We start from the raw sequence: 72,089 nt of genomic DNA, 5'->3' as shown, positions 1-72,089 counted from the left end.
GGGGAACTGAACAAAGCAGGAAAAGGGATGCGATGAACTGGAAGGGTAGGTGGGTGCCCTGCAGAGGCGGAAGCTAGAGATGGGGGAGAGATCTAAAACCAGGAAGAACAATGAACAATACCAAGAAACTCTGAAATAATTGCAAAAGAGAAATATGGAAAAGCAACAAGCCTCACAGTTTCTGAGATTTGTTTTGCTTCTTAGAAGGGCTCAAGAAGGAAGACTTCCACGTATAACACCAAGTTTTTAAGAGAAATGTCTCCAATAGATTTCTTGCATATCCTATGCCTTCCATTGCCAAAATAAATACACTAGGAAGCTGATGACCTATGACACGAAATCCAAACAAACTGCTAAACTCAGGGAAACCTGGGAAGATCCAGTTTCCAACTCAGATAACTCTGTGATCATCAGTTCTCTGTCTGGTTTAGATTAGAAGCTCACTATATTCCCTGGTGGCTCAGATGGTAAAGAATCTGCTGGAAATTTGGGAGATCTAGGTTTGATCCCTGGGTTGGGAAGATCCTCTGGAGAAGGTAATGGCAACCCACTCCAGTATTCTTGCCTGGATAATTCCATGGACAGAGGAGCCTGACAAGCTACAGTTCATGGGGTCACAGAGTCAGACATGACTAAGCGACTAACACACATAAAAAGACTTTCATAATTACACAAATAACAATATTCACATGTGAATATGCTACCAATGTTAAATTAAATAATAATAATAATGTCACCAGTTACAAAGCTGTACTGACCAAGGCCACACACCTGTGCATCTGAGGACTGGAGGAATAGTTCAATGCCCACAGCTCCCCGATGAAAGCCTTCCCTAGCCTCTCCACTGAGAGCGTTTGGACTTTATTTTTCCCTCATTCAGTTTTTTAAGCTATCCCAAATCTTTTTTCTTGGCCTGTTTCCTCATCTGTAAAAGAAGGAAATAAAAATACATGACCATTGGGCTTCCCTGGTGGCGCAGTGGATAGGAATTCACCTGCCAATGCATGAGACATGGGTTTGATCCCTGGTCTTGGAAGATCCCACATGCTGAGGAGCAGCTAAGCCTGGACACCGCGGCTACTGAGCCCACGTGCTCTGGAACCCATGTGCCACAACTAGACTCTCACACCACAACGAAAGATCTTGCACGACTCAGTGAAGATTCCACGTGCCACAACCAAGACCCAATGCAGCCAAATTAATTAATCAAAAAAAGACAAAACTTTTTTCATCCTTGTATCTGGGTGTTCCCTTTAGTGGGCCTTACCTAAGTCAAGCTAGCTTTGCATCCCTTGAGAGAAGACTCTAATGTCTCGTTTGCACTTTCTGCTTACCTCACCAAAGAAGACATACAGATAGCAAGTAAACAATTAGAAGATGTTCCATATCATGTCATTAGAGAACTGCAAGTTAAAACAAAATTAAAATTACATGCTTATTAGAACAGCCAAAATCCAAAATGCCTGCAACAACGAATATTGACTGGGATGTAGAACAACAGAAATTCTCATTTGCTGTTGGTGGGAATAGGAAATGGTACAGCTACTTTGCGAAACAGTCTGGAAGCTTCTTACCAAACTAAGCGTACTCTTATCAGACATTCTAGCACTCCTTGGTATATATTTACCCAAAGGAGCTGAAAACTTCTGTCACACAAAAACTCAAATATAGTTGTTTTTGACAGCTTTATTCCTATTTACCAAAACCTGGAAGCCACCAACATGTCATTCATTAGGTGACTGGATAAATAAACTCTGGTACATCTAGATAATGAAATGTCATTCAGTGCTAAACAAGAAAAGAGCTATCAAATCATGAACAGACATAGAGCATCCATAAAATGCTACTGCTAAATGAAAGAAGCCAATCTTAAAAGACTACTTATGCTGATTCCAATTATATGACAATCTGGAAAAAGGCAAACTGGATCAGTGGTTACTAGAGGTTGAGAGGAGGAAGGGATTAATAAGTGGAACACAGAGGATTTCTAAGGCAGTGAAAATATTTCTTATGATACTATAATGGTAGATACATGTTATAACACATTTGTCAAAACCTATAGACTACAACACCAACAGTGAACCCTAATGTAATCTATGGTTGCTGGTGATAATAATGTGTCAGTGTAGGTCCATTTATTATAACAAATGGACCACTCTGGTGCAGGATGTTGGTAATGGGGAAGGCTGTGCAAGTGTGGGGGCAGGGGGAGTATATGGGAAATCTGTACTTTCTGAACATTTTTGCTAATGTGTTGTAATTTGTTCTTTAAAAAAAAAAAAAGGCTTTTTTAAAAAAAGAAATGAGCTATCACACCATGAAAAGACATAAAGGAATCTTAAGTGCATATTGCTAAGTAAAATAAGCCAATCTGAAAAGGCTAGATACTGGGTGACTCCAACTAGACAACATTCTAAAAAAGGCAAAACTATGAAAAGGGTAAAAAGATCAGTGATAGTCAAGGGTCAGGGGTCAAAGCAGGGTTGGGAAGTGATGATTAGGTGAAAAACACAGGAGATTTTTAGGGTGGTGAAACTCTTCTGTAGCATACCGTATTGAGGGATACATAACATTTTTTGTCAAAACTTATAGAACTATACACAGAAAGGCAATGGCATCCCACTCCAGTACTTTTGCCTGGAAAATCCCATGGACGGAGGAGCCTGGTAGGCTGCAGTCCATGGGGTCGCTAGAGTCGGACACGACTAAGCAACTTCACGTTCACTTTTCACTTTCATGCAGTGGAGAAGGAAATGGCAACCCACTCCAGTGTTCTTGCCTGGAGAACCCCAGGAACGGGGGAGCCTGGTGGGCTGCCGTCTTTGGGATCGCACAGAGTCGGACACGACTGAAGCAACTTAGCAGCAGCAGCAGCAGCATAGAACTATACAACACAAAGAGTGAATCCTAATGCAAACTATGGACTTTAGTTAATAATAGTAAATCAATATTGGTTCATCAAATGTAACAAGTTGTAACCACACTAAATGCAAAATGTTAATAACAGGAGAAATTGTGAGTGGAAAAAGGAGAGGATATACGGAAACTTTCTGTACTATCTGCTCATTTTTCTGTAAACCTAAAACCACCCTAAAAAATTGTCTACTAAGTTTTTAAAAAGTGCAACCCATTGCTTGACCAGTTCTGTATGCACTACTTTCTTAGACAGTAAATTATCTTTGCAGAGCACCTTTGGGCTACAAGCAACGATGCAGCCTGGCCCATACAGGCAGAAGGCTTTCAAAGCCAACAAGCCTTCAGAATCATCCCCCCGCTAGAGTGTGAGCAGGAACAGCAGAAGGGGGAACAGAATATGGTGTGTGGAACACTGGGTTCCTCTTTTAGCTATGACCAAGGAGTCACTGAGCACAGGAAGACAGCCTACTACGGGTAGCACCTCTCTAAGAAACAAGCCACACTTCTGATTTGTTTCACGCAAATAATCTAAACAAGCAAATAACAACCAAGTGAGTCAACCTGCATGATCTACCAACCTGCCACTGGTACACTTGACAGTGTTATTCATTGTAGATGCTGCTGTGATGTTTTCAAGTCTTCCTTGAAGGCCTTAACAAGGACCTCAAAACAGTCTTGCATATTGGAGAAGGAAATGGCAACCCACTCCAGTACATTTGCCAGAAGAATTCCATGGACAGTGGAGCCTGGCAGGCTATGGACACAAAGAGTACCATGCATGGGTCACAAAGAGTGGGACACGACTAAGGGACTAACGCTTTCACTTTCGTTCTTGTGTATGAAAGATGGCACTGATGAACCTATCTGCAGAGCAGCAGTAGAGACACAGACATTGAGAACAGACTTATGGACATGGCTGGTGGGGGAGGAAGGAGAAGGTGGGATGTATGGAGAGAACATGGAAACATACATTACCATATGTAAAATAGATAGCCAATGGGGATTTGCTGTATGACTCAGGGAATTCAAACCAGCTGGGTAACAACCTAGTGGGGGTGGGATGGGGAGGAAGGTGAGAGGGATGTTAAAGTGGGAGGGGACATAGGTAAACCTATGGTTGATTCATGTTGATGTTTGGGAAAAACCAACACAAATGTTAAGACAAGAAAATAAGCAAAATGAGTCTAGGCTGAGTGAGACTGAATGCTTTCAGCAAATCCACATGGTAAAAGCTTTTTTCCTTCTATATGAAGAAAAAGGGGCTTCCCTGGTGGCTCAGACTGTAAAGAATCTGCCTGCAATGCAGGAGACTCAGGTTCAATCCCTGGGTTGGGATTATCCCCTGGAAGAGGGAGATGGCAACCCACCCCAGTATTCTTGTCTGGAGAATTCCATGGACAGAGGAACCTGGTAGGCCACACTCCATGGGGTCACAAAGAGTTGGACATGACTGAGCAATTAACACTTTCACTTTCATGGAGCAAAAGGATTGGGGAGAGATTTCAGATTTCTTGAGATTCACTTGAATGATTCCTGCTGCATTGCTCACTGGGACAATATTCTTTTTCCTCCCTAAGGTGGCATGCAGAGGCAGTTCACCCTATCCATTCATCCTCATTCCTTAGCATGGCGTTGTCCCCATGCAGACATCCAGCAAGGGCACCATAAGAACTGATAGGCTCAGGAAATGGGAGCCCTGGGGTGCACCACCAAACTAAAAGGACTCAGGTTGCAAGAACTGTCACTTAACAGTCACAGCAGGAATATATTTTTGGTAACTAAAGCCTAATTTGGATTCTGTTTTTGGAAAATAACATTTGTTTTCCAAAAACTAGGGAATATTTTTGTGGGGGAAGGAGGTTCTTTCCAGTCCTACTTTAGAGCTAAAAAGACAAACTGTTTAGAGGATAAACTTTTCCTTTCCAAGGATTTATGTAGTAGATATGTACTGGCAAGTATACAGAATTCATAAAATGTTAGAGGGAAAGGGGGGCTCTGGGATCCTCTTGTTGAATCTCCTTACTCTACAGTTGAGGAAAATGAGCTCCAGAGAAGTGTTATGCCCAAGGGCACAGAGCTGGCTTACAAGATGAGACTTGAATCCAGATTGCCCATGTACTGGCCAATGCCCTTCCCACAATACTGTTCCATTTCCCTGCACCACAAGAAGATACCCATTGCATCTTGCAGAAATTAAGACTATTTAAAATTAGTCACAAATTAGACTTGTGACTAATTAGAATACAGTGTTCCACCACCTTTAAGTTACTAGCTAAAATCCACTGCTCCCCATCACAGCACACCCAAGGCCTTCTGGTCGACCAGAGAAAGAATTAATCTCAACTCAGTTCTCTGTGTCTAGGCACCCACAAAATGGAAATCGTTGTACTTGGGGAAGAACAAGAGGACAAGATGAGATGAAAAGGAAGTATGTTTAAAATGGATAAAAGGAGGTACTTTTTTCCCACTACACACAACTGACCTGGGGAACTCACTGCAGCAGGATTTTAAGATCAATGGTGAAGATTTGTGTTTTAAAAGATTAGACATTTCACATGCATATCATCAACAGCCACACTCAATAGGATGAAAGTAAGATGGATGAAAGTTCTCAAGCTTCAGTGCAGAAGTTGATCACCAACTGGGTCAGGTGAAAAGAAAAAAGTTGTCTACTCAAGTACGTTTTCACACAAGGGCAGAACTGGGGGGATTCTAGGCATCGCCTCTGAGTAACAGACCACTCCAGAATAGTGGTGTAAACCAACAGGCATTTTATTATGCGCCTGGATACTGTGGGTCAGGAATTTGCAGAGGGCACAGTAGGGATGGATGATATCTGGGGCCTCAGTTGGGAAGACTTGAACAGCTGGCAGTGACTTGAGGCTGGGGGCTGGAATCATCTGGAAACTTCTTTACTCATATATCAGACACCTAACCTGGAATGACTTGAAAGCTCACTTGGCTGGGACTGTCAACTGGAACCACATCTTATGCAGGTGTCAAGTGGGTGTCCCAACCAAAGGCACTTCCAAAAACCAGGTGTCCCAAGGGAACCACGTAGAAGCTACATGGCCTTTTATGACCTATTTGTGAAAGTTCCATTGCATTACTTCTAACATAGTCTATAAGTCAAAGCCATCACAAGTCCATTGAGATTTAAGAGGAGGAGACTTAGGACCTTTTACATCCCTCTCCTATGGGGAATTGCAGAAAAATATGTCAGATGGGGAAGGTTTTTGCAGTCATCTTTAGAAAATGCAATCTCCCAAGGAATGGTTGGGTGATGTGAGGTTGCAAGAACACAAAATCTAGTGGAAAAAAACTAACGTAAAAAGAGATAATCACAGTACAATAAAATAAATATCAAGGCAGTTATTTCCGCTCTTTTGTAAGAATCCCTTTTTTTGTCCCTTTTATAAGAGTCATCACATTTAAATTTTTTCATTCATTTTCTGTCTTCCACTAGATTGGAATCTCCACACATTTAGTTCCCTACCATAACCCCTGTGCCTAAAACATTACCAAGCCACAAATAGGTACTCAATAAATATTTGTTGAAAGAGTAAGTGCTGTAATAGAGAAGTAGTGGAAGGACTGAGAAGGTAAAGGCAACAACAAAGAACTCAGCTTGATGGAAATGACATTTGAGTGGGTCTTGAATGCTTTTGAAGGATAAATACAATTTTTCTGGTAAAAAAGGGGGAAATAAATTTTTGTCTTTAAATCTCCTCCAGAGACTTCCATTAGCCCAGTTGAAGTGGGCAGATCCTCATCCTAAATGTACAGACTGCATGGAGTAGTTACAATGTTCTTGGTTGAAAGTGAAAGGAAAGAGGGACTCAAATGGATTAAAAAATAAGTAGTGTATTGTATCACATAACAAGAAGTCTGGAGGCCTGCAGTTCAGGCAGCCTCAATGCCATCCTTCCTCATGGGGTCAGCTTGGCCCTTTCACGTTTGCAAGCTGGCACCTACAGTGGTAGGCATCACAGGCAGACAAAGCAATACCCAGCAGGGAGAGGACTGTTTCTCCTTTGCAATAACTCTTTCCCTTAATCCTCTGACAGATTACCTCACACTGGCCCCCATGGCATCCCTTATTGGCCAGAATTGTGTCCCATGCACATATGTCACCCAAACACTGATAAGAAAAAGGGGAGCAACATGAACAAATGGACTAGTCACGCGTTACTCCTAGGGGTGTGCCAGAAGTTCCTGCCTCTCCTAAAACACAGGGCTGTTCAGTAAAGGATGGACACTCCAAAAGAACAAAACAAACGATTGGGGTTTTGTTAGAAGAAGAAAAGAGAGATGACTCTTTAGCATGTAGTCAACCTTACATGGAAGTTTCCAAAACTTGAGCCTTGGAAGGTTAAGGTTTTGTTTTCTTTGTAGATAGATATTATCTAATATTTCTATTTATTCTTTTTCATGCTTTTAGTTCCTTTCATTTCTCCTTCTGTGTTAGTAATTAGTTGAATAAATCAAGTGCTGTATCACAAGGAAAGAGTGTTATGTGTAGAGTGTATATACAAGTGGAATTAGTCAAAAATACGTTGATTAGACATGAGTGCACTTTCAGGTAAAAACCTTGATTCAGATGCTTCTGATGGCCTAGCCACGCCCAGCTGTTCACCACTTATATCATACTCTTTCATGGCCTTGTGCCTTTTATTTGCACCAATTCTTCTGTCTAGGAAGTCCTTCCAGTTGCCTCACCCATAGTGGATACTGGGGATTGCCTCTCTAGCCTCCATTCTATCTTTCTAGTAATTTACTTAAAGAGATTGGGAATTGCAAAACTACTTTTTTTCAGACTCCCTTGCAGCTAGGATCTGGCTCTGAAGTAAGTTCAGTTAATGAGGTACACTTGTGGGAGATTTGGAGACAGGTGCAAGAAGAGGGTATCATTCTGCTGCTGGTGCTGCTGGCAAGCAAGGTTTGAGCAATAATCCTAATAGGCATTTAACGCTGTTGGACTCCATGTCCCGTTTCAGGGTCTAGTCACCACTTTCATGAGTGTGAAGAGCTGTGGCTGCAGAAGCACCATCCCGACTTCTGGAACATTGCTACTGTGGTGGGCCCTTGAACTCAATAGCCCAGGAGTAGCCCCCTGACTTCTGCCCCTCCAGCCCATCAATTTTGTAAGCCCCTGCTTGATTCTCAGTATTAAATCTTTCTCTGTTTGAAATACCTAGAGTGCTTTCTGTTTCCTGTGCTAAACCCTGACTCATAGATCACCTAAATCATGTTTAGCCTGCTAGGCACAAGATTGGGCCAGGTGCCTCCTCTGTTCTCCTTCCATGCTCTGCCTGGTGAGCCATGCCTCTTCACCTTTGTACCCCTAACACCAGTGCTTGGCTCACAGCACGTGCAGTGTCAATATTTACTGAGCTGAAACTTCCTCTGCCAAGATACTAGGATGGTCCTGAAATCTAGACAAAGGTTGAGATTATGCCCATCTCATGCCTGTTCTGCAAAGTCCAAAGGACAAGTTCATTCTAGACTACAACTGCATTCTAGAGGAATCCAGAGCCCTCAACAATTCCATACTTTAGCCCAACACATAAGGAGTCACACTAGAACTGAAGATCTGACCTGGTACCCAGGAAAGGGATAAGGAGTGAGGGAAGCTGCTTATCTCAAGAACTATGATCTGATGGTTCTCAGATGGTCACCAGACCACCATCTACTGCTGGGCCTACAACAAGGCCTGGAATTAGCAGCATAGGCTTTGGAGTGAGGAAAATCCAAGTTGGAAGGTATGTGCGCTTATAAAGCAAGTTACTTAAACTGTCTGTACCTTAGATTCTTCCTCTCTAAAGTCAGGTTGATAATATTAACCTCACAGGATTCTTGGGGGTAGAAGAGATTATATATGTAAAATGCTTAGCACAGTGCGTGAAACATTGGAAATGCCCAGTACCCATCCATCAGTTGCTATTATTACGGCCACCACTGTTCTTGGCTGTGCCATCACTGTACAATTCTGTTTCATATTTTTTACTTTGCATACATATATTTTCCTTCAGCCCAAACAGACACACACACAATCAGACTAGAATACACTTCTCTATATCCACTCCTGAGATGTTCCATTTTGTATTCTGTTGTGATTAACCCTTTTTTTTTTTTTGCAGAAGATCCAGCTAGGCACAAGACTGGGGCTGTGCTGAGAAAAAACAAAAACCATCTTTGTCAGTGGCTCTCAACCCTAGCTGAAAGTTCAGGATCACTTGAGAGTTAAGAACAAAAACAGCAACAAAAATAAACAAAACCAAACCAAGAAACAACGTCTGGGTCCCTCAGCCAGAGATTCTGATTCAATAGGGCCCAAGCATCAGTATTTCTTAAGGCTCCCCATGTGCTCATAATGCGCACCTGAGAGCCACTGCTCAGCGTGGAAAGGATTAGTACGTCTGTCACCTCTGGGAAAAAAGAAAGAAGCTCTTACTTTTCTATAATCTCCACCACAGTGGCAGAGGGGAGAGGACTGAAGATTATAGTTGCATGATTCCACTTACAATGTGAACAAGGCATTCTTATTATGAACCTGGATAAATGACTCATCATGTTAATCCTTTGGTTAGTGTCTTGGTTTCTCCTTTAGTGGTGTCTCATGAGAAGAGGAGTGATTAGAAATGCTCTAGTACATGAAAAAGGCTAGTCTGGAAACATCCAGTGAGGGATACATGTTGGCTTATAGGTATTTGTTCTGTGCCAGCCCTGTGCAAGCTTGCACACTTTCAGGCTGGTTGTCGATGTCAGGTGAATGTTCTTTGTACTTTGATCCAGAGCAAGTGAAATGATCCCTGCTTTGGCATAAAATCTAGCTAATATCTAAAGACTAGAGATAGTTGGTGACAGCTGGGAGTGTGCTTGGACATAAAGTACAAGCCTACCTCATTTTACTGCGCTTCACAGATATTGCTTTTCTTACAAATTGAAGGTTGTGAAAACCCTGAATTGTCAGATGATGGCTAGTATCTTTTAGAGATATTTTTTAATTAAGGTATGTACATTTTTTACACATAATGCTATTGCACACTTAAGAGACTGGAGAATAGTATAAACATCAGTTTAGACACTATTGGAAAAGCAAAGAATTTGTGTGATTCAGTTTATTGTGATATTTGTTTTATTGCAGTAGTCTGGAACCAAACCCATAATATCTCTGAGGTATGCCTGTACATCTAAAAACTAACTTTTTTCCCATTATTAAAGTGACACACAAAAGAAAATAAAGAAGAGTGCTGTGGTAAGTCACTTCAGTCATGTCTGACTCTTTGTGGCCCTATGAGCCTGCTAGGCTCTGCTGTCCATGGGATTCTCCAGGCAAGAATACTGGAGTGGGTTGGCATTCCCTCCTCCAGGGGCTCTTCCAGACCCAGGGATCGAACCCACATCGTTTATGTCTCCTGCATTGCCAGGCGGGTTCTTTACCACTAGTGCTACCTGGGAAGCCCAAAGAAGAGTGGAAAAACAGAAAAATACAGTAAACCCAGTAGAAACTAATAATAGAATTACATAGCGTTACAAGGTGCAAGGCATGGTTCTAACCCTTTACCATGTAAATGAATTTACTTCTCACTACAGCTCTACTAGGTAGATAACTATTTGTGACTCCACTTTACAGATGAAGAAAGAGGATCTGGTGTCGTTAGGTGACTTGTCCAAGGTGGCACAGCTCATAAAGGGAGAGCCACGGTTTGGACTCGAGTTGCATTCAACAGGGCATGGTCAACCTGAGACAGCTCATAATATAAGTTTTATTCAAGGATTCAATACCATTTGCTAAAGTTTAAACAGTTACTCTCAGTTGCCATTCACTCATCCATTTATTTCACAAATATTTATGGAAGGCATCTCTGGGCAGCATACTGTTCCACACTGGATTATCAAGATATTGAAGAGTAACAGAGGCTAATTGTCCAGTCATCCCTATAGCATTAAATTCTCAAGTATCTTCCCAGAATACACAGTTATAATCAACAAAAGTCTTAACATTAGAAACACAGTAACTATTCCCTGAATACAAAATCCAACACTGATATTTCAAAACTTTTGGAGTGTTACTAGATGGAATGTTTAGCTTACTAGATGGAATGTTTAGCATGACCCTCCATATTTTCATCAATTAATAAGTACACCTCAGATCAGATCAGATCAGATCAGTCGCTCAGTCGTGTCCGACTCTTTGTGACCCCATGAATTGCAGCACACCAGGCCTCCCTGTCCATCACCAACTCCCGGAGCTCACTCAGACTCACGTCCATCGAGTCAGTGATGCCATCCAGCCATCTCATCCTCTGTCGTCCCCTTCTCCTCCTGCCCCCAATCCCTCCCAGCATCAGAGTCTTTTCCAATGAGTCAACTCTTCGCATGAGGTGGCCAAAGTACTGGAGTTTCAGCTTTAGCATCATTCCTTCCAAAGAAATCCCAGGGCTGATCTCCTTCAGAATGGACTGGTTGGATCTCCTTGCAGTCCAAGGGACTCTCAAGAGTCTTCTCCAACACCACACTTCAAAAGCATCAATTCTTCGGCACTCAGCTTTCTTCACAGTCCAACTCTCACATCCATACATGACCCCTGGAAAAACCATAGCCTTGACTAGACGAACCTTTGATGGCAAAGTAATGTCTCTGCTTTTGAAAATGCTATCTAGGTTGGTCATAACTTTCCTTCCAAGGAGTAAGCGTCTTTCAATTTCATGGCTGCAGTCACCATCTGCAGTGATTTTGGAGCCCCCCAAAATAAAGTCTGACACTGTTTCCACTGTTTCCCCATCTATTTCCCATGAAGTGGTGGGACTGGATGCCATGATCTTCGTTTTCTGAATGTTGAGCTTTAAGCCAACTTTTTCACTCTCCACTTTCACTTTCATCAAGAGGCTTTTGAGTTCCTCTTCACTTTCTGCCATAAGGGTGGTGTCATCTCCATATCTGAGGTTCTTGACATTTCTCCTGGCAATCTTGATTCCAGCTTGTGTTTCTTCCAGTCCAGCGTTTCTCATGATGTACTCTGCATATAAGTTAAATAAGCAGGGTGACAATATACAGCCTTGACGTACTCCTTTTCCTATTTGGAACCAGTTTGTTGTTCCATGTCCAGTTCTAACTGTTGCTTCCTGACCTGCATACAAATTTCTCAAGAGGCAGATCAGGTGGTCTGGTATTCCTATCTCTTTCAGAATTTTCCACAGTTTATTGTGATCCACACAGTCAAAGGCTTTGGCATAGCCAATAAAGCAGAAATAGATGTTTTTCTGGAACTCTCTTGCTTTTTCTATGATCCAGCGGATGTTGGCAATTTGATCTCTGGTTCCTCTGCCTTTTCTAAAACCAGCTTGAACATCAGGAAGTTCACGGTTCACATATTGCTGAAGCCTGGCTTGGAGAATTTTGAGCATTACTTTACTAGCATGTGAGATGAGTGCAATTGTGCGGTAGTTTGAGCATTCTTCGGCATTGCCTTTCTTTGGGATTGGAATGAAAACCGACCTTTTCCAGTCCTGTGGCCACTGCTGAGTTTTCCACATTTGCTGGCATATTGAGTGCAGCACTTTCACAGCATCATCTTTCAGGATTTGGAATAGCTCAACTGGAATTCTATCACCTCCACTAGCTTTGTTCGTAGTGATGCTTTCTAAGGCCCACTTGACTTCACATTCCAGGATGTCTGGCTCTAGGTGAGTGATCACACCATTGTGATTATCTGGGTCGTGAAGATCTTTTTTGTACAGTTCTTCTGTGTATTCTTGCCATCTCTTCTTAATATCTTCTGCTTCTGTTAGGTCCATACCATTTCTGTCCTTTATCGAGCCCATCTTTGCATGAAATTTTCCTTTGGTATCTCTGATTTTCTTGAAGAGATCCCTAGTCTTTCCCATTCTGTTGTTTTCCTCTATTTCTTTGCATTGATCACTGAGGAAGGCTTTCTTATTTCTTCTTGCTATTCTTTGGAACTCTGCATTCAGATGTTTATATATTTCCTTTTCTCCTTTGCTTTTCACTTCTCTTCTTCTCACAGCTATTTGTAAGGCCTCCCCAGACAGCCATTTTGCTTTTTTGCATTTCTTTTCCATGGGGATGGTCCTGATCCCTGTCTCCTGTACAATGTCATGAACCTCATTCCATAGTTCATCAGGCACTCTATCTATCAGCTCTAGGCCCTTAAATCTATTTCTCACTTCCACTGTATAATCATAAGGGATTTGATTTAGGTCATACCTGAATGGTCTAGTGGTTTTCCTTACTTTCTTCAATTTAAGTCTGAATTTGGCAATAAGGAGTTCATGGTCTGAGCCACAGTCAGCTCCTGGTCTTGTTTTTGCTGACTGTATAGAGCTTCTCCATCTTTGGCTGCAAAGTACACCTGGAACAATAATTTAAGTTGAATCTCATAAATTTCACTTTGGAGTAACATGTTTAATATAGCAGTAGTGTCTTCAACTCAGAAATTTGATGCTTTTAAATGGATGGATAGATGGATGGATGGTTAGATGGAAGACAGATAAGTGAATTAATAGGTGAAAAGGCATGGCAATGTTCTAGTTGCTTAAAAATTGCATCTTTAAAAATAATTTCATGTTTTCCAGTCTGTTAAACAATAACTATTACTCAGGAGAAAAAATTCAAGATTTCCGTTCTTTCCATGGACTAAATACGTAATTTCAAGCAAGTCATTATGGTGCCAATTCCATCTGATTGTTGTGAGGATTAAATGAGCTAACTGAAATGAATTATGTAGCACCTAACTCATGTTAAACAGCATATTTTAAACTGCCTTTAAAGTGAGGTAATATAGGTGAAAAAGCAAAAATTCAAATGACACGAAAAGCTATACAATGCAAAGTAACTTTCTTTTGGCAAAGTTTTCCCACTGTTATTACTATTACAATACTATTATTAGAGATCTCCAAGCAAAAATAACATTTCCCTGTTGACTGAGAAGGGAAAAGTTTACAGACTAGGAGATAACATCCTTTGAGTCAGAACCAAGTGAAATAACACATGTATTCTGGCTAAATTCCAGCATGAGTGATTAACATTCTCCAACTTCAAATAATTTTTATTATTAGCCAACACTTGTCCATCCCCAATAATACACACGTTGCATAAAGGCCACAGAATGAGGCAGCCTCTCTTGGCATGTTCACAATCTGTGCATACTTTCCACTGAGGGTTTCCCTTTCTTTTTGATTGCTATTCCATAGCTGAAAACTCCCACTGCTTTCAACCCTGGGATGTTTGCCGACATTGACTGCCAAGTAGTTCCCCCAAACAAACAAACAAACAAACAAACAAAATATAAGCACAGGTACAATCACAGGGAATGAAATAAGTAATATACATTTTAAACATATTTATTAACAGTTTTGATGTTTGTGAAGCGATTGATATTTAACTTTGAGGCTGGAATTAATACACATATTCTTCATTACAAGTCTTGTTGATAAGCAGGGAGGAGAGGACTGTTCAGCAATTTAGTTTCCCAGTCTATGTAAGTGGGATCCAGGACACAAGAACGACAATAGCCGCGGTGTGTCTCGGTCCTTTAGTCCAGTTCTGAGTACTTTGAGAACTCAGGCCCTCCTGCCTTTTTTTTTCCGCCTTCTTCCCAGTAGAAGGAAGGGGTTGGGGAAAGGGAAACAATTCAAACCCTCTTTGTAAGCGTGTGAATGAATTTCAAGAATGCTAAACACCTCAGTCTTCCAACCTAATTAGAACACGTAGAAAAGAGGCATTTTTAGGACATTTAAAACTTGCAGCATAATAACCCATCTGGAGAGCGCCACAGTGCGTCCCAGTGGTTGGGGGAGCCCAGCAGGTCTTCCCGTGGGCTCCCGCTGCTCGGTATGCCCCGGATCCCCGGCGGCGGTCGGCTGTACCGCGAAGCAGTGGGTAGCCCGGGGGAGCGACGGGGGCGGACCGGGGGGGGGGCGGGGGGAGGGGGTACAGCCCCTGCCCATTACACTGCCCGGAGCCAGTGTTGCTTTTCTCTGCAGGCAGCTTCGGAACTGCCTGGATTTTTAACCCGATAAACTGATAAAGGACTAACATGTTTGGAGTCTTCCAAAGACGGAAAGAAAATTACTTTCTTGTTGCAACAGTAAGATTTTGTTACGAAATGCAAAAGTAAAGGTTAAAGCCTGGGAGATAACCGGTAGAATATGGGGGCGGGGAGGGGAAAGAGGTGGTAAAAATTGTGGATGTCGCGGCCCAACTATCTGGATTCGAATCCCGGGTTTCCCATTTGAGTGCCTACTCTGCGCCAGGCGCTCGGAATACCGTGCTGAACAAGATTACTTTGTGGTTTTCTTGGGGGTCATTAACATTATTAGTTCGGTTGCCTTGGTCAAGTTTCTAAACTGTTTCTTCACCTGTAAGGAATGTCTGATTCCTAGAATTATTTTAAAGATCTGAGACATCCTGGATTAAGATGTGAATGACTAACGCGCTGTCCGACACAGTAGGGACTCGGTAAACATTTGTTCCTCTCTAAATCTGAGCTCACCTGGTGTGAGGGCGGCGCAGAGCGGAGACAGGTGCCACGGTTAAGAGTGAGTCTTTGAGCAGTCTTTTAAACAAGCGCTGGACTCTAAGGGTACTTAGCTGCAGAGAAGAGATCTGGTAGGTGCCCTGGAAGCAAGGGTTCATAAGCTAGAACATGACGGGAAAGTGAGCCCCGCATAAGTGGGGATCAGCAGAGAACTCGGGAGGGACTTCTAGCCAGCGTTTCCCGCTCAGCGTCTCAAGAAGGCGTGATTAGCATTCGCCCCGCCCTCCACAGCTTCCCAGCCGGCGATTGGCCCGCGCTCCTCGGCTACCCGCTCCGGGCTGGACCCAAGGGCGCCTGGGGAGAGGCCGAGCCGGCGGGGCAGTGGGCGGGGACGCATGGAGAGTGTGGCGGGGCGGCCCACCTACCGAGCCCCAGCGCGAAGGGGCGGGGCTGGGGCGGAGTCTCCCGGCGGGCATTAGAAGCAGGTGACCCGGGCGGGGCGGGAGAGGCCAGTCCGCCCGCGACCGTGACTCTGCTGTGGCCACCGCAGCCGCGTGCAGTTCAATACCCGGCGGAGGTGGGCGAAAGGGTGTTAGAGTGCGGGGGAGGAGTCGAGCCCTGCGCGTCCCCGGAGCGCCGCCACCGCCCCCAGGAGTCCGTTTGGAGCGCGGAGCCCCCTGCAGGGGAGGAGGCGAGCGGCGGGCGGGCGGGACGCGGCGGCGGGCGCGCACCGTGCAGTCCCGGTAGGGCCAGCGCTGGCTGCTCGCGGTGCTGTGAGGCGGCAGGATCCGCCAGTCGCCTTCCTCTCGCCCAGGTGCAGCCAGGCGCACTCGCCCCTCCGTCCGGCTCCCGGACCCTGGTGGAACGCACGGCCTGTCCCCACCCTACTCCTGCCCGGATCATGCGGGGGGCCCCGGAGGAGGAGAGGGCGAGTGACCAGTCTGCGGCGACGTCGTTCAGGGTGCGACCCCCTCTCTGAGACGCCCCCACCTGCTGCCATGTGCTGCTTCCTCGGATACCCAGCCTCTCGCCAAACTTTCCCGATGCCAATCCGTCTCTGAGAAACGTGGAGTATCCCAGAGACAGGGGACCCAGGCTGGCTACGGACTCTGTGCTTCTCTCGGGATTCTCGGAGGTGAGAGCCCGCGCCTTCCCCTTCTCCCCGTCCTTTCCCTGTCCCTCAGCCCTTTTCCTGGGGGGCTGAGCGCTGTGCCTTCGGGGTGCAGCCTGGCAGGCCCAGGGGAAAAGGAGGCAGGGTGAGGGACGGGGAGTCTGTAGTTGTGTTCCAGGAGGTGGAGGGGAGGGAAAGGAGAGAGGTTAACTTAGAGATTGGAGACCGCTTGAGGGGATTGTACCGTTGACGCCCCTCTAATTGGGAGTGGTTGCCATTTTTCTTCTCCCCCACTTTTTTTTTTCTTAAAGAGTTTTTTCCCCAGAATTGGAGCCTGATCGTCCCTCTCCAGCCCTGTCCAGCGAAGAACTGAGCGCTCCTGCGGAAGCAGCGCCTTCCCGAAACAGTTGGTCTTTGGACGGATTTCTTGAAAAAGAAACCAACAGGTTGCCAGCCCCGGCGCCACACAAGTCCGCGGAGAGGGAAGCTCCGATCCCGGTTTCCTCCTGCCTGAGCTGGCCCCGCGCGGGCTGCGGGAGACGCGGGGAGGGAGGGGGCTATGGCTCGGCCTGACCCGTCCGCGCCGCCTTCGCTGCTGCTGCTGCTCCTGGCGCAGCTGGCGGGCAGGGCGGCCGCCGCCTCCAAGGCCCCGGCGTGCCAGGAGATCACAGTGCCCATGTGCCGCGGCATCGGCTACAACCTGACGCACATGCCCAACCAGTTCAACCACGACACGCAGGACGAGGCGGGCCTGGAGGTGCACCAGTTTTGGCCGCTGGTGGAGATCCACTGCTCTCCGGACCTGCGTTTTTTCCTGTGCTCCATGTACACGCCCATCTGCCTGCCGGACTACCACAAGCCGCTGCCGCCCTGCCGCTCGGTGTGCGAGCGCGCCAAAGCCGGCTGCTCGCCGCTCATGCGCCAGTACGGCTTTGCCTGGCCGGAACGCATGAGCTGCGACCGCCTCCCGGTGCTGGGCCGCGACGCCGAGGTCCTGTGCATGGATTACAACCGCAGCGAGGCCACCACGGCTCCCCCCAGGCCCTTCCCGGTCAAGCCCACACTCTCGGGCCTGCCGGGGTCGCCGGCCTCGGGGAACGACTGCGCCGCCGGGGGCCCGTCGGTGTGCAAGTGCCGCGAGCCCTTCGTGCCCATTCTGAAGGAGTCACACCCGCTTTACAACAAGGTGCGGACGGGCCAGGTACCCAACTGCGCGGTGCCCTGCTACCAGCCGTCCTTCAGCCCCGACGAGCGCACGTTCGCCACCTTCTGGATCGGCCTGTGGTCTGTGCTGTGCTTCATCTCCACCTCCACCACGGTGGCCACCTTCCTCATAGACATGGAACGTTTCCGCTACCCTGAGCGCCCCATCATTTTCCTGTCAGCCTGCTACCTTTGCGTGTCACTGGGCTTCCTGGTGCGCCTGGTGGTGGGCCATGCTAGCGTCGCCTGCAGCCGCGAGCACAGCCACATCCACTACGAGACAACGGGCCCTGCGCTGTGCACTGTCGTCTTCCTGCTGGTCTACTTCTTTGGCATGGCCAGCTCCATCTGGTGGGTCATCCTATCGCTCACCTGGTTCTTGGCGGCCGGCATGAAGTGGGGCAACGAGGCCATCGCGGGCTACGCGCAGTACTTCCACCTGGCCGCGTGGCTCATCCCCAGCGTCAAGTCCATCACCGCGCTGGCCCTGAGCTCCGTGGACGGGGACCCGGTGGCCGGCATCTGCTACGTGGGGAACCAGAACCTGAACTCGCTGCGCGGCTTCGTGCTGGGCCCGCTGGTGCTCTACCTGCTGGTGGGCACGCTCTTCCTCCTGGCGGGCTTCGTGTCACTCTTCCGCATCCGCAGCGTCATCAAGCAGGGCGGCACCAAGACGGACAAGCTGGAGAAGCTCATGATCCGCATCGGCATCTTCACGCTGCTCTACACGGTGCCCGCCAGCATCGTGGTGGCCTGCTACCTGTACGAACAGCACTATCGCGAGAGCTGGGAGGCCGCGCTCACGTGCACGTGCCCGGGCCCGGACTCCGGCCAGCCGCGCGCCAAGCCCGAGTACTGGGTGCTCATGCTTAAGTATTTCATGTGCCTCGTGGTGGGCATCACGTCAGGCGTCTGGATTTGGTCCGGCAAGACTGTGGAGTCGTGGCGACGCTTCACCAGCCGCTGCTGCTGCCGTCCGAGGCGGGGCCACAAGAGCGGCGGCGCCACGGCCGCGGGGGACTACGCCGAGGCAAGCGCCGCGCTCACGGGCAGGACCGGGCCCCCCGGCCCCGCCGCCGCCTACCACAAGCAGGTGTCACTGTCGCACGTGTAGGAGGAGGAGGAGGCCAAGGGACCGGGAGCCGGGCGGGAGTTGAGGGAGCTAGGTTGTTTTTTTTTTTGGTAGCTTTGCCAAGGTCACTTCCGTTTACCTTCATGGTGCTGACGCCCCCTCCTGGGGCAACTTGGAGAGAGGAGGGAAGAGGCTGTTTCCAGGGGGGCACCTGTCCCAGGACTTCTCAGAGGGGCTCAGCTGATGTCTGCTCTATCTTCCTGCCTTTTCGAGAGGAACCCTGTTTTTAATTTATATGTCGTTTTCTTAATTTTTAACTTTGTTGCATTTTGGCAACAAAATTTACCTTTGCTTTGGGGGGCTTTACAATCCTAAGGTTGGCATTATAATGAAGTTCCCGCTTGGTTCAGGTTTCTCTGAACTGTGTGGTCTCAATTGGGAAAATGTATTTCCTATACTTGTGTCTTTAAAAATAATGTGAACAGTGAAAGTTCAGGTTGCTGTGACCGGGAAGTTGTCCCGTGGGCTTCTCCAGCTTACTTCTCCTTCCACTGCTTAAAGTGTCCCAGATGCTTTACGGTGAGCTGCTTGACCCTTTCCCTAACTTAGGGGGGGACACCCTAAGTCACACTGAGGAGGGGAAGCATAATGGGTTTGGGGCCTCCGGAAAGTGACAAGGTTAGGAAGTGTTCAGAGTTTCTGTGTGTGTCCTAGCTTTGTTTAGCAAGCTTGGGTTTCTTTTCTGTAGTACTTGTAATCATTCTCATTCTTAACAGTGCCAGCTTAGAGGTAGCATTGTAAGTGTCCAGAATAAATGTTTGGAATAGTGCTAACCTAAGGGATGGCGATTGGTTGAACTTCAATACTAGACTGTTAAGATGGCAGCCTTGTGCTGGAGGAGTGGGTGGTTGTTAATAGACTCCAGTGATCTTACTTAAAAAAAAAAAAACAACTTGTGTTATATTTTGGTAAAAATGAACCCACTTCCTTTTTCTGAGAGTACTTACTGATAGAGCTGAAGGGGGCTCCTTTTTACATTTAAGGACTAAACTGGATATACCTCCTGTAATTAAGTAAATTTCCAGCACTTCTCTTATCTGCTCCACCCCCATCCCACCTCCTTTATCATGTTAAACAGTCCTTTTGCTTTTCTTATTCCTCCTCTCCTGGAGAGCTGTGATTAGAAACCACACCCATCCTTGAATGAGGCGCTTGAAAGGGGGTGGGGTAGGAGGGAGGCTGGCTACCTGTGAACGAACAGCGGCAGCAATGAGGGAAAAATGAGTGTCCCTGGACTTTGGACTAGATTACAGCCAGGTATTTCAAAAGCAGCGAGACACTGCTCTCTGCAGCCTCTGACAACAACTGAGACCATAACACACTTGCTTAAGCTTTTGAAACGTGGATCAGTGTAGCAAAAGGAAAGCTGTTTTCCCCACCCAACCTCAATATGTTTCTTTTCCTCCTCTTCTGAGAAAGCCTATATATTGGTGAGCACACCCTCACACACTTTACTGTTGGAGAATTGTTTGCTTTTCTAATCTGTTGAACCATTCCCTCATTCATATATGAAAGCCTGCGTATTGTTGAATACACACGTACACACACTACACACACACACACACACACACACTTTACTGTTAAAAATGTTGTTTGCTCTCCTAATCTGTTTAACCATTCATTCATTCAAGAAGAGTGTGAGGCTATAGCTGGGGAAGGGAGTGAAAGTGCATTTTACAGTAAAATACTCGGGACTAAATTTAAGAAGCTAAAATGGCAAATGCAATTAAAATTTGGGAATAAAGATTTGCACTTCATTTATACCAAAGTTGGAAAAGTAAGATTTAAGCCCAGGTTAGGTTTTACTTTATGGATATTAAGTAAAGAAGTATATATTTTCCACAGTGGATTTAAGCGCTATGCTGGTGGAAAGAAGCATGATGTTAATAGTTTTCATGAACTTTCAAAGGCTGTTCATGTTTATAAAAATGCACTGCTCTTACACACATCTAAATCAAAATTAAATTTCAGTATATTTGACAAAACCTGGTACACCGAGCTACAGAACTTTTTGCACATCTAATTCCTCTCCTTATTCTGCAGCTTCTTAGAACCTTGAAATAGATCCCCTGCCTGAGGGCCAGGTCCTCTCCTGTTTTTCAAATGAGGACCTTTTCTGATCACCTTGACCTCTTCCCAGAAAGTACATAGATTATTCTGCTGCCTTCAGTCATTGTGTCTAATTTGGGTTGTTCCTCTTTTTTTTGTGTGTGTGTGGAAGAATGTAAAGATGATGCAGAATTTATCTAAAAGTTGTGAGAGGATGTGGTTGAAGTGATTTAATTCTTACTTTTAAAACAATTATTTTTTTTATTTTGGCAACATACCAAACCTAAAAAGAACAACCAATTTACTTTAAAAAAGAATGTAAGACGGTTAAGAGAAAGGATACTAAGGCAAAGAGCAATAATAGAGGTAATGCATTGGAGGTTTTTTAGGTTCATCCCAGTTCTTAGCATTGCCTGTTTTCAAGTCTCTCTCTCTAACCCCTGCTCTCCCTTCTCTCAAAGATTAAGCCCACCTGCTTCCTGAAGTCTTGCATCAACCACCCCTCCCCCTACCCAGGCAGAGAAACTCATCTATTTATGCTCACCTCGTTTCCATGCCATACTCGATTTTCTCCTGATTTTTATTTTCATTAGGCAGACAATCCATACTCATGAAAACAATTATAAAATGAAAGGTTGTGAGGTAGTTTGGCAACTTCTTTAGAGCTAGCTCTGATTTTAATGAGGATTTAAGGCCCAGTTTAGTCTCATTCATATACAGCTTTTGGGCTGTCCCTTTCACGGTTCAATTTTAAGCAATGTCTCTCATAGATAGGAGGGTAAAGGTTTAGAAGGAACTAATATGTGACCTATCAGTGAATCAGTTGACAAAGAGACTTAGGAAGTCTTTTTAATATGTATTATTAACCTCACATTTTGAAGCTGTCTAAATTGACTGGAAGAAAGTTCTCTTGGTGCCTTATCGGTTTATCCTTGCAAACCTTGGTCATATTTTCTTGCGGTCGTTTCCAACGACGGGCCCGTGTGTGTGTTGTGTCACGTGCGCATGTACAGGCTTAAATAATGTGCCAACAGCACTGTTTCCAAGTTGGTATTCATTAGGCCCTTTCCTCCTGGGTTAGGGCTGCACTAACCCTGACACCAGCTGCCAGGAGGAAACCTCATGGATCCCACACCGAACCTTAATAACAGCATCCGTGACCTGCAGTCTCAAGTACAGAGTGGGAACCCCAGAGCTAGGAAATGTAGTTGTATATTTTAATGAACTGCCACCCCTGCTAAAGAGGCTTCTTTCACTTTTGTGCTCTACAGAAAGACCAAGGGGGGTAGGAGGGACAAAGCTTTGAATCACTGCTTTCTAACACCGAATGGGGCCAACAGGACAGAGAACATCACAAATCGAGGCAGGTGTGAGGTGCAGTGGCTGAGAATTGCCTGCTCCCTCTGCGTGCCCTTTCTTGCCTCCAAAGTCCAATCAAGTGATCCTGGGAAAGAAATCTGCCTGGGTTGAGGAGGGTGGTTCTGAAAGAAAAAGCTACCAACACATGAAAGCAGGGTGAAGGGTAGGCAGGATGAAAGTAACTAAGTAACCTGACTCAGAACTCTCAAAAGCTTCTAGCAGCTTGATGACAATTACAGGATTTATTTCAGCCAGGATAATGTCTGTGGTACATTATTTGAAGACAATATTACTTCATGTTGTTACAAACTGTATGTATAGTGTGTATGTGTTGTGGGTGTATATAAATAATATATATTATATATATGGGAGATTTAGTGACTTTTGATACGGGTTTGGTGCAGGTGAATTTATTACTGAGCCAAATGAGGCACATACCGAGTCAGCAGTTCGAGCGCAGGGCATTCACTACTTTTTCTGATTTCTGCACATGTGTACTGCCTATCCCATGAGGTATCGTTGATGTCATGTCAAATCCAGAACTCATAAAGCAACGCCAGTGGTATTTTATTTGTAGACAATCAACTCAAATCTATAAATTATTACTGGCAGATGATTATAATTCTGAATCTCTTAACACTAACAAAAGGAAACCCAGAGCATCTTGATAAGAAGTTTTTTGTTTTTGTTTTGTTCCTGGAAGTCAAAAGAACGGCAGTTGTATGTGGTTATGTTAGTTTCAAGGTACTTAATTTGCTGACACTATTTCAGAAAAAAAATCTGTATGTATTGTATTTGTGGGAAGCTAAAATAATGGTTTGAGATTTTTTATCAAATATGGAGAGTAGTTATTTATGAAAAACAAAGAAATGTCTATTTTTGTTTCTTTGTTCCCAATTAATGTAGATAAATTTTAAAGTGCATTAAAGCAATGGTAAAGTAAATAAAAAGATGCTATACAAGTATTTTTCTCCTCATGCTTTTACAAAGAGACACACTGCTTTCTAAGTGATTCCCTGGAGTAGGAAATGGCAAACCACTCCAGTATTCTTGCCTGAAAAATTCCAAGGACAGAGGAGCCTGGTGGGCTACACAGTCCACGGCATCTCAGAGTTGGACATGAATGAGCATGTGCTGGCTGAAGGCGCTATGTGGATTCTAATTATCATATTTCTCAGATATGAGTGGCAACCTTTTTATTGATAATAAAATCAAGCAAATTCCAATCACAGAAGCAGAACTAATGAAAACACGTTTTACTTGAATATACTTCTTAGGTTTCTCCTGCCAATCCTGTGATTGTTTTATGATTCACTTGAAGAAATGAAAGGAAATACACAAGAACAGAGACACTGCCTGACATTGTGTTCTGTTTTGTCAGCTCTGTCTAGACTCTGCTGAAGCAATTTGGATGGAAGTGGTGCTGTTCTGTGTGCCTGCTTGGCAGTCATGAGCTCCCCAAACTTGATCATTAGATTTACAACTTGGTATTCAGGCTTCCCAGGTGGCTCAGGGGGTAAAGTATCTGCCTGCAATGCTGGAGACCTGGGTTCAATCCCTGGGTCTGGAAGATCCCCTGGAGAAGGAAATGGCAACCTACTCCAGTATTCTTGCCTGGAGAATTCCATGGACAGAGGAGCCTCGCAGGCTATAGTCCATTGGGTCACAAAGAGTTGGACATGACTGAGCAACTAACACTTTCATTAAGGTCTAAACACCAGTCAGGGAGCCCAGATAAACAGATATATATTCTCTCTCTCTATTTGTGGAGAATTGGTTCCAGGAACTTTCCCTCCCGCAAATACCAAAATCCACAGATGCTCAAGTCCTTTATATAAAATAGTGCAGTATTTCCATATAACCAACACACAGCCCTTCCATCTTTCCCGTCTCCTCCCATATACTTTAAATCATGTCTGCTGCTGCTGCTAAGTCGCTTCAGTCGTGTCCGATTCTGTGTGACCCCGAAGACGGCAGCCCACCAGGCTCCCCCGTCCCTGGGATTCTCCAGGCAAGAACACGAGTGGGTTGCCATTTCCTTCTCCAATGCATGAAAGTGAAAAGTGAAAGTGAAGTTGCTCAGTCGTGTCCGACTCTTCGTGACCCCATGGACTGCAGCCTACCAGGCTCCTCCATCCATGGGATTTTCCAGACAAGAGTACTGGAGTGGGGTGCCATTGGCTTCTCCGAAATCTAGATTACTTCTAATACCTAATACAAATCCTCAGTAAGGAGCTGTTTTAAGTATAATGCAAATGGTTGGTGGTATGCAGCAAATTAAAGTTTTGTTCTTCGGAACTTTCTGATGTTTTTTCCCCAAGTATTTCCAACCCGTGGTTGATTGAATCCACTGATCAGAACCTGTGGATACAGAGGACCTATTGTAAGTTGATTTAAAGTTTCCACTTTCCTGACAATATGGACAGATGCTTAGCAAACCTGAGAGAATGTAGTGTAAAAGTGAGTAAGATGAGCATTGTTAGATTGGTACACATTAGGGCATTTGAGAGAATAGAAAATACAGCAGTTGAGCTGGATCCTGGTAGAAAAGCCACTGTGCCTTCCCTGTACAGGTCTCCATAGTTGACACATCTTCCCAGTGCTTTCTCGTTGCTTATTCCCCAGCAGCAGAAAAGGGGCCTGTTAGGTGGCTAGAGAAATAGGTCATAATGCTTTAGTGGTTTAGTTTCAGAGCTCTTTAATTGGTCACGTTCAACAGAATGAGAGGCAGTAGAATTGTTCTATGCATAGATTTGGGTGCTAGACTGACAAGGGACTCAAATTCCAGCTCCATCGATCATGGGCTGCTTGATCCTAGACAGATTACTTAACTTTTTAGTACTCTCATCTTATTACTTTCTCATCTGTGAAAGGGGGATAATGATAGTCTTTATATTTTAGAGTTGAGAGGATCTGAAGGATTAAACCAGGTTAAGGTAAGTATCAATAAAAGGAGGAAGCAGCCATTCAGACATGGGATGGAAGAGAAGATTAGTTTTCAAGTTTGGGTCTGTGTAAGAATCATTGGGGGTTCCTATTAGAAATGCAGATTTCCTGGCTTTGCTCCAGAAATTGAGATTCGTTTAGTCTAGGGTCCAGGAAGTGGGTCTTTTTGTTTTGTTTGCTTGTTTTTAGTATTATTTTAGGTTTACAGAGAAGTTGCAAAAATATATACATCTTGCCCTAATATTAACATATCATAGCACTTTTGTTAAACTGAAGTCAAGATTATCATTTTAACTCGACTTCATTTGGATCTCACCAGATTTTCCAGTTTCTTTATCTATTCCAGGATTCTACTCATTTCTTACAGGCTTTCAGCCCATGAGGCAGATGGTCTAGGGACCACATCTTGTGAAATACTAGGACACGTAAAGGACCAAGCAAGGTCAAATTGCCCTATCCTCATGTTGGGAAGATGAATGCAATTTTGAAGCAGAATAAATTGGGGAGGGGAGGGGATGGGGGTGGATATAGAAGTTTGATTTAATTTAAGAGTTGGGATGGAATTGCCTCCGTTGGATGAGAGGGGTTACCTTAAGAGTGAGGCATCTGTTCCTAACGCAAGCTAAAAGAAGTTGTGGGGTTTGGAACGTGGGGTTGCTCCTTAGCCTTAGGAGATGCATCTAGAATTGTGGGCAGGTCAGGGGACTGAGTGCAGCAAATGTGGCACAAGCACCTTGAGGGCCCACGTAGTTGATTAAAGGGGATCACAGGGACCAGTTGGCCTGTGAGCCACATAAATCCTGTATTTCCTGGAACCTGCTGCTAAGGCTTTGGAAATGGATCATAGTAGTAATAAGCATCAAGCACTGCCACATTGGGCACTAGCAGAAAGTCAGAGGGTGAACTTGAGATGATCCTCTTGAGAGGCCAGTGGGAGGTGACCAAACACTGAATCTCTGCCTTTGGAAGAGTCAGTTCCCACAGTGAGGAAATACAGAGCCACCATCTGGGGAGCTACAAGGTTGGAAATGAGAATGCTATGATGAAGGAATAGATGTTTTAAGAGAAAGAACAATCTGAGTAGATATGGACACATTCTTGAGGACCTTAGGTTCTGAGGCTGTCACTGGGTTTTTCTCATATTCAAATTACTAGCTCCCTTCACACTTAGAATAATCACCTAACCTGGGCCTTTTTTAAAGAATGTTAACCACTTTTCATTTGACTCTGGATTCCTAATTTCTATTTCACTTTCCTAGTTCTTTCTGCATCCTAGAGATCCTAAACCACAAACTGGTATTCTTAAAATTTGTTTCACATTAAGTAAATGTTCTCTCATCTGCCAAACCCATTTAAAATAGACTAGTGTAAACTGCCTCAGAAGCATACAGACTGCACCTCTGTACAAGGGACCAGACTGCTGAAGCGCTCCTGGATTTTTATTTTTCCTGGCAGTGTCAGGATGGCCAGGTTAATAAGCTGACAGTTAAGATTTTAGGTGATCTAATCCTTGATAGATGCTAGGTATCATCTACAGATTCTGCACAGAAACTAGTACTTGCCTGAGAGAGGCTCTGCCAGCTGTTGAGTGCTTTACCAAGTAGCTGTGTACTCAAAGACAACAGCTTCTGGGTGAGGGAACAGTCCTAGTCACTTTACATGTGGTTAGAAGGCTTGTGTGATGAAAGAGTTCAGGTAACCTACATGCTGTAGGTAAACACTTCCAAAAACATTGCATAACCTAAAATATAGTGAATTATTTTCCAGTAAATACTGACTTCAGCACTTTAAAAAAATCAAGTAATGGTATATTTTATAGAATGGGAAAACAAATGAAACCAGCTGTTATAAAACCAGGATTTAGTCATGTTGAATTTCAATAATGGGCATACAGGGTGCTTTAGGAGTAGATGTGGTAGAATAGGGTCATGACAGAATCTGATACAGGATGGAAAAAACTTCTCAGAAGCACTGGGCCCTAAGTTGTCTTAGGGTGAACCACGTGAGTTTAATGTAGAAAAATGAGAGTTTCATTTGGTTCAAACCTAGATTTGAAACCTGTCTTTTCCTTCTACAGTTCACAGTATTCCAGTTAAAACTGCACTGTCAGTATATTCCAAAAACTAAAAATGAAAATAAATTTGAGTTGAGGTTTTCTTTTATAGTCTTAGTACTTTAGGGAATAAACCCTTCCAAGTATCTCAAAACTACCCTATTGCCCCTACTAGGAACTAGTTTCCATGCCCTATAGTATTTATGAGAACCTACTTTCAGTGGTTTAAATCTTTAAGTTTCCCCCATTTATCAAAATGGCTGTTACCGTCTCTAGAATTAACACTGAAAGAGCAATTTTTAGTGATTCTACTAACTTGTCTTCAAGCTACAGTTATGTCCAATGTTCCCACCCCCACTTTTTTTTAACCTTTGACCACTCAAGGTATGTCAGCATTTCTACTTACTAACTGGCATATTATTACACGGTACAAACTATCTTAGTGATCTGCAGTAGTTTTTCTCTCCTTCTGCACTAATTCAGATCATTTCTCCTAATCAACAACTTATCAAGAATAAAAGATCTGACCTTAAGTAGTGAATTAAGGTGGATGAAAACACAACAGTACTATCAGGAGTGATGGAATACTGCTCGAGCGCGGTGACTAGGGTCTTAAAGAAACCTTATGGTGATTTTGTATATTACATGGCTTGTTTAAAAGTCACCCTCTTTATAACAACCGCAAATCTACTTCCTCTTCTTCCATTTTCTTTCCTGTTCAATGGCTTTATATCCTCAAATAACTCATGTTCTGATTCAACAGTATTTCTTTAATTCCTTTCTTTCTGTGTTTTACCTTTTATCTTGCAAAGTGCTTTTTCCTTTTGGTACAATAACACACAATTCCAAAGTGCCATCTAGTGCACTATGCCACGGAGCTCTACGGCCAGTGATTTTAAGTGTACTAAATTATCTTCTGGTTGAAAAGAACATAAGCCAAAGAAATAAATGCCTACCTCTTAACTAAAGGCAACGGTCAAAACAACTTTTGAATGGTCAGTTGGAAAATGCTTTAAGGCCTGACTATCAGAGCTGATGGAAAACATTTGAGCTAGGCAGAACCATAATGTTATGTGAACAGTGAGAAGTTACACAGCAGCCATGTATTTTAATTAAAATAGAGTTTATTAGCTTTTCTTTTAATATAAACATGAGGAAGAAAAACCACATAAGTTGTAGCATTCTTTTCAAAATAAAACTGCAATCAATACTTGAATCTCCAAGCTCCATAAACAATATTTTTTGAGGTGGTAGATTGTAATATTTTTATATCCATTATTTATCATTTATGTCTGTGTCCTTTAAAAATGATGGAACCTGTGGCACTCAATATAATGTGAAGCCTTGCTATAAAGAGAGAAAGTATTTCTGGCCCAGAAATGCTTTGTTGACAGGCAAAATTCCTAGGATTACATTTGAGAAGGTAGGGGGAGAAATATTTTACGTAGTTGAGAACACTTTTTTTAATGTTTCAAGTTTAGGTGACATCATTACCAATTTCCTAAAAGACTGATTACTGGACCTCCCTGTCTTTTAATGGGCTTCCTGGTGGCTAAGTGGTACCCTGTGTTGTAAAAGGCCTGAGGTAAGGGTTCCTAAGATTTATCTTTCCTCAAATAACAGAACACACCTACAGCCAGGTCAACACACAGGATAGAAAAGCTGTTTCATATCACTTACTTTCCTATCGCTGCTGCTGCTGCGTCACTTCAGTCGTGTCTGACTCTGTGTGACCCCAGAGACGGCAGCCCACCAGTCTCCCCCATCCCTGGGATTCTCCAGGCAAGAACACTGGAGTGGATTGCCATTTCCTTCTCCAATGCATGAAAGTGAAAAGTGAAAGTGAAGTTGCTCAGTTGTGTCCGACTCGTAGCGACCCCATGGACTGCAGCCTACGAGGCTCCTCCGTCCATGGGATTTTCCAGGCAAGAGTACTATTAGGGTCCAATTCCTTTCAATTTATTACAGGAGAATTAATGCTGTTGTTCATAATTCCTTTACCAAATCTAGAAAAAAGAAACTTCGGTGCTCAAGCAGATAAACAGCCCACCCAAAGGACTATTTTAAAAAGAGGCGCCAGGTCTATAAAGACACAGATATCCTCCTGAAGTCTGTGTGCAATTTGAAGCTCTGATACTTGTAGAAGTATAAATGCTACAAACTTACAAAACATCACCTGAGAGTTTACTTGAATTTCTTCTAAATTCATTAATTTTTGTAAATTTTAAACATTAAGCTCTTAATTTTAATTTTTTGTTTCAGCCCATTGTTTGCCATCTTCAAGAGGGGCTGAAACAAAAAATTAAAATTAAAAGCTTAACATCTAAGATTTACAAAATTAAATTAGTTTAGAAGAAATTCAAGTAAACTTTCAAGTGATGCTTTGTGTCTATAGCATTTATACTTCTGCGGCAGTGTCCTGGAATGTCCAAGCACACTGTATTAAAGCTTAAAATTGCACCAAGACTTTTGGGACACCTTCTATTTCACTATCTGCTTATTCCTGGACTAACAGGTTGGCTGGAATTATGAAAATATCCTTTAATACAAGTATTTAACAAAGAGGAAAATCATCAGAAAATGAGAAGCACCATTAGAGTTAACAAGACACGCAGCATGGACCCAACAGAAGTAGGTAACAACATACTTTCTCTGCTTATGATCCCAAACATGCTAATATGCTAATAAGTAGTGTTTGCAAAAAATCTGAATGACAAGTGTTATTCAGCAGCTTTTTGGTTTAAACTGATTGCCAAAAATGACTAGCAGCTTCAATGAAATAGTAGGGAGGAAGAATCCTTCAAAACCTAACAATGCTACAACAGTCTGTTCCTAAGTGGCTTTATGAGTTGTTAGGAGTCCCATGTTCGAATAGTAATACTGCATTGATTCTAAAGGAATATGCAGCAATATGGGCGAGAAAAATAGGAAAAAGTAAGTTATATAGTTAGTGTCTTTAAAGTCTAAAAATTTAAACTATTAATTAAAAAAAACCTCACATAGCTCACAGTTATTGGCCTACATAGTAAGCAAATATCTGTGGGTGGGTTGGGAGCTTTTCGCTTTGGAGTGGTTTTTGTAACTCTGTTTACATTAAAAAGGACAGAAGAGTGTGTTGCATTGACAAGTCCAGTTTTTTCCTATGACCATAATCCTTGCTGTCCATGAGTCTCTTGAATTCAGTGTCTTTCTGTTAGGTGAAAATACTAACTGCTGGTTTCTGAGCAGGAGAGGTGGTATTTCTCCAGTCCTTGTTACGAGGGGTTCATGGTGTTACAACCCCTCACCTCTCTCTGTTTATGAGAGGATGGCGTTGGAGCGCTGAATACCAATGAAATTCTCAGCGCTGAAAGACCTTCTCACAGCAACTCTGCACAAGTCTTTGTATTTGTCTTCACACAATCTGGAGATGGCCTAAGAAAGTCAATCAGATAGAACATAGGTATATTTAGGGGAAAAAAAAGTTCCAACCTTAAGAAAGCATCATTGATAAGCCACACATCTGCATTCATTTAGGTTCACAGTTACTGCTACTTTGGATAGCTCGTATCTACACTGCTGATTCCCTAAGGTAATATCCTTGAAGGGCTATGATGAGATTGCTGGGGCAGGGGGGAGCTTATTTAAAAACTGGGTTCCCAAAATAGGCCCCGTCTAACAGCAATATGATGTTACCTACATACTAGATCCTTAAACATAATGAACACACCTGAGCAAAATCAGTCTTTACCCAGCTACTCAACTTCTATTCAGTCTTCATTATTTACTACACACTCTAAGAAAATTTTAATGAGGTAGGTGTGTGTTGAAGGCAAGAAAGGTCTAATGATGAAGCACTACCAGGTGCTCACATGCATGTAAATTACCATGGAAAAACGTCTTATTCCAAAGTGCCAAGGTACCAGAAAAGTGTCAGTTTTATATGTATTCATTTCAGTTGTAAATTTTGCTGTATACCCACCAAAAATCACAAGCTACTTCAAATTACTCTTCAAATCACCACTACAAATTACTTCATCCCATGTATGTTACCATTTCCATTAAAAACCCATGTACTTTCTACATCCTGTTTCTGAACCCACATTGTAATTTCCAAGTACAGGTCTCGCAGGTTAGCAACCGATGCTTCTGGTCTAATAAACTCACGGGACACACACTGCAAGCTAAGACAGTTAAGAGTGGTAAGTAGATTATCAATGTACATATGATTTAGGGATACAATTATAAAGAAATTATGCCTGTATGGTTATATGTAAATGAAAGTTAAGTTGCTCAATCATGTCAGACTCTTTGTGACCCCATGGACTGTAGCCCACCAGGCTTCTCCGTCCATGGGATTCTCCAGGCAAGAATACTGCAGTGGGTTGCCATTTCCTTCTCCAGTAAGTGTGGAAGTTCAAATGGAAAACCATTAAGAACAGATTAAATCTGATTTAAAATATTCTGAATTATGGTTCCAGAAGAGAGAATATCTGTACTTTTTTTTTTTTTTTAAATAATGTGAGATCCCTAACCCATAAAAGACACAGGGAATAAGATGCCAACGGGTTCTTCAAACTGTTAATTTAACAGCTTTTCATTTTCCTAGTCACTGCTTAGTGTAAGTTAGCCACAGATGTTGGCTTTGGTGGCTGACAGAAAACCCAGTGAGTGATTCCACAGTCTTACCTCTAGGTTCTGTGCTCTTTCTTTGCTAAGAGGAGCAAATAGAAAATTCAGGTTGTTGTCATCTGCTAAGGAGCGAAGGTCAAAGTAGTATTTGGCATAAACACTGGCGGGAACATTAATATTAAACTGAAGGAGCTCCAGAAAGTGCCTTTCCATCTCATTCCTGGGGGAGGAGGACAAGACAAAACCAACATAGGACAATTTCAGTCAACCGGGCTATCTTCAGAAACCCCATTCTGAGCCACTACAACAGCTCGAAATACTGTTTTTAAACAAATAATGGCTGCCCAGCTGGATTAATACACTAATGTTCCAACAAGGTACGGCTATTTGTGGTTCTTTCTGCGTCCTGGCACTTTGAGTTTGGGACGGGGGGAGAGGTTACGGCCCTCTTATGCACCCGTGCTGCTGACTCGGGGGCTCATTCTTCAGAGTTCCATTAGTGCAGCCGTGCATTCATGCTCCATGCTCACTCACAGGGCCCCGCTATAGTCTTCAGATGAAAGGAATGATGTATGCTGTTTATTAGCTCTGGAGAACTTGCAGACATTTTCACCGGGCCGATAACAGGAAGGGGCTTATTGAAGTAGAGACACGCCAACAAAAGCAGTAAGCACATCACCACGGCAACAAATGGCGCCATGGAGAGCCCCTGCTATTATCCCTGAGGGGAGAAGACTCGAGGCAACAGGGCTTCATCTCAGATAAATAAATAAATCAGCTACACTCGATGGCAAAGGGCATCCCCTCCCCCTGCCCATACAGGGGACTGTGGCAAAGGGCAGAATGCAAGTTTCTGTTCCTCTTAACCCCAGTAGGATGAGAAGGTGTTCCTGGGACAGGATGGGATACACTTTTTAAGCTATGGGAGGCAGCAGGATTAAGGGTAGATGTCTGGGCTAGACTAAATGCACTCGAGCATATGACCTTTGATGGAGCAGTTTCCCCTGTGCTCCATCCGCCCCTAGCTAGGACAGAAGGTGCATACGCACGCAGGGGGCGAATTCAATGAAGTGGGAAAGTAGGGTGCTGGGGGCAGGTCTTTGCTATGGGACCATACACAGTCATTTGCTTGTCTAATGTTTAAGTAAAGAAAATCAGAGTAAGTCTTACCACTTTCACAGCAATCACTTTAAAGAGTTAATTATATAAAAATGACAAATACCCAGACAAATGAGAGTGACTTATTTTTCAATATATTTGTTTCCTGGTTTTAAAGTGTTAATATTTTATCCATTGGATAAGTCATCAAATGCTTGATGTTCTCCTGTGTGGAGAGCACAGTGTGAGCAGAAATGAGGTTTCTCATTTGTTTAACTTTAAACCTAACTGAACCTACCTCCAAAATTAATTTCCTGTTCATATGGCCATAAGTCTATAGAAATGTAAATCAGATAATGTTTTGATAATCAGCTAATCAGGACTTAATTTACTACAGGAATAAATGCACTTCACTATCCCTTTTATATTCTCTTCCACTAATACATTTTAATTGTGTGGAAATACAGTACTTCATAGGATTAACATGTCTATTAACAGAGCTTTACTTACTGAAGAAAAAAGCATTAGGCCTACAGAATACGCATCTTCTGCGTTTTTTTTTTTTTGGTTGTTTTTTAAATGACTAGATGACTGAAGAGCATGCCATTTATAGGCGCAGCAAATTTTCTGAACAGCAGCTGCTCAGTTTAACTTATTCTTTTGAAGGGAAATATATTCAAACAAGATACATGGATGTTAGAAAACTTTTAAGGAAAAGCTGATAGATGCCAATTTTTCAATTTAGACTCAAAATGAGACCATTACAAACAGCAGGGGGATGAGACAAATGTGACTTGAGCACTTGGTTGTAATGCTTTCCAGTTTCCAAAGATCATAAACAAAAGCAGCCTATTACGAACACAGCTCCTGGTGATTCTGTTTTACACAGCAAAGTGCTGTTTACAATTAGCTTCTTCCTGTGGCTAGACACTGCCATCAGTGCTACTGGGCTCACATCTGTGAACACCCACACACTTCCCTGCATGTTCTCGGATGCTCTAATTGGACCTAGAGCCCCTGTCAGCTTAGTTGTATGTTCTGAGAAAATTTCAGCTGCCATCATGGCAGGCCTGGTGTTTATGATTACACATTTTCCTTCCTTCAAGGAACCAGTTTAGAGATGGATGATAGTGGTGCTCAATGTCACTCATTTCTACAACTTCCAAAAGTACTTGTACTCATCTCCAATTATCTGCCATAACACTACAGTGGCTACCAGCAACATCACCATGACACTTTTTACCACCAAAGTGGACATTTTCACCAAAAGTCACTTTGACAGCTACCAACAATCACTGGTCCCTTCTCTTAGTCACAAGCTTCTTTGCTTCAGTTGTAAATATGCGCTTTGGTAATTCTGAATTGAGAGTCAGGGGCAAAGGTAGCAAAAACAAACTCTTGCCACTGCCTGCCACGACCTTGATCGTCCTCTGCTGTTCACTATAATAAAGAGGTACACCTTTACGTTTTCCTAAATGCCACCCACAAGGACATTTTTGCTGTCAAGTGAGCACTTCTAGAATCTGCTGCAAATACCTCTCTGGTTCCTGCTGCCTCCCACCCTCGGGGCCTTCCCCTCAGCCAGACTGGAAGCCTGATGTTTCATGCCCATGTGAGCATGCCATCTGTGAGGAACCCCCCAAGTTAACTCGAGGCCCCATCAAGTGCTGCTGTGGTCGCTGAGTGCCCCGGGTGAGGCCCCAGTGACACTTCCTGGGCTACCTGAACAAAGGAGTTTCCTAACTCAGCAGACCTCTATTTCTAAACATGGGGAACACTCCTAAAAGCGGAGGAGACAGAACACAGAGATCTGAAACCTCTCTGTGTGGTTATCTGTACATCATGGTTTCTATAACAATAGAACCTTAGATACAACCTCAGATTACAAAAGAAGAAAAGACCTGCAAAAACAAACGTACAGTGTGTGACTCAAGTTGAAGTTATAACCTCTCAGTAGTCTGGAGGTGCTAAGACCTCAGCAGTGACCATTTAACTTCCAAGGCCAGACATGTGCCTCTTAAAAACGGACTGGACCGGTAGACAGCTTTAAGAACGATTGTGAAATTATCTACTGCATCATGTTGTTCTGGTAGTGAGCTTGTAAAATGTTTGGCAAAAACCATCAGAAAAGTAATTTCAATTTATCAAGCAGAATATTACAACAACATACCAAGATTTAACTAATTAACGATGGGAAATACAAATGGTTATACAACAGCTAGATAGGAGTCTAATTTTATATTTATACCTAATTCAGCTCTCTGCACAATGTAACCTTTCTTAAAATGTAACATTTCTTAAGATGTAAACTTTATGGGAGCAAATGAGGTATTGGAAAATGGTTAGACAGTTCACCGTAACCTTACAAACTCACATGTCCTCAACTGTAATGTCCTTGAGGATCTGGCAGTAGTCCACATTCCAAACAGCCTGATCGTCCCAAACCTTGGAGGCAAGAAGAATGGCTCCCAAAACAATTCTTTTCCAGTTAGTGGGGCAAATGTCGATCTCAGCATAAGTTAAAAGCCTTTCTAAGTAAACCTGCAAAAGTAGAGGACTGATCTTTGATTTTAGTTCAGTTTAAGGGCTGTGATAAGAATTATTAGGAATGATAGATTTCATCTGTTTTTAACATGTCTTTTATTCTTTGGTTCTACAGAGACTTTTGCTCGGCCAGCCAAGGCCAAAGGCCAGGTCACAGTTGTAAGGCAGGTATTTCTGTTAGTCTGGTATTTCTACTCTGCCCATGTGAATTTCCAACCCAATTTTGGTCGCAGGAATGAAAGGACCTCTCAGCAAAGGGCATTCTAAAGACAGGCATTGTGTTATTACTTTCCCACTTGCAAAAGGCAGAACATACAGCCCAGCATCAATTCAACCGTTCAGTAAATGCTTGAGCGCCTACTGTGTGCAATGTACCTACCATACTGGTGGTGGGTACGTGGCAATTTTACATAAAGCTTGAGTATGTAAAACTCTGGTAAGACTGAGCAGTTCTTTATCTTCTCTTCAGAGGATAAACTTGAAGATGATAACTGGTGGTCAAGAGAGCCTCCCAGTGGCTGCTGTGTGGCACAGCAGGACAGGCAGTACAAAGCAGCTTTACATTACCACATTTAGTGCCTTTTTAAGGAAGACTCATGCATACAAAGAGCCTTTTTTTCATATCCCCCATTTTTCACATCTCCATTATTTCATAATTCGTCTTACATATTCTGCAACTTAGTCAATTTGTTTGGTTCTGAGGTGGTTAAGAGCTGTCAGTGTCTGAATCCCTGGGGCTCCTCTAAATCTGCCAGGTAGTTTGTGGGATGACTTCATGGCTTCTTTTATATGTGTCAAATGGCTATTCTATAAAGAACCGGACCAAGTTAACAGCTGAGTAAAGTTTAAAGACAGTTGTTGGTGATGGTGTTACCTCTGAAGAAGAGAATATATGCCATTTGACAAAAAGAAAAATGTCCAGTTTTTATCAGAGTATGTTATCAGACTGACAGCTCAAATCTGCCAAAGCTCTCCAAACTCAACTGTTTCAAAGTTACTGAGATTATATACTCTTAGTGAAATTCTGCCCCTGTTCCCCAGAGAACTCAGCATGCCAGTACTAAGAACGAATCTCCCTACAGAGTCCACCTCTCTACTTTATGGCACTAATAGAGGCAGTTCAACCTTAGGGGCAATCCCTCAGTTTCCTCTTACTTTTACTAAAGGCAAACTTGGTCTCATTTATACTACTTGCCCTCCCGTCTCAGTGGAAGTGACATCTCTTTCTTTTTCCTGAAGCTAACTCTTCTATGAAGTCAGTCAGTCCCATCTCTCATTTCTGCAGAACACTGTTCCCACAATTCATCTCTTATTGAACAACCCCCTCTCTGTCAGAGCATTTCTCCAATGTTCTCTTACATATTCTCAGCCCATCCCTCACCACCCCTTAGAACACTTCCCTCAGGAAATGTCCTGAGGCTGGCTCCTCATGACCCATCCTCTCCTCATCCCACTTTAGTCTGCCCCTGGCCACAACTGCTCCACCGAAACTACTCAGGCAGAGTCACTGCTGCCTTCCTAACAAACCACCAGAGCTCTTCATCACAACGCCCCACTCCCCAGGCCTGCCCTCAGAGCTGAAGACACTGCCACACGCCTGGCTGCTGGGACCAAAAACCTCCACTTGAGTTATCTCACTCCAATCTTTTTGGAATTCTTATCTCTGCTTTCACTGGTCACCCGATGGCTCTGCTCTTCTGTCCATCACTTCTGACTTGTATCACTGCCATTGCCTCCTAACTTCTCTGCTTCCACTGACTGCCAACCAGTCTGTTCTCCCCAGAGCCACCAGGAGAGCCTTTAGATTAAGTGCACTTCACGGGCCTGCTCAGTATCTGCCAGGGCTTTCCCATCAAACAGATAACTTCTGTGGCCTGCAAGTTACGAGGCCCTGTGTGACATGCCATCGTCCTTCTGTGAGCTCATCACCTGTGCTCTTTCCCTCACTCCCTACTCTGATCACAGTGGCCATCTTGCTGATCCTGTCTCAGTGCCTTGTGCTCTGCCCCTCTGCCTGTGGGATCAGTGCCCCTCATCTTCCTCAGTCCAGCCAGGTCCTGGTTCAGATCTCAGCTCTGTAAAGAAGCTCTTCCTGGTCTTTCTAGCATGCATGCGTTAAGTCGGTCAGTCGTGTCTGACTGAGTGACCCCATGGACCCGTCTGGCTCCTCTGTCCATGGGGAATTCTCCAGGCAAGAATATTGCAGTGGGTTGCCACTCCCTTCTCCAGGGGATCTTCCCAAACCAGGGATCCCAAACCAGGAACCTGGGTCTCCTGCACTGCAGGCAGATTGTTTACAGTCTGAGCTACCAGGGAAGCCTCTCTAATCTCTTAATCCCTTTACCTTGCTTTCTCTTTCTAGCTTTCACTACTACTTGAAATAAGTCATCTTTTTAAAAATACTCATTTAAAGTCTTATACTCTGCTGTACACCTGATACTAACACAACACTGTAAATCAACCATACTTCAATAAAAACTTAAAATAATACAAAAAAAAAACCAAACAAACATCCTTTGTTTATGTCTGCTACACTTACTTCATAAAGAACTCTCCTCTATCCCCAGCACTTAGAACCGTGACACAGGTAGGTATTTGGTGCATATTTATGCCCTGAGGAACTCCTTGGCAGCACTCAGCATGTGCATCACGCTCTCCTCCTTCAATCTCTCCTGGCACCTCTTCTGATTCTCTCCTGGGTTTCCTACCACTCTGGCCACTCCTCTGGGGATGTGTCCGTAAGTGCTGATAGTCCCCACAGATCTATCTTCTCCTCAATTTTTATTTAACGTACTTTCTCTGCATTTGAACAACTATACGTAATTCCCTGCCTCTCGCTCAGCTTCAGGCTCCAATCCCGTATAGTCAAATGATTGCTAGACACTGTCACTCTGCTGTTTCACAGGTCCATCGGGCTTGTCTACAAAGAAATGCGCCTGTTCCAACCCATACTCTCCTGCCTGCATTTCCCAGCTCTGCATGTGCCAGCGCCACCCTGCCTCTCTCAAGCACATGCTATCTAAGCACTGCAAGTGGCTTGCAGCTCCAAGAAAAGGCCTGTGTCTGACCCGGTGCCCACTGAGGGGTCTCTCTGCAAAAGGAGAAGCCTCCTCTCCTACACTCTGCCTGGAGGGGAGCAGGCAGTGGTGGACGTATTCCTTCCCTCCAGATGATCCAGTTGACTTTCCCCTATAGGTTTGCTATAGGGAGGAGTTAGGCAATCCCAACTACCTCTCAGCTGAATATGATTTATTATTCAAATGATAAAATCTTACCATAGGAATTCAGTATGGATGACACAAAGGTCCTTACACAGCTGGAGCTTGGCAGGCTAACTTGAGTCCAGCCTTTCCAAGCACCACTGACACCCAGTCCTGGGCACCTTCACATGCAGGCACCAGAGGACAGTAGAGATGGTTATCATCATCGTCCAAGGACAGGGAGCTGAAGGCAGTCAGACTCAATCAAGACACACACATTAGAACAGCCTAGGCAACACAGCCTGAGACTCAGAAACACACTGAATCTGCGCCTGCCGGGGACCAGAAAGTTGAGTGAGCACCTCCGTCCTCCCACCCAGCACGCTGTCAGTGTGACCTGTGTGCACTGTGTGTCATGTGCCCTGAGGTGTGGCAGGAGAAACCATAAGTCTCCCCTGCTGCCCGTAACACCAACTGTTTTGTGATGAGAAAAGCAATGGCAACATTTTAAATCATTATGATTGCTACAGCTCAAATCTGTACATTTTACTTCCTTTTGATACATTTCTCTTTAATAAAGTTCTGATGATCATTTCAGGAACCTACTTTCATTTGGAAAACAGGCCCATACCATCTGTACAAGAAAAAAATGTCTAGAGATGCTTCTATTAGAGAAAAATATATTACCAAAGTCACTATTGCACATTCGGCAGTCAGCTGTGCGGCACTGAAAAGAGTACGAACAAATCTGTAAATGAATTTGTGTTCAGGGTCATGCTTAAAGTACTCCTCTGGAACCTTTTCTCGCTGAAAGAAGAAAAAACACAATGTAAGTATCCACTGAAGGAAAATACTTAAAAGTACCCTCAAGACAGCAATCTTCACACGTGTGCCCACATGCTACTTAAACACCTTTCCAGTGTCCCGTAACCAGAAGGCTCTAAGAGTTTGCTGTCTTACACAGCCGTCACCAGTCACACGTCTACTGAGCACCTGAAGAAGTGAATTTTAAAACCCTGTCATTTTAATTAGCTTAAAATTGAAACCCTTTTTTAATGTTCTCCTTAGAGGTCTTACGTATTTGTTAGGAAATGTTTATATTATGTGATGCTATGGAAAATCGTCCTTTAAAAAGCTACATTTTCTGTTACTTGGTGTTTACTTACCCGCTCACTCGTCATACAAAGCGCAACTCGGTTCTTATCAGTCACACCCATGACACAACATGCCTTTGGTAAAATGATTAGACATAACATGGGGTGGGGGAAGAAGACTTAAAAGGAAGACAATCTTGGCTTCGAGCTGGAGGCAGTAATTTTCTTCTAGTAATTAATTTCAAAGCAAATAAGCATGAAATAAACACAACTGTAATAAGAGAAAAACATAACTTCAATAAAAGTGACACTTACTGTGAGTGGATGTGATCTCTCATCAAAAATATCCAAGGATCTATTGGCATCTCTATAAAATAAGAATGTATATTTTAAAAATTAATTCAGGAGTTAGTAGCTTAGTAAAGTATCTGCTAAGAGTAGAGAAAGGAGTAGAGGAAGCTTAACCTTCAATAAAGCAAACAGTTTTACATATTCTCCTAGATTCTGCCCTTAGAGAGGTTTTCTGACCTATTTTATACTCAGCACACCAAGTTGCTTGAAATCTTTTCTACAACCAGCCAGAGTTGCCTTTACCTGCACAGACCCCTTCTAACAGGCAATGTTAGTAGACCAATACATTTTCACTGCACTAACCTCACACTGGAATATACAAGAACATTTTATAAAGTGGCAGTAGTGGGCAATAAAGTCTAACTTCAATGAATGTAAATATGAGATTCATGCTTTTTTCTTGTTTTTTCCCCTCTTTTGTTCTTTATATTATATTCTTATTATAATATATATGTTATAATATATAACATAAATTATATATATATTATATATTATGTTATATATTAATATAATCTAATTCTATAACTATATATTTATATTGTTATTTCTTGTCTCTTTTAAATAGTCTGAGTTAAAAATGTTAATTGTCTTTTAAGAGAAACCAGGCTTTTTATTTTAAATTCCACCACACTACTACTCTGTGCCCATTTAAACAGCAGTTCTGCAAATGTGGTCTATAGGCCTCTGGGATTCTCCCCTGGCCCCTCTTCAGAAAGCCTGAAAGTCCAAGAGTCAAAACTGTGTTCTATAAGAATAACAAGACATCACCTGCCTTTACACTGTGTGACACTTAACTATGATTGTATAAAAGCAAAAATGGGTAAAATTGCTCGTTTCTGAGTGTGAATCAAGGCAGTGGTATGAAACTAAATTAGAAGTAACTCAGTTATTCCTGGCCAAATGCATGTAGAAAGTCTGCTTCACTTAAGAACATCCTTGATGAAAGAGTAAAAATTAAGTATTCTTAAACCTTTACTCTTCTTTTTCATATTCTAAGTGGAAAGTATGCATTAAGCACTTGTATGTACTGAAATATGGCTGTGTTAAGGAAGAGCACTTGTAACTTACTGGTAAGTCACTTTTTTCCCTCTAGAACATCATATTTAAACCACTTTTTTCATGAAACACCAACTGACAGTCATTTTTTCAAAAAATGAATAAAGTGAGCCTGTCACTTCAAAGAAAACTCTAAACTATTTGTTACCAATGATAAAATTCAAACCATCAAGCTAAAAATACCAGGATTTTTGGAAAACGTGTGTACCTTCTAGTGTGAGCTTTATTTATGGTGAGCTTAATTTCTCAATACTTAAAGACTTTTCTGATAAGATGGGTGGTGATACTAACAAGAGTGAGTTTTTGACACTGTCTAAAGAAATGTGAGCCAATACTTTGCAAATGACAATGTATAATATTATAAAATCATGTACAGATAAACAGATCCACTCAGTATGCAGGACAGATCAATGGGCATTAATTTAACATAGTATCTACTTCAAGTTCACTGATAATGACTTGGAACTCCATCTTAACTAATTTAATGAACTAGTACATGTGGATTTTGGGGACAGTATCAAAGAATATGCCAAATTATCTCAAGGCTTTAAAAATTCACCTTTTCCCAACTATATGTCTGCATGTGGCTGGATCTTCATATTGCTTCTTCAAAGCAAATGACTGAAAACAATGTTGATATGAGAATCAACTGTCTCCTATTAATGAGATACCTTTCTCTCCACTATTTTGTTGTGGAAAATGGTTATTTTTCATTAAAAAAAAAAAAAAAAGACTTATGTTAAACACTGGGATCCCCAACCAGATGGTGGTCTCATCCCTCAGGTGACAGTTTTTGGTGTCCTGCTGTGGAGAGAAGCAGCATGTGCTACTGGCCCCTAGAGGGTAGAGGCCAGGGGTGCTGTGAACACGACAACGCACAGGACAGCACCCAGCAAAGCTCCATTCAGCTCAGAATTTCAGTAGTGCTAAGGAAAGCCTGTTTTAACATACAATGCATTTAATTTTTTAATTTTCAATTTCAAATACAGTAAATATCCATATAAACCACATAAGAGTGGTTAAAGAATTAAGAGTCCCAAAATAAAAATAAATGACTCACTTCCATACTCTAATAAAAGCACTCTAACAGTAAAAGCTTACTCTAAATACTGTCTATAGTTATTACTTAACACTAAACTTGATACTGTGTAAATTAATTAGCTGGAATAACAAGATAGGTTTTAAAAGAGCTCACCTGTTCTTTATGTGGTAATATATTGCTAAGGTCACACTGTGGAGGAAAAAAATATATTGTAATAATTGATTTTTATCACATTAGGCCTGAAGACATTTAACAAGGGTTGGCAGAGAGGTAAGACCTTCCAGATGCCCAGTGGCCCCCACATCCTCTAATTCAGAGCACTACCCACAGGTGCTATCCCCCATATGTTTTAGGTTCTTTGGCTTTTAGCAAAATTAGGAGACCCAAAATGCTAGATGTGCTCTTAGAAGACATGTTTGGGTTGATTATTATAAGTTATTATATATTTCCCCGGTCATTTGTCCTTCTATGCACGAATCTTTCGTCCCATACAAGTTATATCATCTATCCACATGGTTAAATTTAAGCCACACACGGCTTTTTGTTAGGCACTGCATATCAGCTGATTTAGTTCAGTATCCCTCTAACATGTCTATTTTCCATTATTTCTCTAAAAGTAAGTAATACAAGTGCTCCATACCAAATAAAATGGATTTAAAATCACTTTCACACATAATTATTAGAAAATTTAATATCAAAGTTTTATAGTCACAAAGTTGATGATAAGCCTAGTTATCCTGAAATAAGCACTGCTAATAAGGCAGCACAATACAGCACAGTACACTATTAATGACAGGTATTTCCAAATTATTTTAAATAAAGTATTAACTAACCAATAGATACAAGTCCTCAGATACTTTTTACATTACTATAGCCCTAAGTTATTCACAGATGCTGTGTATTAGGCCATTAAGGGGTTCTCTGGTTAAGTTACTTGTTTCCCTTTGTTCTCAGTATCTAAAATGAAACTCAAAATAATTGAGAGAAGGCAAATCTGAATTTTGTAACTAGCCTATAGAATCTTAGCATTTGCAGAAAGGCCAGTAACACTGTTAGCATCAAAGATGGATACTTCTATAGTGCTTCAAAGTTTCTTCAAATTGATTTTAAAGTCACAGAATTAAAAGTTACATGATAAAAAGGGCAACTGAACCTTATATGACACTTAACCCATTTTACAAATAAGGGAATCAAGGCTAAAAATTGACTTACTCAAGGTCCCACCAATTATCAGAAGTAGTTCTCTTTCTCCTACCCTTGAAGCAGAGAGTGGTTCCCAAGCTCAGCTGCATACTGGGATCACCCGGCGCTTTAAACACTGCCTGGCTTCTGCTTCAAAATGCTCTGATTTAACTCCATTAGGTACGACCTGGGCAACAGGATTTAAAGCTCCCCAGGTGACTGCAACGTGCAGCCAAGTTTAGGAATGAGTGAGTTAGGGTTAAGATCAGAATCTCTCAGGATACTTTTGTCTATAAAATCATGCCTCACACATCATTCCCCAGCTTGTCAAAAGGGTGTGTGTGTGTGTGTGTGTGTGTGTGTGAGAAAGAGACAGAGGGACAGAGAGCCAGACAGACCCACAGACTCTGTGTCTTGGAGGCAGAGAGGAAAGGTGGAATTCATGTGTTCAGAGATATACATGAATATCTTGAAAAAGTTGCACAGGTGATTCTAATAAGGCTCACCTACCCCACTGAAAACTAATCCCATGGTACTTTTCAAAATCATTCCTAAAAGCCAATTTGCCCTAATTTTCTCAGTAAACCTTTATTTCACCAATAATGAATGTGCTGAATGGTCATTTTTAAAACTTAATCAGAGAAAAATTTACTGTATTTCCAAATATTAAGACTAGGTTGAGAATAAAAAGCATGAAACCTACTCATCTTTAAAACTACTTCTGAATTATATACTGGAACATCAGGCTCTTTTGAATTGAAAAGAAGTTGTGAGTCTAGCCACAGTGAGAGTAGTTTTTTAACCCACAGATTTAGTGTCTTCGCTGAATAAAAACACTGATTTCGAGAGAAGTGCCAAAACTCAGGACTTTAAAGAGCAATGGGGCTCAGTTTTTGTTGAAACACAAGTTGACCAAAACTAATATTATAAGAAAGTTACATTATTATGATTGTGAACTGGTTGTTTTTAATTAAAGTTAGAAGTTACTGATCATTTAAACAGCTAAAAAATAAAAAGCCTTGCACATTAATAATGAAATTAAATTTATAAGCTAATTATATTTTTAAGACAGAAAACTAAAATTGATGATAAGGATACTAATATTTTCAAGTAGCATTTCCCAAACTGTTCTGGAAAGTCAACATTCATATGCTAAGGAGACACTAGTTAATGTTCCATGGACAACTCCAACAGAGGCAGGGAGGTCTGCATCCTGTTTTGTTTTTAATTCTCTCTCTTAAGTAAACTTGAACATTCCCATCATTAGGGCGTTCTGAATTGTGCATCTCTAATTGTGGACTATGAGGGGCTTCCAGAAATGGAGAAATAGTTTTTGTCATCGTAACACTGTTCGTGTCTTCTTAAGTATAAGCCTGACCACAGCCTTGTTTCTGCAACTTCATCTCTTTTATTGTTCTCTGCTTTGATTGATACAGTGTGTTGGAGATACACAAATATAAACAAAAATTAAATGTGTCTATTAAGTTAAAATCTTAGTTGAACAAATTTCATCTATGGAGAAATTAAGCTTGAGAGTATGCCCCTTGAAACAGTTTTGATATATTTTCCCCCTCTTTGAGGGAGAGAAAGGAGAAGTAAAATTTCATACAGAAATACTGCAGGAAAAAAATGCAGGGTGTGATAAATCTGACCAAGTCCAATTAAATTTAACTGCAGATTCGCTTTGGTGCCAGTAGGGGACACGCTGTTCCTTCTTCTAACGGTAGCTTCCAAACTAGTATACATTGTTGTAGGACACTCCCAACTCATAAAGAAATACTTTTTTCTAGAAACATACAATAAGAAGGTACCCCTCTCTTTCTCATTATGTTCAATATTATCTTAACAATAGAAATCATCAAATAAGATTTACATTTTCCCTGGGATTTCTTACTTGCTAACTGACTTTCCCTTCTATCATGTACTCTATGATAAAAATGGAAACTGAAGACTCATATTTAGGTCCTTGAAACCAACATATAGTTGACACCAGTTTCTTAACCTGATTACTGAAAAGGACAAATCAAATGAATGAAATTACGTATGGCTAGAATGGTTTCAGCAAGAAGGGGGTCTGTCACTCAGCCCTTGGCAACCTAGTTGTACTCACCATTTTATTGTGGTTCTAAGATTAGGCTGGCTGACTGTGCTGTCATCTAGAAATATGGTTGAGCATGAGCTATACTTTTTAGTAAGCTGCCCTGGAGATACCTGAAGGGGAAGGGAGATAGAAGAAAATGTCACAGTAAGTTAAACCTATAAAAGTGTGTTTTTTCCTTGGTTAAAATGTCAAACGATAAAGCATTAAGATTTTCCTTACACTCCATGAACTGCTGAGTGTTGCATCACGTGCAGCTCCATGGGAAACCTCTGTACTCTAACTTCCACAGGCAAGATCTGAGAAATGTGGTATAAACTGCTGCCCTTGATACAGGACCCATAAATGAACCTGGCAAGCACCTATTATAAATTGCCTTTATAATAATGTAGAAAGCATATAGTAAGATTTCAGTGTTTCTTCCTTAAGCAATGAAATGCAGCGGAGATTTCTATTTCTATTCATTTACTACAATAAAACGCACTGCTTTATGTAATATCGATGTGAGAGCATTCCACTGCAGTAAATGAACGCCAATCATAAGTGTATTAGCTTGGGAGACAGTGTGAGGAAACAAGCGTTTTTGAGTCAGAGGCTGGGCATGCCAGGGCTGCTCTATCACTTGCGACCTGGAGGCCATAGAGCTCTCTGGGCCTCAGTTTCCTTATCTGGAGGACAAAAGGGTACAGCTTTAAGATTCTCTCACAGCCAAGACACAGATAAAGCAGCTCTGAGAATTTAACTTCTCATTTCATGTTTAAGTAAGACTGCCATATATTAGACAAGTGAGAGCCTCAGAGAATACTTCCCACTCATTTCAGTTTTATTAATTCTACTCTACATGCTATCTGACGCTCATCATGGCACTCTGCTGCCTTGCGCACGCTGCTCTCTGCCTGCACTGGCTTCTTCTTCCTCCTTGTCCCAGCAAATTTGACCCCATCGACCTCCAGCATACCTCGGCCAGCAGCCACACCACTGAACTTCTCCCTTTCTGCACACTTACACATCTAATTCACCACCTGTTACATGGTCTCAACTGCTTGCCTGGTATCCCCCTCCTAAGTAAGCAAGCAAGCTCCTCCAGGTTACGAAGATTCTTACTCCTCCTACTCCAGTTGCTGAGCACAGAATCTGGGACAAATTAGGATTCAACAAGCCTTTGACAAATTATTTAATATCAATTACAACTGGAAGGTAAATCATACTAATGATACACATTAGAACTATCTGCAGTGGTGCTGGATAGGTGACAAAGAACTTTGTGAGACCCTCTAGAGAATAAACTGTCTTTAAAACACTTTAGAAGTATCCATTTATTTGTGAAGAGCCCAAGAACACAGCCATAGTCAAATACTAAAACAGCCTAAACTATGTTAGGACAATTCTCTTCTTTTAAGTAAAGGCCAATAATCAAATCCCAGTCACTGTCAGTAGCTCAAAGTAATAGCATTCTTTAATACCACAGAACTCAAACAATTTTAACACTTGGTTCTGTTGGTTTTTGTTTACTAATTCAGATGAGCCTTCCTTCCTCCTATTAATATAAAGTAGTTTTCACCATGCTGTCACACTCTATCAGTGTCCTCCACAAATACATCAAAGGTGAAACAAGGAGAAAATCTAGTCGATGTTTTTTTAAAATACAGAGCATTTAAATAAACAGTGCCAATAGCCAATAATAAGAACTATCCAAATGGTGTATAAACCACCGTTTGCTTCTTCCAGATATTTTATGGCAAGGCCACTTACTCCTTTATTAACAAAAAGTTCTAGACATAACATACCTGAAAAGTACCACTATTTGGAGGAATTTCTCCTTCAAGCTAGAAATGATTTAAACTGAAACTCATATATTCCTTAAGCTATCTGGTTAATGTGTAATTTTAGAATCTCAAAGGAGACACAGCATGAAAACTGAACACTTATTCAAATGCTTATATCCTAAATGAAGTTAACTTTTAAAAGGTCACTACTATTAAGAGTATGATGCACTACACATAGTAAAAGTCAGTTATGACTATAAAATCTATCTATGAGGGGAACAAAAATAGTAAGAAAATGCACCAAAATATAGACTCGTTGGTACAGCTTTGGCTTTGGGTGATATTTATCCCATTTTTCTCTATTAAAACTTTTTCTCTATTATGAATTATATCTGTTTATCTTTGGAAATATTAGTGCTGAAATATTTAAGAAGTTTAATTAGACGTGGCGCTACAGACTATGGCAGGGGGGCGGGGGGCTCATTTAGTCTACAGCAACCTACAGACTACTGGCTAGATCCTACCAAGAAACAGTGAACACTTCTCCAGGCCTACTCCTGAAGTGATTCAAACTTTTGGCATCTACTATTCACTAAAGGATGGCAAAATTAAAGTTTCTGAGCAAAGCCTGGATATATTAGCTGCCAACAGCTCACTCTCCCCTCATCTCACTTTAAAATTTAAGGTAACTGTCCTTTATGATTAAAGCCTTATCATCGCTGGCGCAAAACCTCAATAAACTACACTGACAAAGATTAATGATATAAAATGCAAATATAAAAATCAAACAGCAAAACCCACCACTGATACTTTAATGTTCACTGAAGAAGAGTGTTTACCATCATTCAGAGCTAAGGACAGAACAGATGGACTTTTACAATCTTTACAAGAAGGGAAAAGGCTTACTTAGTAGACTTCAGGTTTAATGGCAGAGACTAGAAAATAATCATACTGGAAGACTAATAAGTAACAATTGCCCCCAAAACTTATCATTAAAAGTCAAGCACCTGTTGAAATTCTGCCCCCACCCAGTGAATCTTCCCATCCTGCCTACTGCCTCTGAGTTTAACCCATGAAAAAATTAAGCTGAAATTCACTTTTTGCCTCCCCTTTCCACAAGTTTTAGATGTGTTTATTAATAATTATTAAGACTTTTACTTAAAATTTTGTAATACTCTATGCATTAATGTGGGGCTTCCCTGGTGGCTCAGTGGGTAAAGAATCCACTTGCCAATGCAGGAGATGTGGGTTTGATTCCTCAGTCAGAAGATTCCCTGGAGAAGGAAATAGCAACCCACTCCAGTATTCTTGCCTGGAAAAGTCCATGGACAGGCGAGCCTGGTGGGCTACAGTCCATAGGGTTGCAAAAGAGTCATGTCTGACTTAGCAATAAAACAACAAGAAGTGCATTAGTGTAAACTACTCCATCTACATTACTGCACATTAACGGACAATGTGGCAGGATAAGTAGTTTGAATAGGATTCTTAATCAAGGTCTTAGTAGAAATGTACAGTATTCTAATTATAGGTATAATAGAAAGTATTGTCTGAATCAGTACCATTAATTATACTGAATTAAAACTTTTAAACTTAGAATTTATATTCAAAGTACAAATCCAACTTTGAGTGGACTAACCACAAATCTACTTCCTTTCCCCCTTCTTTCAGAGATATCATCTCATTAGAATTAAAAGTATTTTTTAAAAAAGCTATACCCAAGACAGGATAAACAGCAGATGATTTTTGATGTTTGAAAGATGAAAAAACTAGATAAAGGAGTGGTAACGGACATGGCAGAACAGAGGAAGCACAATCTTGGAACCTACAGAGTTACTGGGATGGGAACAACAAAACCAATTTGTCTTACAGAACCCAAGGCAGGTTCAGAATTCAGAGGTATGGTCACCAAATCCTTGCAGTGAGGTCTATCAGTTAATGAGTGTGCAAAGTGATGCTTCCAATTAGATCTTAACAGACAGTGAGGGACCATCACATATTTGAGGGAAACCTCCAAGAAGTCAGAGATCAAAACAGGAAGAAGGAATCGATAGGAATGATAAAAATGCAGGAGCAAATAAAAACTTAAAAAAATCTTCAACATCTACAGAAAGATGAGAAATTGCATCAGTGAAAAAAAGAATAAAAGGATGGAAGACAACTCTATAAAAATAAGGTAGACAAAACAATATATTCAATAGAAGGATTAGAGCAGAGTCAAGGAAACCCCCAGGAAGTAGGACAAGAAGCCAAAATGGAAAACAGTAGGGGAAAAAAATATCTGTGCAGAAATATGCTCTAAAATTTTCAACATCTGACTAACAGGAATCCAAAAAAAAAAAAAGAAAATACCAAAGACACACATAAAAAAATTCACTAGAAGAGATGTTCTGTATGTTTAAAGGCCCCAACAGAGTGACAAGGTCTATACCAAACCATATTATGAAATTTCAAAACCCCACAAAGACAGAAGTTACTACAAGGTTCCACAGGAGGAAGGAATGGAGAAATGACTAATCTGGTAAGATACAATGTATCAAATTCAATAGATTTAAGAGCAACACTGTAAATGAGAAGACAAGAGAGAAACCTCTCTAGAACTGCAAAAATTAGTTTCAACCCAGAATTCTACACTTTATCAAATGTAAGGAGTTTCATAGAGGCTAGGTCTTTAAAAAATTTTTGCCCATGTGCCTTTTTCCAGGAAAATGTGCTCCAGTAAAACAAGAGAATATAACAAGACAGAGGGAAACAGAATCTAGGACATAGGGGATCCAACACGAGAGAGCAGTGATGTGAGATCCCAGGTGACTTCACACAGATATCCCAGGAAATAGGCACAGAGCCCGTCTAGGAAACACTAGTATGTAGAGGGTAGGAAGACAGAAGGTTGGCAAGAAGTGTCTCCAAGAAAAAATGGAACAGATGTGGTTTTGTGGATGGAAAATATTTCTGATGGGCATGTGACAAATGTTACAACATTTGGGGGAAAAATAGCTGTTAAAAAACAGGCAAGTGAATATAGTCAGGAAATTGATTCCACAGAAAAAAATGAAGAATGTGAAAATAGGGAGATTGGCCAGGGAGCTACTCAACTGTGTTTGGCTGTGTGAGATCATGCTTGCTAGAAAAAGCAGAACTGGATTATCCTGAGAAGTGCAGAAGCGCTTAGATTTCATTAATACTGAAAAAGAAGACCGAAAGGCGCACGGGGAGGCGGCACAGAGGCCTATGCGGCTCAGCAATGAGCAGCACTGCGTAGTCACAGCGATGGACACAGCGGTTCTGGCTTAATAAAAACTGACGCACGCAAAGGGGGCAGAGGACGGAAATAAAATCACGGTGGACAGGAAGTTAAGATTTCACCTGCTGTGCCAACAAGTCAATGGACAGTGCTAAAAGTTAAATTACCTATTACACTTTTATTATTTTGGTTAAAAACTAAGATCAAAAATTTAAGGCAAAAGAATTTAAGCTCGATCTTTATACTATAACCATATTATTGAAATTTAACTTAAATGTCAGGACCCTTAAAAAAACAAGGGAACTACCAAATCAAAAACCTTTCTAAATATACTTGATAATTAGGAACTAGAGATTCAGAAAATTTATAAATAAGAGGTCAATGCTAACAGTATTGGATCCATCATACTTTTTAGGAAATCATGGCAGACATGCTTTTAATTGAACTATTGATTTCTTAACTTTTCAACTATTTACTTACATGGTTTAAATGGTTGCTCTTCCTCTTTTCTCGCACTAAGAATAAAAAAAATTAACTGATGAATTCCGATACAAATACCATAGAAAAATAAGTCACTAGTTATCTGATGGATTACCAATATACACAATGAGTTAAAATTTCATTCTATTTTAAAAAATAATTTCCAACAAAACATATAATTTAAATCACCCAGCAAAATGAATCCTATAAATAATATCTAAAAACTTAGTTTTACTACTTGACCTAACAGATACTCTGTATTAGGTACAAATCAAAGACTTTCCATTTACAAAAGAAAAGGACAAAGCAAATTAGGCCAGGTGAAATATTTAGCTAATAAAAAAATTTACCAAAAAAAAAAAATTTACCAGCTGCATAGTATGTAGTATTTTCTAGTTCTACATGTACGTTAGTCACCTGGATTAACAGATGACAACTCTAAGAACCAGTTTCTGGTCAAGCACCCATGTCTCTGGAAGCATCCTGAACCACTTATTGGTCACCTACTCAAACACCCAAGTTAAAAAATACAGGGTCTTTACACACTGGAAAGCAATCTATAAATTTTAACATGTGTGTTGACCTCACTAACATACATTGACAGAACATAGAACTGTTGTGCTCCAACAAAGGCCAGAAGAACATAAGCTCAAAGAGAGTCTTAGGCCACACTCATTCCCATGGCATCACAAGCACGAATTCCTTTAGACTGAGGAGAGACAGGGGCATGGGATTGTGTTTCTTTTACTCTCTCCACTGTCTCTCTACAGTGTGAGCAGCTCATGAGTCTGGAAAAGACTGAGAAATACAGTAATCCTAACTAGAAATAACTGCCTCAAGCCAAAGTACACACACTTTAAGAAAATGCAGGCGCCCCCAGGCTGGAGAACACGTGGTGCACTCGGAGAGGGCCTGAGCTCTCTGCGCCCCGCCCCCACGCCTGGCCCTCTTCCTGCTGGCTGTTCCTGAGACAGACCATTTGATAAAAACCGGTAATCTAATGAAAATAAAAGAAAAAGAACCCTCTATTTTTTATTGTGCTGCATTACTTCAAATATTATAGAACGTTCACTTGTATTCCTGCTCTCATAAACAACCGAAAAACTTGATCATGTGTGGCTTTTTAGCAAATAAACTAGGATTTAACACGTATTAAGGAAGACAAGCAGGCAAGACAACAAGTAGGAGTGCAAAAACTTTCAGTTCTGATTCTCATCTTAAAACAAGCAGGACACCAGAAATTTACACACGGTTTCCCTTACTGAGGATAACCTCTGGAAAACCCCATATGGCAGGCATGCTGCTCTGATTACCCTGGCCCAGCACTACATTAGGATGAGAGAACTTTGAAGAGCTAAAAGTTCTTATAAGAACTTTTAAAAGAACTTAAAAATTCACACGAATCTGGATGTGAGAGAGGTTCATCTGGTTGAGCACTGTGCAAAATGGTGCCAAAATCACAAGACTCGATTCCCATACATAACAACTGATTTTTTTTAATCAAATGAAAACCTAACTGTGACCTAAACCCTATCATTCATCTTTAACTCATGTGCTCTTGGAACAAGAGGAAAAGGACGAAGTAGCATGGAAAAACAGACCACAACTAAATCATGTGGCAAGCTGACTGTGTTGATAAAGAAGTAGCAGAGTGTATAAACAGATGGTCTAAGTGTTTCTCCTCATTAAAATAGTGACACCTAAAGGAAAAATGTATCATCACATATTAAAATAAAATATCACATATTAAAATATTATCACATATGAAAAAATAAAATATTTAAACTAATCTAAGTGTTTTTCTGTATCTTCCTAAAATACACAAAACAAAAAGTTTTCAATCTTTTTCTCAGGGGGAAAAACACTGTCTTACCGTCCGTTTGAGATTTGCTCAGGAAAATTGTGCTTGCCCTTGGGTGGTCAGAAGGGTTTGATTCCAAAGCTAAGTCTGCACAGGAAGAAGAGAGAAAGGTGTGACAATTAGTTGAGTAGAAAAAGACATGACTTTTAAAACAGCTACACATTGATTTTAATCACGTTTAATAGCCTTAAGAAGAGCTTTTAGTAATGACAAGAAGGAAACTGTAGTAAAGGCAACAATATAAAAATTCTATTGGGAAACAGAAAAACTGTAGAAATTCTCCAAACATGTGGAATAAAACCAGGGCTATGTCTTAGGCTTTTTTTTTTTTTTTTAAAACTTGCACCTAATCTATGCCTCCCCTCCTATTTATTGATTAAAAATTCAGTCACCTCTCTTTAAGCTGATATTACTAGCACATTTCAGGAAGTCTCAAGAAGCAAGTTATGCTGTAGTCAATTACTGTCAGATACCAGCTCCATCTATCAAATATGCTATAACCAAATGAGCTGCTTTTGGCAAATGTTCTTCAGACAATCCAATGGCTAATTCTAACTCCACTCAACAGTTGGCTGCCGTTTATCTAGGGGCTATTCATCATGGCAGATTTAAGAGGAATACATAAGAGTTCAATGTTCTGATCCATAGGAACACTTCCAAGATAGTGATTTTTAACTTTGCTCTCTATTTCCAAAGCTAAACTCTCACTTTTTCCTTTCATGGTGCATGATTAATAGAAGGCTTCAATAAGAGTACTTCCTGGAGCACATCAAAGGGCTGCTTGAAAAAAATTTTGCCCATACCTACATAAAAAAGGTGGGTCTGCTGGCAGTTCATTTTGCACCAAGGTGGGAGAGTCTTCTATTTAGGCAGAAATATCAAGCAAGCACAAGCTGCCACATTGGACAGTAAGGTTGTTGTTTAAAACAAACATAAAAGCCCTATGGGCACTTACTCAGTGAAGTCCACCTCAAACCAATTAAACAATCTTTTAAGAAACTGCACCAAGATTTTTAAAGAGTAATAGTTAAGGCAATATTTCCCAAACCACATAATAATTGGCCTATTTTTAAAGGGGTGTTTGGTGGTCAAAGTGATTTACATGTTATCCCTGAGAATCAAAAAGCTATATACATTGATATATTAAAAACTAACCAGTCCAGTAGTGAATTCCATCTAATCCAACATTTCACAAATGTTATCTACCTAGAACCCTTTTCTTCCTCAAAGAAAGAATTTTGCATGAACAGTGCTTTGGGACTTCCTGGTTTAATGGGAATTTTAATGTTACTGCCAGCACTATAAATTTACATATGTAAACCAACTGCTTTGTTCTTCATGAAAATTCCTTCACTGCATTTGGAGTTTATTAAGCAATTTTTGGAGAAAATAGTCTATTCAACAGTTTTATGTAAAAGACCCATAAAATTAAAGTTTTTTACCCCCTACATATTTGAAAAATGCGACACCAGGAAAATAAATTATTTCAGTTGTACACAAAGTTGACAGGTAGAGACTTTTGACCTAAGGCTTCTGAAAGGATTCATGACTACTTATCTGTACCAGAAAGTAAACAGGCTACACTGGAATCTAAAAAATAAGCAGAAATGCTTGCAAAGTAGCCATATTTTTCATCAGGGTTTATGGCATGGTAAAATTTAACAAGAGTCAATGGAAGTCCAGGAAAAGTAAGTGTCAGGATCAAAGAGAAGCAAACTTTAACACACACACACACACCGTGTACACACACACACCCTGCACACGCACACACACCCTGCGCGCGCACACACACACACACCCTGCCAAACCAGGGTGTGCTACTGGTATGCTATGATGTGCTACTACAGATCTATATACAGAAAGCAAGAAGGCTGGGATAAAAGAAATGACATGCAGGAAAAAGGTAAACTTGCCCAAGTAACCAGAAAAGAGCTGGCACTCCCCCTACCCTACTCTAGAGGTTTCAAGGGTGGGCACATGACCCAGAACTGGCTAATAGATCACAGCTTTCCTGGGACCTTCCAAGAAGCAGAAAAAGGCAGAGCGGTACCCTAGGCTCCTTAGCTAACCTGGAGCTGCTGGACACTCCTCTTGCCATCAAGAGGGGAAAAGCTTTTCAGGAGAGATCAACAGAGGAGAGCAGAACTGAGACAGGCTGTGAGATCACTGAACTCCTGGGTCAAGTACTGCTTAATTTACTCTATCAACTCCAGTTATATAAAAGTCAATATATATGTATTTTTAATTTAAGCTATTCTGAGACATTTTCTCAAACTTGCAACAGAAAGAGACCTGGTTAACCAGGAGAACTGATGATCACACTGAAGGTGGGGAAAGGTAAAAGTCACTTGCTCATTCCTTTAACAAATGTCATGAACAAATATAAATATTTGCATGAGTCAAAATGACACTATTTAAAAATTAACCCACAGATTCACAACCCTTACTTTTAGTTGTTTTCCTTACACATTAGAAAAAACTCTAATTAGTGTATAATTTATGTCTTCTTGTTACTAACAACCCTTCTACATCTGACTGTTGCATATTTACTGTTTAATGAATACACAACAGCCCATCAAGTTATTCCTATACTGTACTTAGCCAATTCCCTATTGCTGGGGTTTAGGTACTTAAAATGTTCTATTCTTTGATGAGGAAACTTTTCATCTATTGTGATACAGCTTTTTAAATAAACAATGGTTTTACCTCCTTAGCAAAGATCTTCAAAAGTGGGATGTCTAAGCCAAAAGGTTAGATCATTTTCATGGCTCAGGGTACAGTGCTAAACTGCTTCCTGAAGAAGGTGGGGCCACATTAGTGTATAATGCTACCAATCATGACAGTTTTAGTTCCTACCCCTGCTCTGCATAGTTGTGGAGGAAAAAGTCCTACTAACAGAAATAAGGAATAACACTGTAGATCTAATCTGTATTTCTTTTGATTACATAGTTTTGACCACTTTCCCATAATTATCAGTGTCATTTCCACTGTGGTGAGCTGCCTATCATTTATAGGTACTAAACATACTAAGGCCCTACTGCTGTCAATTTGCATGAGGTTTTCAGAAAATACTAATCTTCTGTTTACAGCCTATAGAACAATTTTCTATACAACTTGCACTTTTTGCCAGTGAAAACTACATCACTATTTTAGACTTGACAGGTAAGCCATTAGACAATAAACTCATACATACACACAATATTTCTGCACGCTCCATTAACTGTTTTGCCAAGAGTCTAAGGAGACGATGAAAAAAATGTACCATACTCTTCACTGTCACAAAGTAAGACTGGCAACTAGGAAGCAAAGCATTACTACCCACCCTTCCCCTCATCCCCTCTCCCGCAACAAGCACACACAATAATGTTAGAGGTATTCTGAGAAATTACTGTGCATTTTATATGCGAATTCTTTCTAAAATTACTTCTTTAGCAATCTTTAATAATGTTTTAACCCAGGAGAAATATTCTTGAGCTCTTGATTAGGGGTTATCATGAAAGTTATATTTTAAGACCCATCACTTTAATATTATCAATTTAAATTGCAACTCATTTGACAGCATGATAGACTTACGAAGAAAAAGGATGACTAAAAAAATTAAGCTCAGGTCTTAATATAAACACTCCCAGGAAGAAACCTGTATACCAGATCACTGAACGCTGCTTTTCCTCCAACCTAACATTCTATCAATCGAGAGATTCATCTCAATTGCAGATGTTAAAAATGTGAAAATAAAGGCAACTTAGAACGTTCAAAATGCATTACCAAAGCCTAAAAGTGTTAAAATTATGCTGTCAAACTGTCAATAAATGATTTTTCCCTGTCAAAATATCAGAGAAACTAGTGACCAAGAAATCATCTGACGGAAGGAGACTAATGCCAACATACTGACTTCAGTTCAGTTCAGTCGCTCAGTCGAGTCCGACTCTTTGCGACTCCATGAACCGCAGCACGCCAGGCCTCCCTGTCCATCACCAACTCCTGGAGTTCACCCAAACCCATGTCCATTGTGTCAGAGACGCCATCCAACCATCTCATTCTCTGTCGTTCCCTTCTGCTCCTTCCCTCAATCTTTCCCAGCATCGGGGTCTTTTCAAATGAGTCAGCTCTCTGCATCAGGTGGCCAAAGTATTGGAGTTTCAGCTTCAACATCAGTCCCTCCAATGAACACCCAGGACTGATCTCCTTTAGGATGGACTGGCTGGATCTCCTTGCAGTCCAAGGGACTCTCAAGAATCTTCTCCAACACCACAGTTCAAAACCATCAATTCTTCGGTGCTCAGCTTTCTTTATAGTCCAACTCTAACACCCATACATGACCACTGGAAAAACCATAGCCTTGACAAGACGGACCTTTGTTGGCAAAGTAATGTCTCTGCTTTTCAATACACTGTCTAGGTTGGTCATAACTTTCCTTCCAAGGAGCAACCGTCTTTTAATTTCATGGCTGCAATCACCATCCGCAGTGATATTGGAGCCCAGAAAAATAAAGTTAGCCACTGTTTCCCCATCTATTTGCCACAAAGTGATGGGACCGGATGCCATGATTTTAGTTTTCTGAATGTTGAGCTTTAAGCCAACTTTTTCACCCTCCTCTTTAACTTTCATCAAGAGGCTCTTTAGTTTTTCTTCACTTCAGTTCAGTTGCTCAGTCATGTCCGACTTCTTGCGACCCCATGGACTGCAGCACGCCAAGCCTCCCTGTCCATCACCAACTCCCAGAGTTTACCCTAACTCATGTCCATTGAGTCAGTGATGCCATCCAGCCATCTCATCCTTTGTCGTCCCCTTCTCCTCCTGCCCCCAATCCCTCCCAGCATCAGTCTTTTCCAATAAGTCAACTTTTCGCATGAAGTGGCCAAAGTATTGGAGTTTCAGCTTTAGCATCAGTCCTTCCAAAGAACAACCAGGACTGATCTCCTTTAGAATGGACTGGTTGGATCTCCTTGCAGTCCAAGGGACTCTCAAGAGTCTTCTCCAACACCACAGTTCAAAAGCATCAATTCTTCGGCGCTCAGCTTTCTTCACAGTCCAACTCTCACATCCATACATGACCACTGGAAAAACCATAGCCTTGACAAGACGGACCTTTGTTGGCAAAGTAATGTCTCTGCTTTTTAATATGTTATCTAGGTTGCTTTTTATCTCATGCTTTTTAATATGCTATCTTCACTTAATATATTGCAATTTAACAGGATTGTCAGCATTTTCTGGGCCAACTTCTGGGCTCCAGTTTACTTAAAGGTTTACTCCGTTTACTGAACTGCCCTATCACCCCTCAGTTCAGTTCAGTTCAGTCACTCAGTCGTGTCCGACTCTTTGCGACCCCATGAATCGCAGCACGCCAGGCCTCCCTGTCCATCACCAACTCTCAGACTCACGTCCATCAGGTCAGTGATGCCATCCAGCCACAGTAGTATAATATATTAGTTTTATGGCTAATAATACATTTCATGTCTTATGATCATCTGGTGTTTCATCTGGGTCCACACTTTGCACCCTAGCCAAGTGGTTCTTGCCTGCCTATGCTGAACTGTCTCACCAGAGGGCACACAGCATGCTCCTGCAAGCCCCTCTACTGCTCCTGCTTCCCTAGCTTCTGACCATCCTGGCTTCCAAACTGCTTCTGAACTTGCCTCTAACTTGGTTCTCAGTTCTGCCTTACCTTAATCCTCAATCAGTGTTGTAATAATCATGACTAAGAGATGATATACAGGTAAATATACCTGGCTTTATGTATTTCTAAAAAGTACTTAGGCTTCTTGGACTTTTAAGAACTTTTCTGGGTTGCAAGCTACAGTGATTTCATTTCACATTATGCAATGTTACTGTTTTAACTCTTAAAGTTTTATTACTTTAATACCCTAAAAATAAACAATTTTTTAAAAAGGGGTGAGAAAAAAGGTAGTATTTCAAAGCAGAGCACAAAATGACATCAATAAATTCTGTTCCTATATATCATGTATTTGGAATTTACAGTCCCCATCTATCAAGGTTTTAAAAATGAATAAAACCTTGGACAACTCTGTACCTCAGAGAACAATCCCTACACCGCCTAACTCAGAACATGATGAGAATCAAATGAAATTTAAGAGCAATGTATACACCATAGCTTCACTGAGTTACATAAGCCCCTTCGCCATGACAAGGCTGCGATCCATGAAGGGGATATACTATATAAAGCATAATAAATGACACATCAACGCTTTCACAAATTAACTAAAAGCCAAAAGTGAACATTTAGCATTTCACAGGAAAATTTATCTCCACTCATCACCCTCAGCCAAATAATATCTTAAATAAACAATGCTTGGTTGCTGTTCAGTCACTAAGTTGTGTCTGACTCTTTGCAACTTCATGATTGCACCACGCCAGGCTTCGCAGTCCTACACAATTCTGAGTTTGTGCAAACTCATGTCATTGAGTCAGGCTACCCACTAAAGGAAAGAAGATAAGAGTACACAAGGGCAAGCATTTCTCCTAGTGTTCTTCCTTTTTCTTCTTTAATAAGCAAATACATATCATTTCTCCTGCTTCTGTCATGGGGATTAGTGTATATTCTCTCCCCATTTTTTTTCAGGTTAACATCCCCTGGAGATGAAGTCATTAACAGTGGAGAGAGCTCTTTCACAGTCCCTAATTCTTCAGTGTCTGGATGTGCTAGTTTACCAGTCCCTTACTGGACATCTGAATTATTTCCAGTATTTTGCTACTGAAGATAATGCAACATATGCGGCCTATACCTTCAGAATAAATTCCTTTAGTAGGATCTCTGGATTAAGTGAGATTGTGCCAACTTCCCCTTCAAGGGGTTGACCGATTTCCCATTTCTACCAGCAATATATGAATGTAGCTTTCTTCAGTGTCACCAAAGAATGCAGTGCCAAGTTTCTGAATTTTCTCCCAACAGAAGCTACAGTAGTTGTATTTTCATTTCTCTTATGTGTGAGGATATGTTTAAAAGCCATCTGCATTTCTTTTTCTGTGACTTGTCCCATTCATATTGTTAGCCTACTTTTAGATTCACTCAGTTTCTTCAAGTCGGGCTATTTTAGGCCCTTATTAATACTGCTTTTTTGTTCATACCACTGTTGGCTCTCAGCTGAGCAACTACACCAGCCTCCTAGCTGGGCTCCCTGCTTCATTCTACCCCTGCCCACATTAGAGTAGCTGGTCTGCTCTCCCGCCCTCCTCCCCTTCTTTAAGAATTATCATTCCCTTGTATATAATCTTTCAATGGTTTCCCATTACAATTAGACTAAAATCCGTATTTTTTCCTGTCAGGGCCTACTAGACACACAAGGCCTTAATCCCCCGATATTCCTCCCGGCATTCTTTCACTCAGCTGCAGCCACCCTCTTTCTGTCCTCTGCCTACCCCAAGCATATTCCCTTCTGAGGACCTCACATGGCTCCCCCTCACTCCTAGGATGCTCAGTGGTCACTTAAGGAAACCACCCCCAGTAACACTCCTCCCCAGTCTGTGATCATCATTTTCTTTCTTCTCAGTGTCTCGCTACTTAACATTATTCCTGTGTCATCAGCCCCCCGGTACCTCTAGGAAGTAAAGACCAGAGTTAGGGTTTGGGTTTTGTCTGTATAACCTCTGTTTGTCCTGCCCCTAAATGGTGCCCAATAATCATCCATTTCAGTGTACCCCAGATCATTTATGCTTCTCCTAATTTTCCTTCATCATCTAAGATTCCTTCTAATGCTGTCCTTTGATGTGTTTGTCACCTAAGACCAGCATTAATTTCAGATCTCTTAGAGTGGTAGTTTAGTTACTCAGAATCAAAGACACCGACAGGTTACCAAGAACCACAAAAACCTAAGAGAGGCAATCTACTCTTCAGTGAAAAATCAATGGTAACTTTAATTTGGGGAAAGAACATTTAATGTTAAAATACCTTAACTACAAAATGACTCACCCTATGAATTTAATTAAGTCATAAGACAAAGTGTACTACCAGAATTCTACAGGGAAGTACATCACATCACTTTTTATGTCTGTGCCCAGAATAAAGCAATATAATGGGATTATAAAAGACAACCATAAAGGGTGGGTAAATGAATGATGCTCCAACCATTAAACAGGCGATAAAAAGCAGACTGTACAGCTACATGCAGCTGCATGGAAATACATCCTGGAGCGTGCTTCAGGTGTCAGCATGATTCCAGGAGCTTCCCTTCTTCACTTTACAAGAGAAAGTTACAAAGTGGCACACAAAGAACAATTTCATACAATAAACACAACGTTCTGTTTATATGTATACAAAAGGTTCAGGAAGAATCAACACCAAAATATTAATAAAAATTCTTGATATTCTGAGTATGAGTGAACTACTTTTCAGTATTTTGTAAATCTTTTACCTCAAATGTTTATTGTTATCAAAAAAGTAAAAAAAAGTGTTTATAATAGCAACTGAAAAGAGGAAAGACCTGTTGCTCAGAGGTTTTTTCCCCATTACATCGTCAATTCCCTCCCTACCCACTCCTTGGAGGATGGAAGGAAGGAATCATTTGAGAGAGCACCTTGCACCAGAAAATGAGCAAAGTTCCTAAGGGCACAATATAAAGGCTGTTTGAAAAGCAGATGCATAATAATAAAATCAGATAATAGGACCATAGCATCTTATTTTCTATTATTGACACTAACATCAGTTGCATTAGATAACATTGTTAAAGGCAAGGTAGCAACAAAATTCTTTTGAGTCTGATATTTATACTAGGTTCTTTAGGAGTTAACTGAAACAGCTTGAAGAAATCATGTTCTTCTCAAAGGTTTCTGAAGAACAAGGCATCATTTATGTTTGATTTTGTCTAAGTAACCAAATAATTCTTCACTGCAAAAAAGCCAAAATGTTTTATATCAATGTATTTCTCAGTTTCCAGGGAAACTGATATAAAATTGTCTGAAATAAAAACATTAAGAGCAAACTTCCAATGTGCTTGCACTTTACATTCGGTGTTCTGACCTTGTTTCTATGGAAACTTAATAATAGGCAAATGCTGAAACTGAGGTTTCTCTTATCACTTTATTGAATGCCAAAAAAAAGAGAGACAAATTTAAGTAAAATTTTAACAATCATGTCAAACATAAAAAGGTAAATTCTGTACTCGTGAACTCTCTTTTTCTAGTTCCCAACTTAGCACTCCTCCTCACTAAATGCTTTGTACCTTACCTGCCTGCTTACCAGTTTCTCCTAATGTCCCTCTGTCCAGGGCATTCTCGGCTTCAATTCGAGGTCAGCAGAACAAACTCTTTCAAATATACCAACATGTTTACCTGACTGGTAAATTTAGGCTATTTCACGACTTCTTTTATTCCTATCCATTGTAATAAATGTACAGACATAGAATGGAGAGGTAAATGTTGCTTCTGAGTTGTGAACAATAAACTCAAATGGAAATAATCAAAACTGAAGTTGAGATAGGCCTATCTTACAGATAAATTATAAAATAAAAAGTGCATTCCAAATAGTTTTTTTTAAGCACCCAACAACTGAATTTGGTGTATCTACCACTCTCAAGTCTGTCTCTTCTGTTCAGCAGCTATGTTACACAGTTATTTCAGATCTCTAAGTCTTGGCTTCTTCATTGGCAACACACAGAGAATATTCACAGGTCTTATTTATAGATGGAAGGGTCAAGTGAAATACACCCGAAAATACGTTGTAAATCTTAAAAGAATTATACAAAAGTCCAACTACACTAGCCTACATACTGTTTTTTAAAATCACTTAGAGGCTTACCTTATAGCAACAAACTGAGCAGTTTTCACAACTATGCACAAGTTTTGTTTTTAAAGCTACAATTAATTTACATAATTTATTCTTTCACAGTATCTGACTAGTATCTGACAGTATCTGAAAAGGTAGTACTTTCCACTTACAAAGCCATGTCCATCATATGGGTGAGTTCACAGGCTTACCTATTCTAACTCTGAAAGAAATTAAGTAAACCCAAATAAAATTTAAATAGAAGAGCTGTAAGACATTTTCTCTATGAAATAAAGAAATACTCTCTGGCATTTAGACGAAACAATTGGGCCAATGGGGCTTTAACATCTTCACGACACAATGTTTTTTACTTTAAAGAACACAGTCTTTATTAATGAGCCAGTGTTATCCAGAATCTTTTTATTTTTTTTGGAAAAAAAAAACAAAAACCTAGAGCTGTCCAGTTTCAAAATTCTAGAGGAAAAAAATCAAACATTTCCTCTCCTCTCTCTTCTCTTCTCCATGACAACCTACCCCCACCCCCAGCCATTTCGTCTTCAGAATTTTACCTGAACATTCTGAAAGTTGAATAGGATTCCACTGGCAGGAGGGGGTTGGAAGGAGAGGTAGCCATGGAGACAACTTTTCTGCAGGATCTGCCATCTTAACTGCCAAATCTTTGTATTACAAATAAAAGTCTGAATTTCTTTTTTCTCCTTTGAAACTTTTGACCAACAGTCTCAGGAACCACCCCCATCCCTCCCTTAGAAGAGGCAACATGCAAGTGAAGTTGGTTAAAGCTGAAGACACTTTTGTGTCAAAGTGAGACTCTTAATCAGAGCTCCGTGGGGTCGTCTTTGGGTAAAAAAACAAACAAACAAACAAAAAAAAAACACAACTATTCCCTGCAGCCGTTGCAGTAACGTTTCACTCCGTTCAGTTATTTTAAGCCCCACTCTCACCTTTTTCTTTCCTATCGTGTTCAGATTATAGTTAGAATAAGATCGCTTCAATCAGGACAACTCTAGACAGAATTCTACTTAACGCCACACTAACTCTGTCGATCTCAGTTTTGATTTTAAATAACAAATCCTAAAATCTGTCTTAACTGTCCCGAGTATCAACTATCCTAACGAGTGGAAGTGTATCTAGATCCTTACCTCGTTCCTTCACTTAGGTACCATCTGGATAGGTAAGGATAGGGAGATGGGATGGATATCGCCGAAGTTGGGAGTATTTAAGTTTTCATTGAGAAGACAGAGAATACATCAGAAAGTCTTCACAAAGTCCCACGAGATCACGAACAGGAGGGGCCTCAGACTTGAGGGTCTCGGGTCGGGTTGCGAAATGGGAATAGGAGAATTGGGCGTTGGGGTAGAGAAGAGGGAGAGAGACTGGCCGGACGCGACGGGGAAAGAATAAGGGGTGGGGACGCCAGGCAGGGCCAGCCTCCGTCCCCGGTGCCCAGCCCCGAGAGAGCCAACTCCAGGCAGGAAGAAGCCCTAGGCGGCGGCTCCCTCCCGGGGGACCCGGGGGTCGGCGGAGGCCAGAGGTAAGCCCGAGAGCAGACGGCGCCGGCCCCGCGAGGGGCGAGGCGCGCCGGCCGCTTTCTTACCTTCGGGCATCTCCCGGTCGCTGATGTGCTGCAGGTGGTGGCCTTCACCCGCTCCGAAATCCAACTCGGTGGGTTCCACGGTAGCCGGCGCCGGTGCTACTGCCACCGCGTCTCCGGCCGCCGCCTCGTAGACCTCAGACTCGTAGTCTGGCTCCGCCGGCCCCGCGCGCCGGCCCAACTTGGGGCTGGCATTGGGGGACACGCAACAGGTCAGCGTGTTCCCCATGGGGCGCCTCCGCTCCTCGCTGCCTTCGCCTACGCTCGGCCCCCGACTCCGCCGAGCTCAGAAGTCGCCCCCTCCCCCAACAATGGCGCGGCGGGCACGGGCAGCCCCGGGCTATGCCGGGGCTGCTCCGCGCATGTAGACGCTGCCTCGCCTGCCTCTCGCCTGTCCGCCCCGCCGCCGGGCCCGGGGCAGGGCTCCGGCCCCGGCCGCACCCCCGCTGTCTCGCCGCCGCCGCCTCCCCGGAGTCAACTAGTCTGTGAAGGCGGCGACCAGCCCGGCTTATTTAAAAGGGGTGGGGACCCGACAAGCGCTGAGACGCGCAGCCACTGCCGGGAGAGAGCGCGGTCAGAGCTCCTCCTCCTTCCGCCGCCGCCTCCCGACTGAAAGGCGCTGGCCTGGCCGGCCCTTGCCAACCGGAACGCGTCCTTCGGTCACCTGGTTACGACGGACCAATCACACACAGAGTTTCCTCCCAGAGCCCGCCTCCGAGGGCAGGCACGTGACTCACAATGCCCCGCCCCCGCCCCGCGGCTGCTCCGCCCCTCGAGTGGCGCGCCCTGGACTCCTGTTTCCATTCATCGTGCGGCACTCGGAGCTTTCCGGTCCTTCGGGAAGCGTTGAGGGAGTTTGTGAATCGAAGCTGTTCTGAGTCAGTGGGCTCTATAGAAGGCGTGTTAGTAAAGAGTCAGTTCCGTTAGCAACTCGGTTTCATCGGGTCTGACAGCTGACTCATTTGATGCATTGCTCAACAAACTTAGTTACACCCGAATCGTTGAGTTTTTTGTAACTAAATACTCCTCTCGAGCTGACTTCGAAAGAGTGTAAGTTTCTGCCTTCAGTTTAACCATAGCAACCCCCCGGGTCCTCAATAAAGAGCTGTGTCCGTGTCTTGAATGAGACTTGAGGACACGTCACCCCTCCACTTCCTCATCGGTAAATTAGGGACCGAACTCCTCCCTCCCAACTCTGAAACGCTGGGATTCAGCAACTCGATTTTCTCGCTGTTTCTCTCTTCCACGGCACGAGTCTCCAGGTTTCCCTACTTTCACCAGTAACATAAAGCACAAAGCACGATTTTCTCATACAAAACTGAAAGTCACAAAGTGAAGTACCACGGTTTTGATTTAATGAAGATGTTGGTAAGGATATGTTCCCAAGGTCACATGATTGCTCAGGGGGATGGCCAGGATTTGGTCTCCGATTGTGTGGATCCCCAAAGGCACCTTATTGTGATTATCCGAAAATAAATGTAGAAGTCAAATTTGATTGGAAGTGGCATAGGATTTTCTCTAAGGGAGAACAATTTTTTGAAGTGGATTTAAAAATACTTTCCCTTCTTTCAACATTGGTTAGTCCCTCCTACTTTCTAGGCACTGTGTTCCTGCAATAGCCCTGCCCTCGATGAGCTCAGTCAGGCACATGAGAAAATAAAGGCTTAGAAAGTCCAGTTGTCTGAGGTCAGTCACACTGCTGCCAAGTACTTGAACCTGAAATTCAAACCTAGATCTATCTAACCCCAAAGTAGGTTCTGGGGTAAAGAGCTTGATTTTTTCCCCCCAGAAACATGAAAGCCTTTGAATGTTGTGATGTTAAGGAGTCACAATCAGGTGGCTTCTAGTGAGGTCACTCTGGACAATAAAGAGGATTGATGGAAGAAACAAGACCGACTTTATATTCATCTAAGAGGGTAATGAGAGTTCAAACTAAAGGCAGTGGCAGAAACTGGTGTGGTGGGAAAAGATTTGAGGTCATTTGGTGACTAGATATGGAGCAAGAGGGGGAAAAGAGAGGCAAAACTGGCTGCTAGGGTTTTGACTTAGGGAACTAGGGAGAGCACAGTGAGTTTTTCCTAGATAGTGCAGAAAGAGGAAGAGGTTTGAGGAGGAAGATCATTTGGTGCTCTGTTAATGGGAGCAGGGAAGTAGAGTGCTCAGGTTGAAAGTTTGATGTAAACTTCTGTAGGCTAAGTCCATTTTGTGATATCCCATCTTATGTTTTTGAAAATAATACATATTAAATCAATTTTTAAATGTAATTGGGGAAATCCCCTATTGCTGACAGTTAAGACTATAATATTTTTCATGGAGCAACTTGGAATCTAAGGTTTTAGTAAATGACATGTCCTATGTAAAATAAAACTGTTAAATTAGAACAATATTAAAATTGTCATTGGAGTACAAAGTAGTTGAAGTTGAGGGTGAAGTGATTGCCTTGAGAAGACATGTATAATAAGGAAAGGAAGGAGGGAGGGAGGGAGGGAGAGGGAGAGGGGAACTTCAAAAATAAGGAAATTTAAATGTCATTTAAGTAAACCTGCCAAAGGGAGTAGTGGAAATCAAGGGTGTATTAATCAGAAATGGCTGATCAGCTGAGTTCCATGAGAAATCACATCTGCTTCTCTTTTCTGAAACAGAGCACCCAGCACAGTACCTGGCCAGTAGAAGCTCTATTTGTAATTCCATAAAGAGAGTCCAATGTTGTCCAGAGGGCAGGAAAATTACAAATACCACTGACTGTGGTACATGGGTGACAGGATGGGTGCAAACTGGAAGGCAAGCAGTGATTAAAAGAAATAAACAGGAGGTGATAAAGTGGAGACAAAGATTTTCTTCCCAAACATTTGGCTGAGAAGAAAGATGTGCCAGTCATTACAAGGAAATGTACAGTTAATAATTTTTTTAAGATGGAAAAAATGTGAGTATATTTATATGTTAAAGGGTATGAGCCTATGAAGAAAAAAGTTTGGAGTTTGAGGTTAGAGGAGATAGGAAAATTGACAGAGCAAGGTCCTCAAGAAGGCAGAAGTGGATGTACTCCAGGGCAGGCGTAGGTTAGCTTTGGATTAAGAGAAAAGCAAGGAAGGAAACAGGACCTGAGTGACAGATGCCTATTCTGGGTCTGTTAGAATAGAGACATTTCTGATAGAGAAGAGGTTTTGGAAGAGCTCATCTGATGACGTGAGAAAAGAGCTCTATTTCTCTCTGTTATAATAGGCTTCTCTTTGGAAAGCTACTCCAGGAAAGCGAGGATAATGTGTAAAGAAGTTTAAATATTAGAAAAGCTTGATATACCTAATAAAAAGCAAATGATAGCTTCCCTCAAAATTGGGAAAGTTGAAAATAAATTTGAGCAAAAAACCAAGGAGCTCACGTATAAAACAGGTATGTCACAAAAGTGGATGATGGGAACATTTGTTCCTCCAAATAGTAAAAAGAAATAGCAACAACTTTGGAGGGGGAAGAGTTTAAAAAATTAAGAAATGACATGTAATTGCAAAACATGTGAACTTTTACAAACCCTTTAATCACACATGAGACCAAAAGGAAAGGAAAAAAAATCCAGAGGGAGTATTCTTCTTTGGTAAAAGAATACCAGGACAGAATTCAAAAATCAAGGAAGCAAAGATAATTAATATTTAATTTAATTGTTTAAAAGATATAAATAAGGTTTAGATACAAAAACAGGCAATATATTGAAATGTGGGAAACCATGTAGAATGGGAAAGGATTCAAGGAAGTTCAGTTTCAGTGAACACATCTCATTAAATCCTTAGGAACCAGTGACTACATTCCATGACAATAATAATATTGTCTGAAGTCCTAGGAATGTCATCAGCTACCATTTTGGATGATTCTTATAGACTTGAGACAACGCCTAAGATTAAGTTTCAAAATAGTGCCTGCATTTAACATCAGGGACATATAAAAATAGATATGCATGACCTTGAAAATTAAAGAATTTTAAACTTGCTAAGCAGAAAAAATATTCAGAAGCACCATTACAAAAGTATTAATAGATTTGAGAATATTTTGTTTTAAAAGAACATTGGAGGGCAGTGAGAAAAAACCTTATCCTTTTATGACAGTGGCAAATTTAGGAGAGAAAAGGGAGGCAGAGGAGTAATGACGTTTGAATTCAGCTAGAGTTTGATTCTGTGATAGAACCTGACATTTGCAAATGCCAACTGATGTATGAACATTCCCTGTTTTACATGGATCTGGAGTAAATGCATTCATTAATTCAACTTATTCATTTAATGGCTGTTCAGTACCCTGATGACTCAGAAGGTAAAGAATCTGCCTGCAATGTGGGAGACCTGGGTTTGATCCCTGGGTTGGGGCAAAGAACCCATTCCAGTATTCTTGCCTGGAGAATCCCTGTGGACAGAAGAGCCTGGCAGGCTATAGTCCATGGAGTCTCAAAGAGTCAGACACGACTGAGCAATTAAGCACAGCATCTGAACTCTGGCTTCCCAGGTTGCGCTAGTGGTAAAGAACCTGCCTGCCAATGCAGGAGATGCAGGTTCAATCCCTGGGTCAGGAAGATACCCTGAAGGAGGGCATGGCAACTCACTCCAGTATTCTTGCCTGGAGAATCCCGTGGACAGAGGAGCCTGGCAGGCTACAGTCCATATGGTCCCACAGAGTGAGATACAATTGAAGAGATAGCATGCACCCTCCCAAGCTCTTACTATAGGCCACGCTTTTTAGGTTCAGGTTTAGGTTGCTTTGACCAAGAAAAACAAGGTCCGTGTTCTCATGAAATTTATCTTCTAATGAGGGAGTCCACAAACCAGTCTTATCCATCACCCCTCAAACTCATGGCCCAGGATGTCTATTTATCTCCAGCTATTGTGTCTTCATTCTAGACAGTAGGGTGGAGGAAGAGAAGGGAGATTTTTTTCAGAAATCCACATAGCACAGTGCTTACATATCATTGGCTTAAAGCTTAGTCCTATGGCTATACATAGCTGCAAGGGAGGCTCAGAAAATGTAATTATATAGCTAAGTAACTAATGCAGAAGGGTGAACTAGACATTGAAACTGGATATTGAAAGCACTCTGTAAAGAACAATCTGTAAGGAAAGATTAGAGAAATTTCAACTTAAAGCAAGAATGATCATGATAAAATTTCATAGCCTTTTCCAAGCATATTTGAAAAAGTTATACAAGGAGTTCTGTAACGATCTTTTCTTAAGCTAAAAGGACAAAAAAAAGTGGAGAAAGACAAACTGTAGAATGAAACTAGGTCAGATGCAAGAAAGCATCTACAATGGTCAAATAAACAGGATTATATATTGTATGTGTGTTGTGAGTAATTGGATTCCCTTGCAGCTATGTATGGCCATGGGACTAAGCTTTAAGCCAATGATATGTAGGAATTGTGCTATGTGGATTTCTGAAAAAATCTCCCTTCTCTTCCTCCACCCTACTGTCCTGAGTATTACAACTAGTTGATCTTACAGAAGAGGATTTTGTGTGTAATAGGTACATTTTTTTTCTGGATGTAGAGTCTACCCTTATCATCATATTCTCAGTGGCATATGTGAACAAAAAAGTTGAGAATTACTATTATACCTGATTTCATGTGGAACAATTTGACTTCTCTAATTCCCGACTTCAGAACATTATAATCCAGATTTTGGAGTAAGTGGGGCATTAGACAGTACTGGGAGTCATATTGTAATAAACTACCCCGTGTGTCTTCCAGCTGTCTTCTTTCCCTACTCCTTCTGAATTGTTCTCCCAACTTCTTTCTCTTCTCACACCATCTAGGTTTCCTTCTGCCAAGTGAGTCTGTTGAGATGAGAATGCGAATTTAGTTGAAATGATGCTCTAAAAAAATGAAAAAGTTGTTGGTTTACCATACCATCAGGGCAATGAATGCTCACTGGACAAGTCACTGTGGCTACAATCCCAAATATTGAGGCATTTTCTCAGACAAGTTCTAGGAAAAGTCTGCAGTTCTAGAAGAGTTGAGGGGTTTCCTTCTGCCTTCTTGGGGCCATTATTTTTCTCTGCCATTTAATGGTTTATTTACTTCCAGTTCCATTTGTCTAAGTATGATAGGAAATCTAAAATTTTTCTCAGCCCACCAGTGCTTCCCCTGATCACCTCCAAGTGCAGGTAGAGGAGCCATATGTCTTCTGGAAGTGCCTTGTTCAGGCTGCTGGTTTTCTAAAGCAGGTGCCAGCTCTGCTCCCAGCTCCAAAGACGGTAACAGTATGTGGTCTACACTTAACTAGTCTCATAAGAGAGCTCCTCCCCTCTATACTTACCCAGGAAATAACTCACTGCCAAATCCACTTAGAACAAGGCAGAGTGTTTTTTAAAAATACACACATTAGATGCTTTCTGTTGTTTGTTCTTAATCATGCCAGTGCTCCTTCCCCCCCAGCATTTCCAAATTTCACTATTTCCACTTGTTTCCCTTGTGTTAGAACCATTTTCTTGCAGTGGTTCACCATGTTCCCCTCAGTTTTTCCTAGCCTTTTTGACAATGGCCTCCTGAAACACTGCAGAAAAAGGAGTTTCATTAAACTTGGCAGTAGGGAAAAGTTTGAAGATGCCTTTTTCACCAAGTTTGTCTGCTAGAAACAAAGCTCATAGATTTTTAGGACATGAAATTTTTCTCATATAATCAATTTTTATCCTCATAGCATGGCATTCACCCTGAAGTACTTCTAGAACTTTTCTATCAAAAGGGATTAAGACAGCAAACTGGAAGGAGGTAGGGGCCAGGGAACTTGTCTTAAGAGTCAGATTTGAATAGACAGCACATTCGGGGAAAAAAAACAAACCAATAACACAGGTTACATTGGGGGTGGGGGTGTGGAGGGGGGCTAAAGCCTTGTCCCCTCTGGTGAGTAAGTTTAGCTTATGTAGGGCATTTGTTTGACAAGCCTAGGTTGAGTACGGCCACACACCCCATAAGCTGTGTTTTTCCAGTCATACTTACCATGCAGATAAAATCAAATACTCATCTGAAAGTAATACTCTGGTTATGCAATCAATGCTTTGCCCAGGAGAGGCAAGGAAAAATCAAGACCACAGGAGCAGCTGAAGCTACTGTCCAAAAAGGAATCCACTGCTCTCTGTAGTCATAGAATTTGCCCAGTCCCACCTTGGCCATCTGGTAAACCTCTACTAATTCTTTTGAGGCTTATCTCACCTCCTCTGCAATGTTCTCTGACTCTTAAAGCTAGGAAACTCTGCATCTCAGTGCAATCAGTTCCTCCTCTAAAGCAGCCTTATATCCCGTTGTATGGTAATTGCTTGGCATCCTCATTAAACCAGCCATTCCCCTGAGGACAGAGCTGTTTTATTCAGCTTTTTGGTATCCCCAGCACAAAGTATAATGCCTGGCTTGCAACAGTCTCAATATGTTTTTTCTTGAATGAATAAATGAATGATAAAAGTTGGAAAAATGAAAAAGTTGGACTGAGAGTACCAGCAATCACAGTTTGAGAACTGATACAATTATTCTTTACTTTTCAGCCTTCTTTTTTTTTTTTTTTTTTTTTGTGCCTCTGCTTCTAGTTTCTGTTCCTCTACAGCATTTTTAAAAAACAATAGTCATTTTCTAATGGTATAGATGACTATATTTACAAGGCAAAAATAGAGATACAGACATAGAGAACAAATGTAGGGACACCAAGTGGGAAGGGGAGGTGGTGCGATGGATTGGGAGATTGGGACTGACATATATACACTACTATGTATAAAATAGATAACTAATGAGAACCTACTGTATAGCACAGGGGAATCTACTCAATGCTCTGTGGTGACCTAAATGGGAAGGCAGTCCAAAAATGAGGGGATATATGTATGCATATAACTGATTCACTTTGCTGTA

General features: G+C 41.7%; 2 protein-coding genes across 5 annotated transcripts; one reads left to right on the top strand and one right to left on the bottom strand.

Moving 5' to 3' along the window:
• Positions 1-15,870: 15,870 nt before the first annotated feature.
• On the top strand, positions 15,871-23,237 carry FZD5 (frizzled class receptor 5). Of its 2 annotated transcripts, XM_006051324.4 has the most exons (3): positions 15,871-15,995; positions 16,233-16,553; positions 16,841-23,237. In XM_006051324.4, exon 3 carries the CDS (start codon positions 17,089-17,091, stop codon positions 18,844-18,846), a length of 1,758 nt encoding a protein of 585 aa, XP_006051386.2. In that variant the 5' UTR covers positions 15,871-15,995; positions 16,233-16,553; positions 16,841-17,088; the 3' UTR covers positions 18,847-23,237. The 2 variants fall into 2 exon arrangements, with proteins under 2 accessions (XP_006051386.2, XP_006051387.2); XM_006051325.4 differs by having other exon boundaries at positions 15,933-16,553; positions 16,855-23,237.
• Positions 23,238-29,193: 5,956 nt separating this feature from the next.
• CCNYL1 (cyclin Y like 1) lies at positions 29,194-64,788 on the bottom strand. 3 transcript variants are annotated; one of them, XM_006051326.4, is made up of 10 exons: positions 64,229-64,779; positions 52,908-52,982; positions 51,035-51,069; positions 45,560-45,660; positions 42,421-42,456; positions 40,134-40,185; positions 39,412-39,531; positions 35,355-35,521; positions 31,940-32,102; positions 29,194-30,685 (listed from the first exon to the last, which is right to left on the bottom strand). In XM_006051326.4, the coding sequence occupies exons 1-10, from the start codon at positions 64,452-64,454 to the stop codon at positions 30,569-30,571; spliced, it is 1,092 nt and encodes a 363-aa protein (XP_006051388.1). In that variant the 5' UTR covers positions 64,455-64,779; the 3' UTR covers positions 29,194-30,568. The 3 variants fall into 3 exon arrangements, with proteins under 3 accessions (XP_006051388.1, XP_006051389.1, XP_044793633.1); XM_006051327.4 differs by lacking the exons at positions 40,134-40,185; positions 45,560-45,660 and having other exon boundaries at positions 64,229-64,788; XM_044937698.2 differs by lacking the exons at positions 45,560-45,660; positions 51,035-51,069; positions 52,908-52,982; positions 64,229-64,779 and adding an exon at positions 43,480-45,510.
• Between the last annotated feature and the right edge of the window lie 7,301 nt (positions 64,789-72,089).

Source organism: Bubalus bubalis, chromosome 2, assembly GCF_019923935.1.
Source record: "Bubalus bubalis isolate 160015118507 breed Murrah chromosome 2, NDDB_SH_1, whole genome shotgun sequence".
Classification (NCBI taxonomy): domain Eukaryota; kingdom Metazoa; phylum Chordata; class Mammalia; order Artiodactyla; family Bovidae; genus Bubalus; species Bubalus bubalis.
The sequence above is the reverse complement of the archived record's forward strand: the minus strand, read 5'-3'. Positions and strand labels throughout refer to the sequence as shown.

Excerpts from the sequence above, each read along its gene's own strand:
- FZD5 (XM_006051324.4), top strand. The coding sequence starts at position 17,089 with ATGGCTCGGCCTGACCCGTCCGCGCCGCCTTCGCTGCTGCTGCTGCTC.
- CCNYL1 (XM_006051326.4), bottom strand. The coding sequence starts at position 64,454 with ATGGGGAACACGCTGACCTGTTGCGTGTCCCCCAATGCCAGCCCCAAG. Across the intron at positions 39,532-40,133 it reads AGAGATCACATCCACTCACA|CGAGAAAAGGTTCCAGAGGA; the intron begins GTAAGTGTCACT and ends TTCTTCTTTCAG. Across the intron at positions 35,522-39,411 it reads AATGTGCAATAGTGACTTTG|GTTTACTTAGAAAGGCTTTT; the intron begins GTAATATATTTT and ends CTACTTTTGCAG.